Source organism: Salvia hispanica, chromosome 3, assembly GCF_023119035.1.
Source record: "Salvia hispanica cultivar TCC Black 2014 chromosome 3, UniMelb_Shisp_WGS_1.0, whole genome shotgun sequence".
NCBI classification, from domain to species: Eukaryota; Viridiplantae; Streptophyta; class Magnoliopsida; order Lamiales; family Lamiaceae; genus Salvia; species Salvia hispanica.
The window spans coordinates 47,570,555-47,641,734 of record NC_062967.1 but is presented as its reverse complement, the minus strand read 5'-3'; the positions used below and the strand labels follow the sequence as shown (position 1 = coordinate 47,641,734).

General features: G+C 34.9%; 8 protein-coding genes across 11 annotated transcripts; 3 read left to right on the top strand and 5 right to left on the bottom strand.

Moving 5' to 3' along the window:
• The first annotated feature begins 8,239 nt into the window (after positions 1-8,239).
• LOC125211513 (dof zinc finger protein 1-like) lies at positions 8,240-9,825 on the top strand. 2 transcript variants are annotated; one of them, XM_048111337.1, is made up of 2 exons: positions 8,240-8,376; positions 8,666-9,825. In XM_048111337.1, exons 1-2 carry the CDS (start codon positions 8,338-8,340, stop codon positions 9,371-9,373), a joined length of 747 nt encoding a protein of 248 aa, XP_047967294.1. In that variant the 5' UTR covers positions 8,240-8,337; the 3' UTR covers positions 9,374-9,825. The 2 variants fall into 2 exon arrangements, with proteins under 2 accessions (XP_047967294.1, XP_047967295.1); XM_048111338.1 differs by having other exon boundaries at positions 8,248-8,376; positions 8,658-9,825.
• Positions 9,826-11,557: 1,732 nt separating this feature from the next.
• Positions 11,558-16,123, bottom strand: LOC125210915 (ORM1-like protein 2). Of its 3 annotated transcripts, none has more exons than XR_007174427.1 (4): positions 15,773-16,123; positions 14,793-14,941; positions 12,228-12,500; positions 11,558-11,842 (listed from the first exon to the last, which is right to left on the bottom strand). XR_007174427.1 is itself a non-coding variant. In XM_048110549.1 (3 exons), exons 1-3 carry the CDS (start codon positions 15,956-15,958, stop codon positions 12,362-12,364), a joined length of 474 nt encoding a protein of 157 aa, XP_047966506.1. In that variant the 5' UTR covers positions 15,959-16,123; the 3' UTR covers positions 11,847-12,361. The 3 variants fall into 3 exon arrangements, 1 of the variants encoding a protein (XP_047966506.1); XR_007174428.1 differs by having other exon boundaries at positions 12,243-12,500; XM_048110549.1 differs by lacking the exon at positions 11,558-11,842 and having other exon boundaries at positions 11,847-12,500.
• A 6,283-nt stretch (positions 16,124-22,406) lies between these two features.
• LOC125210372 (protein ALP1-like) lies at positions 22,407-23,541 on the bottom strand. The gene is made up of 3 exons (XM_048109929.1): positions 23,254-23,541; positions 22,958-23,183; positions 22,407-22,870 (listed from the first exon to the last, which is right to left on the bottom strand). The coding sequence occupies exons 1-3, from the start codon at positions 23,539-23,541 to the stop codon at positions 22,407-22,409; spliced, it is 978 nt and encodes a 325-aa protein (XP_047965886.1).
• A 13,574-nt stretch (positions 23,542-37,115) lies between these two features.
• Positions 37,116-40,936, top strand: LOC125211907 (transcription factor bHLH157-like). The gene is made up of 10 exons (XM_048111869.1): positions 37,116-37,652; positions 38,073-38,162; positions 38,247-38,355; positions 38,438-38,479; positions 38,579-38,638; positions 38,733-39,746; positions 39,836-39,937; positions 40,050-40,187; positions 40,268-40,402; positions 40,496-40,936. Exons 1-10 carry the CDS (start codon positions 37,543-37,545, stop codon positions 40,673-40,675), a joined length of 1,980 nt encoding a protein of 659 aa, XP_047967826.1. The 5' UTR covers positions 37,116-37,542; the 3' UTR covers positions 40,676-40,936.
• Positions 40,937-41,698: 762 nt separating this feature from the next.
• Positions 41,699-47,147, top strand: LOC125215321 (oligopeptide transporter 7-like). Its single transcript, XM_048116709.1, has 6 exons — positions 41,699-41,859; positions 41,948-42,408; positions 42,488-42,585; positions 44,791-45,360; positions 45,776-46,031; positions 46,193-47,147. The coding sequence occupies exons 1-6, from the start codon at positions 41,817-41,819 to the stop codon at positions 46,982-46,984; spliced, it is 2,220 nt and encodes a 739-aa protein (XP_047972666.1). The 5' UTR covers positions 41,699-41,816; the 3' UTR covers positions 46,985-47,147.
• A 1,739-nt stretch (positions 47,148-48,886) lies between these two features.
• Positions 48,887-49,908, bottom strand: LOC125213379 (stellacyanin). Its single transcript, XM_048113894.1, has 2 exons — positions 49,563-49,908; positions 48,887-49,460 (listed from the first exon to the last, which is right to left on the bottom strand). The coding sequence occupies exons 1-2, from the start codon at positions 49,753-49,755 to the stop codon at positions 49,090-49,092; spliced, it is 564 nt and encodes a 187-aa protein (XP_047969851.1). The 5' UTR covers positions 49,756-49,908; the 3' UTR covers positions 48,887-49,089.
• A 722-nt stretch (positions 49,909-50,630) lies between these two features.
• LOC125213378 (serine/threonine-protein kinase BLUS1-like) lies at positions 50,631-61,056 on the bottom strand. The gene is made up of 23 exons (XM_048113893.1): positions 60,675-61,056; positions 58,218-58,472; positions 57,986-58,110; positions 57,726-57,770; positions 57,147-57,228; positions 57,003-57,071; positions 56,730-56,900; positions 56,582-56,647; positions 55,850-55,918; positions 55,684-55,755; positions 55,494-55,540; positions 55,031-55,309; positions 54,174-54,307; positions 53,992-54,086; positions 53,864-53,902; positions 53,719-53,778; positions 53,513-53,614; positions 53,352-53,403; positions 53,221-53,276; positions 51,547-51,611; positions 51,254-51,305; positions 51,016-51,138; positions 50,631-50,941 (listed from the first exon to the last, which is right to left on the bottom strand). Exons 1-22 carry the CDS (start codon positions 60,828-60,830, stop codon positions 51,070-51,072), a joined length of 2,160 nt encoding a protein of 719 aa, XP_047969850.1. The 5' UTR covers positions 60,831-61,056; the 3' UTR covers positions 50,631-50,941; positions 51,016-51,069.
• Positions 61,057-67,662: 6,606 nt separating this feature from the next.
• Positions 67,663-68,617, bottom strand: LOC125211924. The gene has a single exon (XM_048111887.1). It carries the CDS (start codon positions 68,502-68,504, stop codon positions 67,782-67,784), a length of 723 nt encoding a protein of 240 aa, XP_047967844.1. The 5' UTR covers positions 68,505-68,617; the 3' UTR covers positions 67,663-67,781.
• Positions 68,618-71,180: the final 2,563 nt, after the last annotated feature.

Below are 71,180 nucleotides of genomic sequence, written 5' to 3'. Positions count from 1 at the left end.
TAAAAATATTTTTCTTTTGTGTTCTAAATTGTTGTTATTTTTAAAATTTTCCAACGTAAGTAATTGTGTTTCGATTTTTGTGTCCATAAAATCTAGTAAATTTGGTGTAGTGTATATGAAGTATAAAAAAGAATGAGATTTTTTTTTCTAGAGTTTTTCTAAAAAAAATAAAAGGAAAGTGAAAAGGTGGAGTACTAGAAGAATAATGGTCCATAGTCGCAAACCAATAAAAGTACAACTAATGTAAAACCACGTAATTTGTGGTCCATTGAAGCAAACAATTAGTTACTCCAATTTGCGAGTGTTGGATGAAACATTACACATAGGTTAATGAAGCCGATGAAGTTAACTTATGGTATGTATTATTGTGTTTCAACTACTTCCCGAAATTTATGTATAAAATGCAACAACATTTTATTTTCTGCAACAAATTCATTTACCTTTATTTGTATCGCAATAAATATAAGTTCGGAGTGAACTATGAGGTACAGGTTGTATATGATGTGATATTTTTGTCAGCTGAATATTGAAAGATTTTTTTTTTCTTTCAATCATAAAATGTTGCTATTTTTGTAAAATATATGAAAAAATGAAAAAAAAAGAGAAAAAAGAAAAAGATAAAAAGGAGTATTCCCCATTCCCATATTGTCAAACTTGGACTAAGGATTTTGATTCTGGTAACGCGTTAAACTCCCGCAATTTCGCCTCACCATTATTTTACTTTTTAATTTCCCTTCTATTTTCTTTCCGAGATTTGGAAGTTGGAACCACTGGAATTTTATAATCTTAATTTATTTATTTTTTGTTTTGTATCATCTTAATTTCTCAAATGGTATTTCATGATGGATATTGAAGTAATTAAATTATCAAATTGACAACTAGCACACTTATTTCGTCACCGGAAATATCATATAGTTAATGGTTGGTGGCTAGCATGTAACTACTATTAAAATTTCAATATTGGTGCCCAACATTAAGGTTGGATTTTTGTATAAAGATCGAATCAGATTCTAAATCATCCATGAGAAATCTATACCTGGATTTGATATTTTGAATTTGGTGGGATTATCTGAGAGAGTCGCTCAAAATTAGTTTACGTTAGATTAGTCCAACACCATTTAAAAATTAGAAGCTTGACGATTTGATCAAGTACACTCCTTAATTAATTATGATAAAGTATACACATACAATAGTTAATAACATTTAAAGTAGGACATATGTAGTGTGTGAGGAGGATCCCACTAAGCTATTAATACATATATCTTGGGCAACATTATTAATTCGATTTTCTTTTTCATATATTCTTACAAAATATTACACTCCACTACTTGTTTGTCTTGTAACATGCCTAATTAATTGCGAAAATGATAATAATTATAATAAATAATATGCATAGGTACAAATATATATGCGTATTAATTTTACAAACACTTGTAATATATAGGGTGGCTAATTATCCATTTTCTGCTGTCATTATCGTGGTTTTAAATTTCTCATCGCTTGTGAAGTAGGAACGATTTTTTAGTAGATCCAATTTCTTTTGTCATTATTAAAAATAAAGTGTATATAATCAATTTTATTTTAAAGTAATGAAATTTTAAATTAGAAACCGCCCGGCAACGAACGATTGGCTGACCCTCGTACCGACAGAAATCAATAAATCCAACTGCCAACTTAATAATATAGTGAGTTATTTTGTGGGGTATGGATTATTATGTTTGGTTTGAAACTAATTTGAGGCATACTATTAACTAAATCACACTTGGACCAAAGAAAAATATAGCTAGAAAGTGATACCACTTAAATTTCATCTCCACCAAAGACTCATTTGAATAGGTGATCCACTTAGTTGTGGCATCAATTTATGCACTCACGTTGCTCAATTTTCATTTTTCCTTGTATGTATCTATGTATCAGCATCACTTCATTTTTTTTCCTTTATCTATTTTTATATATCATTTAATATTGCTTTTATTACCCATTATTGTGGTTGACAAATCTAACTTTTGAAGTTTATTTTTTTTAATAAATATTACGTACGTATGATTCGTTATATTAATTATATATTACTAGTACTACTCTATATAATAATAGAACATAAAATCTCGGGCATTTTGAGTGTTTTGAAAATTTCCATTTGTCGCATAATTAGAACCTTAGGACATGCATGTCATGTCATTGCAAGTCGGTAGCCTTTTGGTACTCATTATTCATTATCGGATACTTGCCAAACATCAATCACAGCACATCCAGTGGCGGAGCCAGGAAATAAAAGCCAACTGCACTACTTCATGATTTGTAATTTTGGCGTACATATTGCATATATAGGTATAACTGAAATGGCTGGGGGGCCCAAGGGCCCCCTTGGGCCCACCATGGCTCCGCCAGTGAGCACATCTTTCCTGATTCAGAAAAAAAGAGTCAACAAGATAGTGCTTCAGTGAATTTTCATTTTTTGTTTAAATATTTTAAAATATCCTGAAATTTGGTTCATTTTTGTGCTCCAGTTATATTAAAAAAAATAAATAGCTTAAACTGTGCGATCAAGTTTGTTTTAGAACTCCAACAATCGAAAATATTTTAAACAGCAAGCATGAATTTAAGTTTTTTAGTTCCATTTTGTGGATCGATATTATCTACTGGCATCAGATATAAGACAAGAACATACAATTAAGTGATGTTGATTTTTTTCTTAAATCACAACCAAAATGAATTTTTTTGCATATTGAGCCAAAAAATAAACTAAAACAAGTTGAGACTATTTAAAATATTTAAAAAAAAAAAAAACCTATAAATTGAACTTCACAACAAAGTTTAGACTATTAACATTTTATTGTTCAGCAACAAAATAACGTCACATACTACATGTGCATTGATAATAGTATTTATATACCTGTATATGTAAGAAAAATCGAAAATTATTATGACCAAAATTGAAATACTAGTAGATACCGTACGAGCGAAGAAACTATGATTAGGTGAATTGGCCCCTCAAAAGAAACAATTACTCTTCTTTTTCTACTCATGTGTCGACGAATACAAGCATCCCATTCTTCATAGGAGCATATAATAATTAATTAATTTTGAACTTTTATGGTGATGCATTATTGAGGCGTAATAATATATTATATACTAGCATATATAATTTGACACTATTTTGTGACTACCACGTTATTTTTTTCAAATCATCAACAAATTGAAGAGTGTGGAATATACTACAAATTGTCATTATTGAAAGGTTACAAAGGTCGGGCTAAAATCGTAAATTAGAATGTCGGAAAATCTCGAGCTATATCATAGAGGTGATTCATTTAAAAATGGTGCAATTGCAAATAAATTTAGACTTGTATTATTTTAAATAAAAAAAATAGAGTGGTCGGCTTAGGCGTGGTAAGTTGCGCAAATTTGACTTGAATTTTGTTGAGTGGAGGAGGTCAACAGCTGTATTATTCAACCTTGTTTAAGCATTGATACAATCAACATAGTAGTATACTCCATATTCTACCTAATTGAGCTGTAAACTTAATTAGTCAAATCTCACAGTCCTAATTACTGTAGCTCAATTAGGGAGCTAAGCAGGTATAGCCGTATAGGGGCATGCAAAAATTTTTCACATTATGATTTGATATTTTGCACTCACTATAATGGATAATACTTTTACTTTGTAGCTAGGTTTATTGCCATTCTAAACATGATAAGTAGTAGTATGATTCTACTTTTTTCCCCTCTAGAAAAGAATGCAATGTTCTTATACTTTGGCCACGTTTTTCCTGCTAGAAAAATTCTTCGTACAACACAATTAAATGTGAAATATAACGCAAAAATCTCGTTGTAAAGTAGTAATAGTAAGTACTACAATAATAGCCAATTCCCATATTCTACCACAACACAAGACATGTGAAAATTAATAGTAGTAATAATTATTACCAACGGAATGAATGATGCCATTGATGATAAGGCTGATAGGAGAATTAATAGACTTTCAATTTCTTAATAATAAGCAATATGTGTCATTAATTCAAAACAACATTGAAATTACACACGCATCAGCTAAAATTTATTTTCTCTCATAATGATTGTCTTTAGCTTGTTATGAGAATTTTAGCCCTGGTTTTTACTAAACTGGAGTAGTAACAAATAAACGGACGAGCTCTTTACAATTTCAAATAAAAAAAAATGAAAAATATAATCATAGGTAGAAAGATTGAATGGTGTTTGGCAGAATAGGACCTAATTCATTAAAGGGTTTAGGTATTGGATTTTTTTAAGTGGTCCAAGCACCTATCTTAGATATGGTTTGAAAATGATGTAACATTTGCTTTCTTTATTCTCTCATATCTATTTAGAGCACCGCATTGTACATGGGAAGATGATACCCACATGTACCTAAGTTAGGCTTCAATATAGGTCTGCTAATTTTTTTAAATAAGGTTTATAGAATACATTGAAAAAAATAGAATATTTCGGACATTTTCCCATCACCATTTACATTCTGACAATCTAATATACTCAAATGGGCCTGTTCTTTATTGGGTCTAGTCCAATATACCTAACTTGATTGAATAAGAGGATCCAATACAATTGAAGTCCATATAAGAAAGCTGTTCGAAAGTATGTATTGACGATTTATGTAGTTATATCTTAAGATATTGGGCTTTATGTACGATAAATATGGCATGTGCTTGGATTAATAATAGATATTGGGCTTTAGGAGTATAAAAATTGGTACTATCTGCTTGTATTAATATTAAATGGAGTATTAGACTGTAGAATGTGCACCACTCTATTTTATTGGGAAAATTATATGAGACATATAATACAAAAAATAGTGTAAAATTTAAGTTTGGTGTAAATAATTGAAATAAAGTTAGGGGTGTTCGGTTGACAAGACTAAATCTCATGATTAAATATGTATCATGTTTGGTTCATAAGATTGACCCTCACAACTTAATCCTAGATGTATAGTCTCATGATTATTAGTCATAGCCTCCCTTCTCCAACTAAAATAATTCCACAACTTAATCCTAGATGGATAGTCTTATGATAATTAGTCATGACAACCGAACGTCATCTTAATGAAATATATTTAAAAATGAGTTTGAGTTTTGTGTAAATGGATATATATTAAGATATTTATTAAGTTTTGGATAACTCTTTTCAGTTTCCACATTGAAGATCTTCTACACATAGTGTCGTGTGCCAAACTTATGATAATATCCAAACTATCATAAAATTGCGAAATTACAATGTCAATCATGAAAAGAATACGTGGTTAGTCCGAAATCATTATTATTTTCCACTTATGGAAAACGAAATTGTGTTGCTTTAATGCTAAATAATTTATCAATATATATGTGTTAAATATTTAGGTATTCGAAAATTGAAATTGATAGATATTTTTATTAATTTATGATAGTTTTGTATACTGTATGGTTCGAGACCGTTTTGTTCAATTATTGTTGTATATGGTTCAACATTGTTGTCAAAACGTCAATAAATTTGGTACTAGTATTTTGTAACTATATTATTTTAATTTTGTAAATTCAATGTCATAATTTAAGTTGAGAAGTTACCTTCATATTCAATATGCATGATATGAATTCATGGCCATGCATACTAAATTTTCCCGTGCAATACCAAAGTCGGGTATGCCTAGATTCAGTATGACATACCTCACACGACAAACATAACACTAATAAACATAAGTAATACAGTACAAATTAATTTCAAAATAAAAAATTTGATAATTACTCATTTTTTATAGGTACAATGGGAATATCTTAGAGAATTGATGATCGACAATGTCCATAAGGTACAAATAATGGGCAAAGAGGACAATGCTATTTCAACCATCTGGCGAGCATATTACTATGTAAAGCCAAATCTACACATTACGCTCAACAATGACAAATTGTTGAAAAAGAACTTCATCCAAGATTTATTAGTAAAAAATTTGATGTGGTTCAATGTAAACCCTCTTATTATAATCACAATCTGGTAACACAAAAAGAATCTCTTACTTTTGGGTGCAAGGAAGTTATCTTTATGTGTGATATAGAATCACTTTACTTTTAGTAGTAGTATTATTTTTGGAATGGACTCCACATTCCACTAACTCATTTCCCCCTACATAATGTACAAGTAATATCCACATACCATTAACTTTTTCAACTCACTTTCCTTTACATTTCTTAAAATTCGTGCTGAGTCAAAGTAAGACACGTATCGGGGGATGAGTGAGTAACATTTACTTGGTCATGGGTGCCGTGCATTGGTCGTGACCAAATATTCCTTTGCTTTCAGACGACCAATACCTATTTGCTTATTTGCTAATTGCTATCTACTTGTAATACTTGACTCCTACTTCCTGTGTAAGGGGAAAGATTGAAGGTGGGTGTAAAAAAATCGTCATAATGAAGAACAATGCTAAGGTTTGATTTTTCTGGATGTAAGCTTAGAGATGTAACTTGTGATGTTAAAGTGCTTGAGAGTTCGAAGGTTTCAAATATTCTTCTATTTATAGGCCTCGATCTTAAATTGTGTTGTTGAAGAGATACCAATTAACATGTGACATTGAAAATTTTTCGATCCGAACTTCATAGGTTTTTTTGTCTACATGTTGATTTCGTTGACTACAACCTAGTACGAAATCTCTACAACATCAAATATTTATAATAATGGTGTCAGAGTACGAAAGATCTCTTCTATAGCAGTTGAAGTGAACTAAGTTGGTTCTAGCTCTATTAATTTCTGGCATACACCACATCATTAAATTTTAGGAAATTGATTCGTTTGAAAAACTAGAAATTTTTTAAAATTATATCACTAAAATAATAGATTATTCATAATGCTTGCATATATTTTAAGAAAAAGTTAAAATAAACACGACTTCTCATTAATCAGAAATAAAAAATATGAATGATCTAAACAAATATGGAAACCAAGTATAATCGTCCATTAAAAAAGTTTTTATCTATTTAAGTAAGTTTCTTCCTGTAATAAAGTGGGTTTTAATTTTTTATTACTTCATCCACATTTCTTTTTATTTTATTTTTACTATAATCGTCCATTAAAAAAGTTTTTATCTATTTATGTAAGTTTCTTCCTCTAATAAAGTAGTAGTAGGTTTTATTTTTTATTACTTCAACCACATTTTTTTTACTTTATAAATTTTGTATGTATTAAAACATGTGTAATCAACTATAAAAATTTTTTTAGATAGAGTTAATGGTTTGTAAACTATCACTAAAAAGAATATAGGCTCTAGGGGTGTCGAAACGGGTAGTGGGTAACAGAAAATTCCCATCCCGACCCGCTAACCGCTGGGTATTAGGTACCCGCTACCTGGCGACAGCGGGAAACTTGGCGGGATCGGGTAGCATGTTTTAAAGTTTTGCGGGTATGGGTATATCCGATAAACCCGATAATACCCGATACTTTTAAGGTTAGAGTTTCCAAAGTTTAATTTTAGCTAATTAGTTTCAAAATATACTGCCCGATAAACTTTATTCCTTATTGTATCTCCTCTCTTGTCTTCTAATTAATTTCATCCCTTCTAAGTTCTACCTGACGCCACCCGGATACGCCGCCGCTTCTCCACTCGCAGTAGTTTAGGTGAGTATTTCTTTTGTTTTTCCCATTCTAATCATAGTATTAGGAAGTAAGAGATTAGAAATCGTGCATAGTTAATAGTTAGAAACTATACAAATATAACAAAGTAAAAAAACAAAAATATGAAATCATAGTGTAGCAACGTTCCCAAAATTCATTTTGGAATTACAAACATTTAAAATTACAGCCAACAGGTTTTGATATTCGTGGGTACCCGTTTCGAGACCCCTAATTGTTCAATTCAGAAAACATGCGAAATAAAGTTTAAATTGTGAATAGATTGCATTTAATGAAAAACAGAAGTGCTCGAAATTTTCTATCCTATTTGCAATATTTTTCATTTTGTTGAAGATTTGGTGTGCGCGAATTTACCTCGTTCTCACTCTGTGTAGTCTCACTATAAACCATTGACGTGAGAAATTTAGAGTGGATAAGAATTCCCTTGTTTCTGAAACCAAAAAAGAGAAATTAAAGCACATTACTAAGAAATAAACACAAATATTGAGAGATGAGAGAGTGAAAGAAAGAGCAGAATGCATACAGTATAGATACACACACAAGGAGCTGACACTTACACGCGTAAAGCACGTAGAACGTTCACAAACCATTTCAAACATTCGCTTTCCTGCTTTTTAAGCCACTTGCGTTTCAATAAAGCACACCTCCCTTTTTACTTCCTTCCCATTAATCTCTCTCTCTCTCTCTCATTCCCTTTCTCCACTTCCCATGGATACATCCGCTGCTCAATGGCCTCCTCACCCTCAGGTACATCCATCCATCCATCCATCACCTTTTCCCCCTCTCCATTCATGCTTTTTCTCAATCCAAAACAAATCAAACACATAGCATGTAGGAGTAGTAGTAGTATATATGGTCATCCATCCATACAAATTCTTCACCTTTATTTTATAAAATTATTTTCTCCTGCAAATTCATCTTCACTTTCCATCTTTTCCAAAAGATCATATTTGTTTTCAACTGCTTGTCATCCTTTGCAAAAGCAAAGGAATAGTAAAATCACGGGCTTAATTTAATTAAGAATTAAGAATTACAGGTGAGTAAGCAGATGGAGGAGAGCCCAAAGGAGAGGAAGATGAGGCCACAGAAAGAGGAAGCAGTGAAGTGCCCTCGCTGCAACTCCGCCAACACCAAATTCTGCTACTACAACAACTACAGCCTCTCTCAGCCCAGATACTTCTGCAAAACATGCCGTCGCTACTGGACCGAAGGCGGCTCCCTCCGCAACATCCCAGTCGGCGGCGGCTCCCGCAAGAACAAACGCTCCTCTCCCAGCTCTCTCCCCAAAAAACTCCCCGATCCCCCAAACCCTAATAACAAGATCCTCGATTCCCACGATCTCAACCTCGGATTCGCCCTCCACCACGATTTCAAATCCCTATCCGACATGATCCACCTCCCCTCATTCACCTCCTCCACCGCCGCCGCCTCTTCTCCGTCGCCGCCGTCGCTGGAGCTGCTGACGGCGGCGACGTCGGGTGGTCTGAGCTCGTTCATGACGGCGTCGGCGGATCCATACTCGTCGGGGTTTGCGATGCCGGAGTTCAAGCCGTCGCTCAACTTCTCGCTGGATGGGCTCGGGAGCGGCTACGGAAGCTTCCACGGGGTTCCGGAAGCGAATGGGAAGCTTCTCTTTCCGTTTGAGGATTTGAAGCAGGTTCCAAACAATGCTGATCAAACTCGAGATGATCATAATTCCAATGGATTTTGGAATGGGGTTATAGGCGGTGGTGGATCATGGTAAATTTTACTAATTTTTTACATTTTTTTTCTTTGTGGGGGGTGGTGGGTGACTTTGTTTGTATTGATTTGGAAAAAATGAAAAGTAAAAAACTGACTTATAAGTATAATATTACTAGTACTACTATATATGGATATTGTGTTCTTGGGTTAATTAATTATACTATGGTTGTTGTGTAGTTATTATAATTATTGTTATTAATTATCAAGGATATATATATGTGTTGGAGTTAGAAGCTTGTTTTTAGATATGGCTTCAGGTAAGGGAGATGGTGTATAGTGATAGAAGAAGAGATTGGCCTTGATTTTTGAAGGGTTTATTCTTCTATCAACACAAGGAGAGCCACCATGGAATTAAGCCACATTTTCTTTCTTTGCCTTTTCTAGTATTATGATTTTGTATAACTCATAACTCAAGTTTTTATTCAGCTTTTGTGATGGAAGATCTTGTCTTAATTACTCTCTCTCTCTCTCTTTTCACCTATCTTCAATTCTAAATACTAGTTTTTGTTATCATGCATGCTAGTGTGTGTAATTAAAAATTGTGGTGACATTTTCATGAAGAGAGTATGCTGAATTGTGATGATATGAAGGAATGGGTTTGGTCTAGCTAGTTAGAGGTGGGAGATTGTACACACCTGCTACTTGAACAGAAAAAAAGAGGAATGGAGATTTACCCACCAACTGTGAGAGTGAGATAGACTCATTCAATTGATTCACACATATAAATGGAAATGTATCTGTGTCATGAAATAGATGAATTTCCAAGTTGATTTTAAATGTGGTGATGATGAGTTCCCCATGCCATGTTTACCTTTTCTCTCAGTCGTTGAAAGATCTGTGAAACCCTACCCACTTTTGTCATTCAATGGGCCCCACAAACATTCCCCTAGACATGTGTGCTGCTGAGGAATAATCTCCTCTTCCTCTCCCACTTAGATCTACACTTCATTTCTTAGTTCTTACACACCAATATAATTAATTTATATACATACCACTGTCTGAACATATATATGGTATATTCATATCATGTAATTTGCTGTAATCCACTATCTGTGGTGTGGGGATAATCACCGCCCCAAAATGTGAAGCGCCACCACTCAAGGACGAGTTTATTTTGGCATCATTTCCATTTTTAATTTTTTTGTATACTAAACTCATGAGATGTGCTTACTTCATTTTCAACAATTTCTGCCTATGATTAGTGCATTCAACCAAAACTATGTGTTGGTATTTATTTCAGTCGCAAACATAAGCATATAATTATTTATAGCATTATTTTACCGTTTATTCTCCATAAATACTAGCCAATTAATAATGCTATCTCGTTGGTAGAATTTAGAAATCAAATTACATAACTAATAGTAATTGCTAGTTTAAAATGAGGAAAATCAGTTGTATGCCTCAATAAAAAAAAAAATTTGGTGCAAATGCCAAATATTGTTGATTAATTTAGACTCTTTAATTACAAGATGGTTTTAGCGTTGGAGTTTATTATTGAAGTCAGATATCATTTGTTCGAATCTACTATTGCATTCCCACGTTACAAGCTGATCAATATTCCATAATAAGTATTCAAGTAGGAATATGACTCACTTGTGCAATTTAGTAGTTGGACTATCTCCCTAGTCACAGCATTAAATGCAAGACTCACTCCTCACTCAGTTTAAATTTGGTCAGAACAACGTTGTAATGATTATGTAAAAGGATAAAAGTTCTGTGTAATTGTAGTTAGGCAGGCTTAATAATGAGAGATGAAGAGATATGTGTCCGTACTATTTTATCGTTTAGTGAATTGTAAGCACACGTTCCATTGTTTGTGCAATATAACGGCCACTGCTAAACATAACACGACAATGCAACTACCCTCCCATGTGCAGTGTGATCGCTACTGCTATTCTATTCTCTCTGCCACTAACAAAAACATGGCCGGTTCAATCAATTCCTCACACCTTATTTTCCTCCACAAACCATCATATACTCCTACATAGTAGATAGATACCGATACTATTTCGCAGATGAAACCAATTATCGAATCAAATTTCTTGTCTTCACTTTGAAGCTACTCCCAAGCCCCAACTACTTGTCCATCCAAACACCTCATCATTCCATTCAGCCCATTCCACGCCACCTATTTTGCTCCAATCACAATTGCCGACTATATATCACAATATTCTACTCAACAAGCACATCAAATCATATCGTATATTTGGAAAAGTTCAAACCCCCTTTTCAGTACAACATACTAGATACGGAATCACAAATTGGAAAACACCATCAAGTTTTTCTGTACTAGTAGAGAATAAAAAATTTCAGTCATAACACCCACCACTATGGCAGGACAAGCATCAGAATAAAACCATTTGTATGATGAAGGAAAACGCCATTTGTACAATGGAGGAAAAACACAGAGATGCTACCGGCTGGCCACGTACCTACACGTCCTCGATCAACCAGTACATTCCACAAAATCCTGATTCACCAAAACAAGCACATAATTATGTGCAATGTATTGCCTTTCCCTACTCAATAATATATGTATTACAGAGCCCAATTCAAAACTACCATTGTTGTATGAAACAAGTAGGACCCCAGAAAACTTAAGTGGAAACCAAAGTCTCCACAAACACAATTGCTAAACAATTTATGTCCCCTAAGACTAAATACCAACCAAAAAATTAATGGAAACATCAATCAACTGAACAACGCACTAGTGATCCTTTTGTCTCCACAAAACATGGTACTCAAGCATCTGCCTCTATGATATAAATGTGAATAAAAATGTAAGGCAAAATGCAAACTTCAGTACTTAATAAAAGAGTTCCATATAGAGAATATCCAGCTTCTGAAGGGTTTACCAATAGCTACTCAACTGAAATCCTTCTCAGTTCCCACTTCCCAATCTGCACAACTTCAGCAATCTCTAATCCCGAATCAAAAAGGTGTAGGTGTGTAAGCTGAACCTTAACACAAATCCTTAATGGACACCAGTTCATTGATCTGCATTTATTCCAAAGATGCGGACTTTATGCATATGTGGGAACTTGGCAACAACCAGAACAAAAACAGCTAGAGTGTTGAAGAAGAGCATCGGGTGTTGATAGTCAGTAGTATGGGAGGCTATCAAGTACCTGACCAAAGAAAGAGTGCGTCAAAAACACGAATAAATTTCCATATTTAGATATATGTTTGGACTTCAAGTCAGTCCCAAAATACACCAAAAATATACTAGTGGATGGAGCTTTGTCTAGCTAAAAAAGGGATTTTCATGTATAAAGTTTTCCTCTTTTTACATGTCAACAGCATCGGCTCAAACCTTAAGAGTAGAAGCCCCCTGAAGAAAGTTAAAATAAAGAAAGAATGCAGTCTTATGGACAAAGATAAAGTAAAGACACAATAACACAAAAAGAAAATGCACTCTTCAAAAGTCTAACAACTCCCTAAATACAAAGTGCCTCCTTAAAGATGAGAAGAAAATGTCATGCAAAGTAGTAGTTGGATCCAATGTAATGCAGGAGATAAAAGGCCTAACACTAGACGCCAAAAAGAAAACAAAAGAAAATGAAAATCATCTACATTACAGACGTAAGAATGTTTGTAATATCTCATGACTTCAGCAGATATTCAAAGCATAGAATGCTTCCCATATTCCCAATTAGGAAATGGAAATGTACCAGGTCTGCCCAGTTATATCAATGTGATACTTTTTCAACAATCACAAGCCAAACTTCCAACAGATAAAATTGTTTTTTTACAGTATCATGGGAAATTTGAAGAAAAAAATCTTATTCAATGGGACGGTTTACACTAAGACCTTCACCTTTTAATAAGTTTGTAGCAACATACAAATCATTTATAACTCATTTTACAGCTTAAGATAAACTTCAGAAACCTTCCAGATATTGGAGGCTGTGTGGATGGCCACTATCAAAATGTTTATTGATTTGAAAGAAACTAAAAAGATGATAGGCTAAAATTGCTGTGTTAAAAGTTCATCGTTGTGATTTGTTAGGACTTTTATCACTAGACCATATTTTAAATAACACAAAGAAAACGAATAACAAGGTGAGATAGTCATATTACTGTTCCATGTTAATAGTAGCAAAAAAGTGGTGTTGGCGTGTTGCACACTTTTGGGGATTTATAATAGATTTAGACTAAGAGTCTATTCTTAATGATGAAAACATAGATCGTTACTCCTTATACACTCTTTTCACATGTTCTATAGGGTGGACAATCTTCCGAGGATGAAAAAAAATCCAGGCAGCCTCTTTTCCCTCCTTTTCACTCCAATTCATGATAATTTTATTTGGGGGTATCATTTCGATGTGATAATATCCCCCTCCAAATTCCCATGTTATCCATCTTAAAGACATGGAATGAAAAAGGTGGGAACTAATAAAATGCAATAAGATTTTCCCATCTTTTCTTATCTATCCTTTTAGGATAAATTTGCAAGCAAAGAGAACACACCCCCCAGGTTAAAGAAGCATGATTCAAACTTAAAAATGGTTCTAGAATAACAGAGACAGGTTGTTGCAGTTCACAGACCGTACAAGTATTTGACTTCTCAGCAGGTCATCCATGAAAGATAGAAGCCACAAAACAACTAATAAAGTTTATCAACAACAACAGAACTTATAGGGGGACAAAAAAGAACACTAAAACAGGCATAAAATTTCTCCAAAATCTACTAAATTATGTAATTAGCAAATTGTATGACACGGATGACAAAAGTTATCAGAAGCACGTAAGGCTTGTTGTCTACCACCACATTCATGCAACAGTTCTCATAAACAACCATCTAATAATGTTTCGTTAATTCTTAGTGACTCAACCAAGTCATGGCATTAAAAGCCACTGCAAAAAAATCTTAAGACAGGAGGAAGGAGTTAAGCTTAACCAAGGGAGACAGGAAACTGAACATCTCTATCATGGCTAATGTAGAGAAGGAGAATCAAACAAACCTTACGTATTATGAACTATAAAAATGTTTTTTGACTTATAAAAAGGAAAACATAGTAATAGTATCCTCAAAATATGTTATCAAGGTTAATTACTCTTATCTAGTTATACGCCATGCTTTAGTAGGTTACTACAGTTCCAGATCACCTTCCAATTTAAAACCTTCTCGTACTCACAAACTTCATTCCTATCCTTCTGGTAACAGAAAGGGTTTAGCTTAACAGACGTAAACATACTGAATACATAACGATCAGGGTTGTTGCTTAATGAGAGAAGGTGTGCACACGAGATTCACATATTCATATTGATATTATTATAAGGGACTCGAGATGATCCATATACAGAAAAGAGTTACAACAAAGCACTCTATAAGAAACATGTGGCAATGGCATGAACAATTAACAAGTACCAACAGACAAATTGTAAGGGGGGGAATGGGAAATCAAAAGAAGGCTTACAAAACTATAGGAACAACTGTCAAGAACTTCCTATTACGAGTAAGTTGTTTGCCACTGTCTATTTGCTCCCACCAAGTCAACCTATTGTAGATACCCTGATCTTCGGCAAATGGAGTCCCCTTCTTCCAGTGAAAAAATTGATATGTTACCTGAACAAGACCTCAAATATAAGCATATGAAAATTGTTTGACATCAAATACATAATATTGTATAAACTAACAAACAACACCAGCACGGTTCAACTGTGAGAAGATGGAAGACCATCCTACAAGTTCAACCGATTAATGGAACATTTTCCATCACGAACTCATAAATAAGCCCCCCAGATAAACTTCATGCGTAGAAGATGCACATATGCCTTTAACATAAAATGGACGCCACTACAATGCTTTTAAAAGTCGGAAATGAAACTAGATTGCATACACTTTTTTATGTGCTAAGCCGCCAAAGATTAAATTTCCAGTTTTAGCCAACAAACAATGAGAATAATTGCTGGAAGTTATAACACTACCAATTAAAGACACACTACGAAAGTGCCTGGCAGAATTAGAACCTTTAAAGCGCCATGTGATTATAAATAGATAAGTATATTAACTATCAGAATATCAACTCCCTCATACTCAAGTTCTAAAGAACCCCTCAGAATGTACTCCTCCAATGGCTTACCAAAGAATATCAAAACCCTCATCCTAGTCAATCAAAAACTGAAATCGCGTAATCTTCTGTGAGGATAAATATGGGATCGATGGCTAAAATCAAATCAATGCAAGGGAGAAATTGTAATTGCTCAGCTTAATCCGTGTAATGAATCAAAATTCGAAACCAGTAACAAACAATAATAAACCTAATAAAGCAAAACTACCAATTAAACAGAAATTAAAAACCGATCAGACTCTCGATAATCAGAAAACCCTAGCAAATAGCAATAAATCTAGCTAAAAACGGAATCAGCAGACATGCATGAAGAGAAGGAGGCGTACGAAGAAATGAGAGAGATGAACGACGGTCCACGCCATGCCGGGAGAACAGGCGAAGACGGAGAGGACAATGAGCCAAGAGAAGAATAGTATAAGGATGTAGGTGCTCCAGACGCCGGGGTAGGTAAACCATTCGGTGTTCCGGTTTAGATCCGTCGTCGGCGCCGCCCGAACGTACAAATTCGCCATATCCCCCTCCCAATTCCTCTCGAATCAACTCCACTCCACTCCACTCAAATTAACACTTTTGTTTATCTCTTCCTAATAATTGATGATTGGATTTACAAATTACGCGTTCAACGCAATTGATATTCCCCTCTTTTTTCTTTTCTTCTTCTTTTTTCTTTGGGGAATGTTTAGGCAAATTTGATTATAAATTTAAAGAAGCGGGCGGTATATTTGACAGATTTTTTTTAAAAATAAATATTGTATTTCAACAGATATAAATAAATATTGTATTTCAACAGATATTATAAATGTTCCATAACTATATGGATCATGAATAAATTGTAAATTAATATAGCGAAGGAAATGTATATGGAATAACCAACCAGTGATATAAAGATGGACAGTGATATAGGTATAAAAAGTGGAATAAGCAATAACTTTTCTGTATCAACTTTTTTCATATTCAGTTTTAATTTGATCCGAACTAAAATTTGTGGAAACAATTGAAATCTTTTAATAGTTTATATATTAAGATAATCAAATTTATACTCTCTCCTATCCTTAGGGTGTGTTTGATTGGTCTGAGAGTATTGTGTATGATAGGGTAGTTTTATATGGTTTTATATGATAGTGGTGATAGTACTATATCTCAATCCAATGTTTGTTTGGTCTGATAGTGCAATTCAGATAACTTAGTTGGTCTTTGTTTGGTCTTACACAAATCCTAGATAGCACCCATGAGTTACCAATATGCCCTCACAATTTTTTTATATTGACGAAATTGTCCTCGTCAGTCAAACCCTTTTCATCGTCAAAATGCGAATTGGCGCTCAAACACCAAATAACTCGCGCCTCTCTCATTTCGCAACTGTGTGAGAATTGTTTAGGCGATTCATCACTCTCAAATCCCACACATATCTTCGGCGGTCCGACACGAAGATTCACCTACGTAAGTTTGCTCTTATTCATCTTCGTCAGTTTGCTATTATTGACAAGTTATGCAGTGTGGTTTGACAATGTGGGTCGTAGTTATTTGAATTGGTTGGTGCTTTTTATATGTGTTGATCTAGTAGAAATTACATAAGACAATGTGTACCCACTTTATTCATCCCCCATTTAGGAGTATTAGCACTAGTGGTTGCGGATGTGTGAGAGTCGGTTGATTGAAATTTTTTTGGCTGAAGGGTTTGTTCGCAAATCCTGAATGTCCAGGTCGCGAATGGCTTCTCAGCAGCTAGGGATGAGCGACGACGATGGTAGCCCACCACCAGAGGGTAAATCGGTTTTAATATAAGTTTGTGATGCAATATATTTGAAGGTTTATTCTCTCAATTGGTGCTTTGACTGTCGTTCATTTAAATTTGTAGGTAGCAACGATTTGGGTATGAACAAGCACGGGAAAGCAGACAGGTCGAGGCGCGTTTGGAATGTTCGCGAGGAAGAGATTCTAATGGCAACAATGAAGGACCTGGCAGCCAATGGCTGGAGGGGAGATAATGGATTCCGATCAGGATATCTTGTGCGTGCTAAGGAGGCAATCAAGCGTGAATTCCCGAATACGGATATCTTGCCTCATCCTCACATCTATTCGAAGATTACAACGTGGAAGAGGAATTACGGTTCTCTAAAGATGATGCTTAACTTCAGAGGCATTGGGTTCAATGCCGACGGCAACTACCGAATAGACGCTGATGATGAGTCATGGGCACAATTCGTTAAGGTTTGTCATAATGTTGATAAGTTTAATGAGTCGGCTATATGGATTTCACTACTATTTTTTCATCTATGTATCAGCCCAAACAAACTGAACTATTCTTACATCTTGCATCATGGTTATCCTGTATTTAGATGCATATTTTAATGCTTTTCTATCATCAATTATTAATGTTTTGGATATTAATATTTGACTAATGGTGAACATTCGGAGAGTTAAATGGCTACACATTGATGTCTGCTTCCCTCCGTGATCAGCGTTGCATCAACCATTCTGCTACTTGTTATACATATCTTGCTTTGCCTACGTTGTTGCTCCTAATTTCACCTTAGTACTCCCTTTTGACAACTTGCAGAAAGACAACAATGCACGGTACATGAGGAACAAGTCTTGGCCACAATATGAGGACTGGAAGGAGGTATTCGGAGTGGATCGTGCAGATGGTGAACGCGGTGTAGACGTTGCGGCGTCAGCTGATAAGCTCTATGGTCACAAGGAGGTTTCTCCTGATGATGCTGGTCCATCCAACACAATGACTCTTGATGAGCTATTCCCGGATGAAGTGTACCCCGATGGTGTTCTCCCCGAGATGGTGGATGAGAGCCAATCGTTTACTGAGTATGTTGCGCTTGTTACTGGTGCAAGGGCTGAAACAAGGACGGGAGCATCACTTGCGGCTGAAAAACGTTCGGTTGCCGGTCGAGAATCCGGCTCTAGATCTGGATCAGGGAAGATGGGGAATAGGGTACTAAAGAAACAGAAAATAGAGGAAAAGATGGATGGCGTCCTTACTCTCATGGGCCAGATACACAATGACACCAATGAGCTGCTTAAAGAGATTTCCGCTAGGATTGGATATGAGTTCGACCTCAGTACCAAAAGGGCCGAAGTGTTTGATCAAATGAAAGGTATTCCGGGTCTAACTATGAAACAATAGTTCTACATTTCAAAGAAGCTTGTGAAGGAACTTGGACTACTTGACCTCTTTCGGGGATTGAACGAGACTTCTCGTGCGGCCTTTGTCTTTGATCTTTTGGAGATCGATGGAATGCTAGGCTGAACAATGTTGGCGCGTAATTGGCAACTGTTTCTTTTGTCGAACTCGATGGAGTTATTTTCTTTTGTATGTTTAACCTCAAACTTTAATCAGGGAGGGTCGCTTTATTATCGCTTAGTAGGCGTTGATGAGTTGTGGATGCATTTGCATCATGTGAACGTATATGCATAACCAGAACTCTAGTATTTTGTAGTAATTACCGTATTGAACCTTATGAACCGTATGACATTCTGGATTGTTGTTATCTATTATGATTATACATGAATGAACTATGTTACGATTGATAAACTATAGCATATTGCACTTATACTTCAAGGTTGAATACTTGCATTTAAAACAACCTATTACCAACTATAGTCATTGCAACCACATGCTCGAATCTGAATAATTAGGCAGTACACCATACGTAGACATAAATAAAAACTTCGTCTTATTCGACGATTAGGTTCATGTATCAACACCCAAGAAAACGAGACACTCTTTGAATACCTTGATCCACACCTGTTGACGGACCAGTTATGGGCCTGTGTTACGTGCACTAGGGCAGGGACTCCACGATGCACAAGATGAGGCCTTCGGAGAAGATAAATTTGCTTTCTTGACTTGCTGAAATCGAGTGGGAGACTTAGTACGAGACGTTTCACCGCCGCATGTTACGCCTGTATCGAATAGCTTGCGGGGAATGCGACTAGTTGGACCCGGCAGCAGTGAAGTCACTTCGTCCGAGTCGGCAGGTGAATCATATGGAACGGGCTTCGTGGGCGCGTCTGGTACAACTGATTTGGAGAGCACGATGATCTCGGTAGTGTCAAACAAAGTAATCACCTCACGAGCGAACTCCTCCTTCACGTCATTTAAGCCAAACACACTTGCAAGAAGTGTGGACTCCGGCTCGTCGCGGTAGTAATACGCAGCTGCCAATGCATCCCTCTGCCAATGCAAAGTGAGCAAACATAGAAACGATGATATATAATACTTATTTGTGGAGTTACATTTTTACATTTTAATATGATTTCCACGAACCTCTATAATAAGCTTCCACGTCTGGTCTTCGACTGTCACAACCCTCGCATCCTGGTTCCATTGGACTTCATGTGTAGCGACCACCTTCTTAAATAGTCGATATCGAGCCTTCAAATGTTTGCAACGCTCGGAAACATCTTCAGTTGATAGGGCTGCTCCAAATGGATGGTTTAGCACGGCACGGATGTTGTTGATGACTTCATCGGGCAAATTAACAGCATCCCAGTCACGGCCCCTCCTCAAACTGATCAACGTAGAAAGAAGTAAGGTATCCATCTCTCGGGACCATTTCCCTCTGTAGAAGAATGTTGCTTGCTGCGGAACACGGAAGTTCATTGTTGAGAGAATACTAACAATATCTTTGGTAATGGTTGAAGCAACTAATATAGAAATCGAAACCTAAACTAGTACCGCCTTCTTCATTAATGTTTATGGTTGAGCACTTTCTACCCTTTGGTTGATGTATGTGTAGTCTACCTCAAGGACGAGGTTCACGTTATTCTCGTACCAAATAGATGCCATAAAAAGGAGAAGTAAATTAATTTCCTGCAAGTATATTACTCCCTCCGTCCCAGAAAGATTGTCCCATTTCCTTTTTCACACTCGTTTTGCAAAAATAATAATAAATAGTTAAAGTAGAGAGTGAGTAAAGTAAAAGAAAGAATAATGTAGAGAATAGTCTTACCTACGTTATTCTTTCTCTTATTTTACTCTTTTTCAACTTTATCTATTTATTATTATTTTTGCAAAACGAGTGCAAAAAAATGAACTGGGACAATCTTTCTGGGACGGAGGGAGTATTTTTTATTATCGTGACTTTACTTATTCAGATAAGGAAATAATAATACACCCATATTGCTTTGCCAAATATTAGAAATAATCTACACAACATAATAGGCCACGATAAACGCGTTATTAAGGTCTAATATTTCCAATATATTATCTTTTTTTTGTTTGGGAATCTCCGCATGAACTTAGCAATCATATGGCATCAAGTGTTGATCATATGCCAATGTTGCATTTTTAATTGCATTTAAATAATTAATGATATGCACTCACTTCAAATGACTATATAAATATAGATATGATTGTGGAAATTAGTTTCCATCAGAAACACGAATATTTGGTAGACATTATTAATGCCGAAAATCATGCAAAAAATGTCGAAAATGATGAATATGAATGGGCAAAAATATAATTAATATTATGATGAGGCATAAACATGTAATACATATGTCCATTTTCTCCTATATGAACGGCAAAATATGGGTTATGTTTGACCAAATAAATGCACAAATATCTTCCCATCTCCCCCTGTACATAGCTTTGGATTAAAAGCTTTTATTGCAGATCTGCTCTATCAACTTTGCAGCAGTCGGTGGCGTATGTAATGCCAAGAAGAAGAGTCCATTTATTTGGCCCAACCACCCACCTTCTCGATGCAGTGTTAGGCCTAATCAAATTCAGTCATAGCACCTATTCATGGTCGTCATTTTTCTTGTTAAATACCCCATTTCCTATCGCTGCATTCCATAGACAAAGCCACATCTCAGAACACTGTGTTAGTAATACAATGGCCGGTATCAATAGTGTTAATGCGTACCACATGCTCCCTTCGTTCATCAAGAAGTTCTCTGAGGACGTTAACATGAACGAGATGGTAAGGCTGCGTCTTATTTCAATACTTTCTTCATATATTCTAAGTATGTTGTGCTTTTAACTCTGTTTTCACTCTGTTTCGATTGATAAAGCGTCTGCCACCAGAATTTGTGGCAAACCACTACGATGATCTCCCTTTTGACTGCCGACTTGTGATACCGAGAGGGGGGAAGTGGCCCGTTCGCCTCCTCAAGATCGCCAGTGGGTGCCACTTCCACGTTGGGTGGCCCGAGTTCTGTTTACTCAACCGCATTGTCCACGATGACACTCTTGTGTTCACTATGGTCGAACCCGGGATTTTCCATGTCAAGAGGTTTAAGACGAGAACCGGTTGCCCCCCCTTGAGTGATTTGACACGTGAGTAGACGAACATACGACCTTATCTCAATTAGAATAATTCGCATGTAATTTTTGTTCATTGTCTAAACTATTATTTTGCATTTGAATTGATAAGCGGTCATGGACGAGTACTCCGACCAGAGATGCTGCGGATGTCGACAGTGAGGATGATTATCAGCCCTCTGAAACGGAGATCCAATCCTCCGATGATGATGATGAGTCATATGCTCCCGATGCGGGGGTGATCGACATTGATGGATGCCCGACATTTGTCGTCACCCTGGTCCAATCCAACTTCAGACGAACTTTGGAGATACCTTATGCGTTTTGGCGCCGTCACATTCGAATGAACGCCCTGAACGACCCAGTCTACTTCAACGTTAACGGAGATAATTGGCACATGAATTTTGGTCACAGCCAGACCAAAATTTGGGTCAGCAAAGGGTGCGGCGTTTCAAGAATGGCAACAACTTGGTCGCGGGTGTTCGTTGTCACTTCAAGCTCATCGATGTGAATGAGGTCCATATCTACGTGTGGTTTGATCGTCCATAGGCTATCTTGTGGCCGCCTAAGCGTTCTGTAACCTATCTACTTTATCCCTAGTTTATGTTACATATGTTTAACCACGATTATTCGACTAAGTAGCAACAAGAACTCAATTCAAATGGTACATCAGCCTAAACATTTTGTCTCTCTGCCCACATATCTCTAGGAAGATCATCTCGTTTCTTGTTCCAAGAGGCGGATGGTTCGACGGAGCTGATGTGATCAGCTCCGTCATGTTCGGCGGCACTTTCATCCTCATTCTTTGCCTCATATGCCAATTCTGCCTCAACCGGATCTACCGCCATTTGAGCTCGGATGAAATTATGTAGAAGGAAACATGCGATAATCAGCCTGGTTTGTATATCTATCGGATAGAAGCTGGCAGATCGGAGGATACCCCAGCGCATCTTCAACACGGCAAAAGAGCGTTCGATGAAATTCCTTGCCTTACTGTGCCTCAAATTGAATAATTCTTCCGGGGTTTGAGGTGCCTGCCTTCCGGGTCCCCATTCTTTCAAATGATATCCGACCCCTTTATATGGCGTGACAAAACCTTCTGCATTTGCGTAGGCATTGTCGCAGAGATAGTAGCAACCTGAATGTAACACCAACAGAATTTTGTATGATAACTATAACAAAGTCAAACGAAGAGCTTGTGTACAACTAACTTAAAATATATCACCTTTTGGTACTTTGAGCCCTAACGGTCTACTAACTGCATCTCTCAAGATACGTGAATCGCCTGCCGATCCTTCCCATCCGGGGAGTAAGTAAATGAATCGAAGTTGTGGATCACATGCGGCAAGGGTGTTGGTTGTGATGTGTCCTTTCCTGTTCCTACATCGAGGGGCATCAGCAACAGGTACTCTTACGTTGATATATGTTTCATCTAAGGCTCCAATACACCCCTGCGTGTAAAAGTCATAAGAATCATATATAAAACTAAAATGTTTTAACAAGATTAGAGAATGTGTGAACCTTAAACCACTTCCAGCGCCGGTCAGTGCAACCGTCTTCTATCGGGTGGGGCTTTACCAAAAATAGACTGTGAAGCTTGAGAATACCACGAAGCACAGTATGGATGTACTTCGAAACGGTCTGAGAGGACCGCATAAAATTGTAACCAACAATCCGAGATTTCTTGTGGTGTGATAGCACACATAAGAACATCGCAACCTGTTCTTCAACAGTCACGAATTTATGATCAATTAATCCTACCCGATCACAGAGAATACGACATAGACGCCCAAATGTGTTTCTATCCATCCTTAAATTATCTATGCACAACCGGTCTGTCAAACGAACAAGCCTATCTAACTGCTTAACATGGTTTGGTATAGAATTAACCATTTGTGATTGATTAATTCTATCCAAGCGCTTGCGCTTGCATGTTTCCGGGACAATTAGTGTGAGCATGAATGATATGAGAAACATATTAATTTGATGATTCCGTATTATCTCCTCTAACAAAATCAACAAGGCTGTCATTTCATTTCTCCTATCCTCACCCTGATCAAGCAATACAAATACATATTGTCGGTGAAAAAACAGAGCATCAATTACAGCTACAACAGCAAACAAAATAACACTACAAACATTTTCCAGATGCAGATCTACACAAAAAACATTATCAAAATTAACAGCATCCCAATCACAAATGACTACCCGAATGTAAACTGCATTAGATTCAACAACTCATGTTAATTCTAACTAAATCAGATATTAAAACTTTCAGGTGTCGGGGAAAATTCCAGAATTGAATACCCATGGAAATCTAAAGGAATTTGAAGTGAATTTGTCTTTGAATTAAATTTTGTTGTACCTTACCATCGTCTTCTTCATTAGCCATGGAAATCGGGTTCCCAAAAAATGTCGACCTTGCGAGATGGTGTAACGGAATGCTGTGTCGATTTGAAAGTGGAAATAAATTAGATTTGAATTTTTGAATGAATGAATAGTGTCAATTGTTGGGAAGTAAATTTTACCAACAATATTCCGACTCCAATTTGTCTGCTGTGCCGGTAAATCTGTCGCCGGCGCCAAACCTTTCGACCCAAGCGGTTATGAAATTGGAAAGGGGAGAGGATGAAGGGGAGGGGTGTTTTGGAGAGTCAGACGTTCACAAGGCTATCGGAGTCGTGACATAGAAGGCTATCCCACCCTTCCGCCTGGTTAGCCATATCGGAGATTCACTGCTAGCTATCTTAAATGAAACCGGGTCGGCGTTGTTATCACCGGTCATCATGGAGTGCTATCGTACCAAACAAAAACTACATACAACCTAGATAGCAGCTCTTATATATGGCTATCAGCCCAAACAAACGCTCCCTTATTAAATATTTTATATTTGACCTTTGCAAATTTTAAGAAGTGAGTAGAAAAAAATTAGTGAATTGAGGATCCAAATTTTATATACTTTCATAGTAATGAATAGAATAAGCTAATGGGATGTGAATTTGCTTACAAAACAATTTTAATAATAAAATAAGATATATATTAATTTATCTAAATAAAGAAATAAAAATATTTAATAGAGACCACAGATAGTATGTTATTCAAATAAGATTCACTAATCATTGGGGGAATAACATTACAATCAAAGTGATTCACAAATTGAGTTGCAACTGAATCATTCATATACCACTCACCCCCAATTTATAACCACGGACTTATCTTTGGAGAAATTATTTTAATTTGTAAATGTATTATCGTGTGGTAGATTGTGTGGAGAATTTCGAGTTCTGGAAAATGATATGCAGGTTGGGAATACAGCAAAAAGGAACTGCAAATAAAATTCCTAAAACAAAATGGTCAGGTTAAGCTATGATATTGGGCCACTGCATGTGTTGATGTAAAACAATAGTGTTGTGGCCATATTTGGGCCCTATATTTTATGGCTCTATATTGACTAAGATTAATATTTTAAAATCTCGATCTCACATTCAAACCGCTGATCTTCAGTATTTACCGGAAACTAACAACATGAATTAAACATGCGCATGGTCCTAAAAACAAATATTTCGTGCTTAATTGCACATTAAATTACATCATTAATTCCACAAATATTATACTCCCTCTGTCCCCACCTCTCTTTTGCACACTAGATTTTAAGAACTACTTTAATAATAAAGTAAAAGAGATAAAAAAAAATATTAATTTTTACCTAAAAAGTACATCACTTTAGTTGGACAATTTCAAAAATGAATACTATGAATCAATTGAGGTGAGATGTGGAGAGTATTTAGTTAACGGTTGTATCCATTTAATAAAATAAATAGGAGTGTGGATAAAAGAGTCAAATTATATAGTGAATGCATCTTATTAATTTTGTAAATTATAAAAGTGGGACGGTGAAAAATGACTCTTCAATTTTTTTTAACTCACAAAAAGTTAAGTTACTCGTTTGGATGTCCAAAAGATAGAGATTTTTTTCATTTTAGTCTTTTTGTTTCCCTTGTATCGATCGAGAGTGTCCATTATTCGCAATTCCTCCATCGTTAGTAGCTCTTAATTGTCGGGTGTTGAAAGCTTATAATAATGCTGTTAAATAGGTTGTAATTTCATTTTGTCTTTACTTTCCTAGATATCAATATTTTGTTAATTAATGTGTGCGCTTTTGTGCAAACAACTTGATTATGCTTATCATATGTAATATAATTTGTCAGTTGCAGTAATGACCAAGTGCGTCACTATATCTTCTTTTTTCATTTTAACTTTTTACAGAACTTTTTTCCATACATTTATTTATTATAATTAAAATTAATATTGGCTAACTTATTAGTATTACAAAAAAAAGTGCACCAAATGGTATTCGAACTATTTTAATTTTTACCCTACTATTTTGTCTAGAAACACGAAATCAAGTTGCAAAGTTCAAATAATATTAATAATGTTAATTATCCAGAATAATTTATGTAATTAAAGTGAATTAGTGAGCAAAGAATGGTAAATTTATTGTTGAGGTTAATTTGTTTGGATACAGCAATAGCATTGATAGGAGCAGAGCTCACGCGCATACAAGAATAAATCATTCAGCCCACTTGCCGAAAGCGGATGACGTGGCGGAACAAAGCTTCTTGAGGGGGGACCGCATCATCAATTTGCCGCCCTAGTTTCCGACACGATGTTCCCTTCCCTTGTAATCAACACCGTCAGATTCAACACCATCGCACGGCTCGCTCTTCTAGGATCCTGTCACTCCAATAACAATTTAGAGTGGCAAATTATTGGGATGAGAAAAACTCGAGCATATAACCTACTCCTCCCGTCTCATCAAATATACAACATTTGTTTTTCAACACAAAATTTTAGATAACACTGTTTTATGAATTAATGAAGAAAGAATAAAATAAAAAAATAAAAAAATAAAGATAGTATCATTTTTATAATTAAAAATATTTCATTTTTAATAAAACAAAATAAAAAGGAAAACGTTTCATTTGCACATAGAGTACGTAATAGTCTAACTACTTGAATACAATTTGAAGGAGTATAAATTAAAATAAATTGGTTAGATTGGGCTGAATTTTCTGCAAGGCTAATATTTAATGTACTATAATACATGGTCGAAGTGTTTATTTTTTTCTCTTTTTTAAGTGCGCTAAGTTTATCTTTTTATTTTACTTATTCGACTTCTTCTTTTCCCATTTTGCTACCTCAGTTCATTTTACAAATTTCAAGATTAAAAAGCTGAAAAAATTATATCCATACTTTCGAAGTTTAAAGAACCCAAAAAGTTAATTGATTAAAGCTTCAAAAAAGATGACGACTACAATGCAGAGATGTACGTGTAAAGGTGTATAAAATTGATTTGGGTAAAATTTACTTTCCCAAATTATTTAATTTACTCCTACGAAATAATTTCAACGTGCAACAGTCTTTTTTAATAGCCAAACTTAATGGATACAAAGGAAAAACAACATTTTTTCTTTGTCATATACGTTCTTTTATAGTATAATTATATTCAATCATTTATTAAAGTGCACCTAGAAGGAAGATCAACCATATTATAGTGAGATTATATTTTCAAATTAGTTGAGGATGAGAAAAATGATTAACTATGTATTTTTAGTGTGAGGTATTACGCGGATTTATGTGTTAGTAATATCTAAACAGGATCACATAGGTTCTATTACCTTCGATATTGTGCCTTCGGCTAAAGTATGAAATCTGCTCTATTACGATGCTAATTTTTATACAATTGAGTATGGTCTTATTCATTGAAGCGTATCTAATACGTGAACTACTGATCAATCAAATCATAATGACTTACGTCTTACTAGATATCAAGTTTATTCTTTTTACTTTGTATTTTAGAGGTAAGACAAACTATATAACTATATCATCAATATAATTTATAAATTTGAATGGGTTCAATAAGAAGTTTCAATCAACGAATGTTACTATATTGTTAATTTGAGACATATTTGTAAATGGGTTTGGACAAATATAAATATAAAATTTGAAATATGATCGAATTTGAGAAAATGCTTATAGTTAAATTAATTCAGCCAACCTAATGTCATCCCTATAAATTTGGGACAACTCTAGGGTTATCAGTTCACATTCCATCAGTAATTTTATTGAATTTCTGTTACAATTTGAACATAACTGGCTGCTAATTATTATACAGACAATAGTCCCTTAGTAAGTTATGTATAGATTAATTACTCTTGCAACTAGCTTGCTATCTAAGAATGAAAAGTGTAGGGTGGTGGCAGACTATTCATCTTGGAGTTTTTTTTCTTTCTAAAAACAATAAAACAAAAAAAAAGAGATAAAGAGGAACCTAAAATACAAGAAGAAAATGTTAAAAGAAAAAAAGACAAAAGAAAAAGGGAAAGCCTAAATGATGTAGACATATTCTCTTTGTGCAAATTTCCAGACTGGAAACCGAAGCTTCTCAACTATAGAATTTTTGTTCTCTTTTGTCTTTCAATCGTATAATTTTTTGGATTGATGCATAATATCCATTCAACACTATACCCTTAAAATGGGGGAACAATATCGGTGAAAAAAATTCCAACAATATTCATAAATAAAATAGTCCAATGTGGAAATTTAATTTCATGGATACGTCATTGTAGGCTAGTAACTATAAGGTTTGAAAGTTTCATTATGTTGAAATAACATACATATAGATTTTTTAAATGATTAACCAAAATGGATCTATGAGTTTACAGAAAATTAAATTAATGATATGATAATCTCGATAGAATTAAACACTTTCAACCTAAATTAGATATTTTTCCTGTGGTACTTCTTAATTTTACTTTGGAAAGGTGCAAAACACCAAATTTTACCCAAGGAGCGAATATACTCTTACTCAAAATCAAGTGGGATACTAGATTTATAAGTTAGTACTACTATGAACATATGAATTTTAGCAATTATCTATGAAAAATAACGGCAACGAATTCCCTTAGAAAGAGAAATAGTACTTAATTATCACGATATGTAGCATCTAGAATAACGTTGAGATTGATGCTGAGGTCCTAATTTATTGTAGGAGTAGGATTAGGGTGGGGTGATGATGGTATAATAGGGCAGGCAATTGGATGTGGAGATTTTGAGGTTGACGGCCTTGAAGCTTGCAATTCTCTTCATTCAATGATTAAGTGATTCAAACAAGCTTTGTTTTAACCTCCTTTTGCTAATAAATGCCACTATACTCTCTACCTACGGCTTGTCTTACTCGATGTCTCTTTTCCCTTTTTCTCCCAATATTTCAGGGCACTGCACTATAATTTTCTCCCAATATTTAAGGGTGCTATATGTATAGGACCTGTTTAATTGCTCGGATAGGATATAACAAGATATATAACACCGTGATACGAAGTTAAAAGGCGAACAAGATAAATATTCTATATTATTGTTTGGAAGATGAAATAATACTAAAATTTGTCATTAGTGTATTTCTCTACGTACCTTTAGGGTTGTAAAAGAGAGTAGTTAGTGGATGCTAACTGATTGGCAGAAGATGATCGATCAAATTAAACTATGGATAAAAATCACAGCGAGTTTCCTTTTTTTGATTGAATTTGACAAGAGAAAAGCTGAGAATCCTAAAAAAAGATCGTCTTTAGTAGTAGAATGCGGTTGACTTAATACTCAACAGTTATGATGAAGCGTGGGGTATACTTAAATTAAAGGCCGCAGAATTATCAACTATGTTATGTAATGGTGTGGCCATACCACCTCAAGCTCTATGTGTGGATGTCTAACTAACTTTGCGTCTCATACTGTAGTTTCACATCTACAAAAGAATCATTATTTTTAAACAACACAAAGCATCCTAAGAAATTAAACAAACCCTAAAAAAGTTTCGAGATGGGATTATTTCAATTTACAAATGTATATTCTATTAGTATTAATTAATGTATTAGCCTTTTAAATAAAAAAGCATGCATTAGAGATATCCCTATTCTTAATTAATTATTAAATCAAAGAATTGGACATTTAATGAGATGCCACAATTTGGTTTTTGTAATCTTGAATTTCAGTACTTATCACATCAGCTCTTATACAAAATCAAAATGATTAAGCTACCATTTAAATTGTTACACCGAATAATGTTAAGTGGGCCTTTCTTGATTAGGGATTCCTTGGAAAAGCAGGCATCATTTGATAAAAGGGATATGCAGATTGATTAGGATATATACAAGACGAGATAAAGGGGAAAAGAAGGAAAGAAACAAAAGTCAATCAATGGTGTTACGTTTTTATACTGTTGAGTTGGAAAGGGGGAAAACCATATTAGTGTTATAAACTATTTAAATTAATTAATGTGGTAAATCAAATTATTATATGTTGAGGAGGCCTTATTAGAGTGGGCAAGTCAAAATTTCCATGCTAGATTGAGGTGCATCCCATCTCCTATATATATAGTCCCATATACATATGTATATCTCATGACAAATAATTGATGTTCCTCACCAATTTAGACAATGGACCTCGGATACCCTACACCATCAAACTTGCATAAAATTGGCAGCTTTTATATTTCACTTTTAGTACTCCATATATGTTTGTTGGTGACTTTGTTTTTAATTTAGTCCATTATAAATCCCAATGTAAAAAATATTGTTCGTGATTAGTTAATAAACTCTAAATTTTGAATGCTTTGGTAATTAACTTGCCGTAGTATGGATCCATTATTGTCTCCTTTTTCTTAAAATTAAAGTTTATGTAGATTTTAACTCTAACTTTACTAATTGGAACAAAAATTCTGCTGTAGGGTTCGGCCATAAACTAGCGCAGAGTTGCTTCCGTTTCTTGGTGCTTTGGTGTGAATATTTTTTCTAATGGAGTTAGATATATACAATGAAATTGGTAGATACTTCATAATCCCAAGTTTACTAACTTCTTATTGAAATTTAATGTACTGTAAAATTAAATACAATAATAAATCAAACATTCCCCTTGATTACATTTTGTCGTTGTCTACTGTGTGAGTTTCTTCTAATGAAAAGCTGATAACTCTCGCTACATCCCATACATTAGAGTCGTTGCATGAGGAGTAGTAGTGTACTATTTTAAAGGTGAATTTCCTTGTAAATTTCTGGACTTTTTTCAAATTCTGATTTTGTATTCTAGGTTTGAAATTTGTATGAGATTATCAAACTATTGAGTTGTCCTAATTTTGCATCCAATTAAGATTTTTGTGTTGCTTAATATAAATAATTAAACAAATGAAATTATTTAATTTAGTATAATGTGATATTGGTGGGGTAATTACATGTTTCATACAAAATGTTTGACCTTTGTTTCAATTTAGTATACAAAAAGTATTAAGTTTACATATTTCATACAAAAAGTTACATTAGTGTTTTAAATTAATACATTCCATTAAATATTTTAAACACCGTTAGTTAGTTTATAATTTGTCCAACTTATCATCATAACAAAAGAATAATTAGAGATTTAATACAATTACTCACTCTAAAAAAAATAACATTCAATATTAATTCTTCCAGTAATTGATCGTGGTTTAAAAAAAATTTGTCTCTATATATACTCTATTTTCTTATTGTATTCTTTATAGAGCACAGTATAATATAATTTCATATTTCATATTTATAAAATGGTTAATTTGAGCTCCAAACAGTCAATAAGTCAATATTTAATTTTTACAAAAAAAATTCAATATCTTTTTAGTTGTATTCTTCATTGCTTCGACAATAAAATGCAATTCGCTAACTTGATGGTGAAGAGTGGTGATTTTTTTTTCTATGTGTTTTTCATTTTTGTGAGTAATAAAAACAACTGTGTTTGAAATAATTAATGGAAAGTTTTAATTTAAACTTTTTGTACAAATTTGAAATATTGATGAAATTTTTTGTGCGTATGATGTAGTTGGAAGTAACATTATTAGTATGGACTTAACGGAATGTATTATTTTGAAACACTAAGTTAACTTTTTGTATGAAATATGTAAACTTAATACTTTTTGTACGAAATTGAAATAAAAATAAAATATTTTATATGAAACATGTAATTATCATATTGTTCGATGCCTAATAAAATGTTAGTAGTACGTCATTTTGGTTGATATAGTCCAATAAGTAATCAAACTACGTCAGTCGGTCAGTGTCAAAAGCTTGATTGTTTGTAAAATAAGAATAAATCAATAATTTGTTAATTTACAAATGATTATTGAAGTTGATAGTATATAAATTTAGAATTGACGAAAATTTAGGAATGTAGAGTTAAATTAACCTCTTTTAAAAAGTGACATTGTACCATGTTTCATTTATGCACCTAATTTAAATTTTCACACATCAAATCATGAACGAAGAATGCTTCATTTATGCGCCGAATTTAAATTTTCATACATCAAATCATTGGTCATACAAGTGTTCCATTGACAAGAAAACATACCCTGATTTGAGGTAACAACTTTCAGATCGAATAAAGGTTGCAAGAAAATCTATTGAATAGTGAAGCTTAATTATCTCCGTCGAAAAATGGGCCAAGAAAATTGCCACATGATTTCAAATATGCTGAAATTTTGAAGATATAATTAGGTGCTCTGGATGAAATGAGATAAAACTGAGATTATAAACTGCCAATTACCCTTAATTAGCATGCAATTTGCGTTTTTAGGTTGGGGCAAGGATAGCAGTGTAGATTAAATCCATTACATTATTTAATTATTGCAGTTGAAAATCGCATATTAAGAAAGCCCATGGGTGATTCATTAATTCTAGAATTGGCTATTATTGCATAAGAGATTAAATAAGTATATAAAATATCTGTATTGAAGATGATTCAAATTTTTCAAAACCCATATCGTTTCTTTTCGTTACATTCAAATTCAAATATACGAATTGTATACGCAATTTATAGAAAAAAAAACAATTTTATTAGATAGTCGAATGCACTTACTAATGAAGATAATATAAATTGGGAATATGATATTATTAAAAAGAAGAGAGAGAGAGAGAAGAATGATGAGGAATGGAGGAGGGGGGCTATGGCTAGTCATAGTATAGAGGGGGGCAGAAAATGATCCCATAAAACCCCACCAAAGTCAGAGACGACAGTAATAACAATTGCTGTCAAAAAGCATTCTCACTTCCCAAGGTGACGGGGCGGCCTCGTGCTCCACCGCCCGCCGGAATATTCCCTATTTCTATTTCTCACTATTTATTCTCTTTCCACTCAAGTTTTTCTCATATCTTCATTTCAAGATTATGCTTCTCACTTCATGGTGCATATATACGGGTTTCAAATCAAATGCATATATATAAAGAGGATGGATTATGTGGAACCATTATCCTTTGATGAAAAATACTCTCTCAGTCTTATAAAATTTAGACTCATTATTATTAGTGTTTAATTTGTTCTAACAGTGAGTTATAGTGAATATAAGTTATAAATAAATTTATATATATGGGTTATGAGTTGGGTCATGGAGCGAACGAAAATAGAAAGTGCATATATTTTTATAGGTGTAAAGGAGTAACAAAAATTATTACTCCCCCTATCCCGCAATAAGAGTTCTATTTTGTTACGATACGTGTTTTAAGAAATGTAAATAAAAGTGAGTTGAATAAGTAAGTGGAATATGAATCTCATTTATATATATTAGTTTTATAATAAAATGTGAATGAAATAAGTTGATGGATTATGAGACCTACTTACCATTTATAGTAAAAATAAAATAGAACTCTTATCGTGGGGCGAACTAAAGTAACAATATAGAATTCTTATTGTGGAAAAAAAAATACTACTACTATCTAATAGTACAAAATTTTATTAGATAAAATTTTAGAATATAAAGCTTCTATTGTAATAATCTTCAATATCCACCCTGTAAGTTTGAACTGTATAATAATTTCCTATATCAATTTTGAATTCTAGTAACGTGAGTGAACTGCAAATTTGTTCAATAGTTTCAAAAATCAAATCAAACTCTTTGGATTATTTAGATAGTAGTAAACTAGCCCCGTACATTTGCAGGTATTTATCGTATTAAAATAAATCGAGTCTAGTAATTGTACTTTTCAAATTCAATTACTTAACTGCCATTTTGGTTTGTTGATATAGTTTTGTGTAATAGAGAGATACTCTCTCCGTTCCATAATAGTAGAGTAATTTTATTATTTTGGTACGTTCCATAGTAGTGGAGTCATATTCTCTCTACTTTTTCATTTCTTATTCTTTATTATATATCTTTTTATTTAATACTCCACATTACACATTTTTTTCTTAATTTCCGTGCAAAAAAGAAATGTCTCCACTACTATAGAACGGAGGGAGTACCTAATTAGGAGTGATTAAAGACTGAACAACACCTAGACAATTTGCATTCAAGTAAAGGAATTATTGAGAGTGGGCTTAGCCCAGACTAGCGGCTTTTCTAATAATCCTAGAGACTTCAATTGGATAATCAAAATTATTGTGTTGTTTGCACTATGTTAGTTATAGTTGGATCCACAGCTCTACTTTATTCTCTTATTTAAAAGTTACTCCATCACTCCCATAATAGATGTCACACTTTCCTTTTTAGTTTATCTTATAAAAAATATCACATTTCCTTTTTTAGGAAAAAGTTCTCTCTCACATTAATATAAATATAGTACTATTTTTTCTCTTCACCTAATACACAACACAACATTACCTAAACTTTCGTGTTAATTTTAAGTGTGCCATCTATTATAAGACGGAGGGAGTATATTTTATTTCTTGCTTCTATGTGTACGGTTGGTAAAATCTCGTCATCAAACACAATTGTCGTAACATTACGTAGACATACTCGAAGTGGGTCCCACCGAGGTGATATTTTTGGTAAGTTTGGTGAAAATGTTTTTACACTAGTGAAGATGAGGAAATATTATTTCCATGATTTCATCCAAAATGAAATAGTAGTAGTAACTATTTTTATTAGTTTTCCATTATGATTAATTTATACTAATTGATATATAAGCATTTTCCTATATTAATCATGCTATCTTATGTATTAGATTCATAATATGGTAAATTAGATTAATAGATGCTGCTAGAACCCAACATTAAGGGAATCATAAAAGAGTAAAGAAATGAGTTGAAGCTTGTTTCTTTCTTTTATGGAGTAGTAAACTATTACAGAAAAGAGAAATAAATGAGATTGAAGCTTGTTTCTTTATTTTGGTTAGTAAACTACTCCTATTACTTTATCGAGAAACTTGACATTCACTTTTAAGTTTTAAGTAAGGAAGAAACATTGGGGAAAAAAATAAAGTTAATTTTGGCTGATCACCATTGCCTATAATAAAGCCTTAAATAAACTTTAATCATGGATATTCGCCGTATTAAATTCCTGAAGAGAAAGACGATATCCTTTTTAATGATAGTTACTCAAGAGAATAATTTTTTAATAATTCCAAAGAATCGTAAGATTACACTCATTTGCTTAGTAATTTAAATTTATTTAATTATAAATAAATATGATTGTCATAATTATCTGGTCTGCGCTCTCTATGTTTTTCAACTTGTTAGTAAATTTCCTTTCTAAATGTAATAATTGATGAAATGGACATTTGCCATTATATTCTGGCCACTACTAAAATTTGAAGGATCCTTTGTTGAGAACTTTTGAAAGGGACATAATAGCATTGGTGCTGAGATGTTGGGGATTTGCTTTAAATATTACTACCATAATATTGATAAATTTCATCATTCATGCTTTTCCTAGCCCTTCGAATTCTTCAAAAGTCAACCTTAAATTTACAAGTATGATTATAATTCATAAGAAATAGTACATAATAATCTCTTGCTTCTAATTTTTTTTTTTTGGGGGGGGGGGGGGGGGGGGGGGGGGGGGGTTGGCCTTGATATTTTTAATAAATAGGTCAATTAGATTAAATAATAGATAGATCAATAAAGATAAAATGCAGGTCATTTTTTTTATCATAATATAAAAAAAACCCAAATATATTTTATTTTATAAAAAAATATATTTATCTATAGTATAATATTAAATCACAATTATTCTTTAAAGTTTTAAGCATACTATAGGTATAGTAAGCGTTTGTATGAATTATACCCAGTTTTTTTTATAGTACCATAGTATTACATACGCTTTTAGCTCTAAATCAGATACACCATATAATAAGGAGAGTGTAAACAAGCAAATTAATTTTTGTAACCAAAACTCCTTTTTGGTGGGTATAGTTTTAGCAACTTAATTAGTTTTTCTTTGTTTTCATGTATCCTTTTTTGACATGTTTTTAATTTTATTCCTATATCCTTTGTATGCTGAATATATTTTATTTTCATTATAATTCATTGAGTACAAACTAAAATAATCACCATAACTAAAAATAAAACTAAACTAACGACATCTACTATTGTGGAAACACAACGATACATTGAATGAGATCTGGTATACTAATGTTTTGTACTTCTCCTAAATTATTTAATAGTGTGAAAATAAAACTTATTAAATCTATCATAACTAAAAGACATATTTGAAGAAAAAATATAATTTTAAAATTATGTATCCTAAATTTACCAACTAAAATAATAAATTTTTATTTAATAAAAATGACAATAGAATATAAAAAATATTATAAGCCCTAATTTGGTACAAAAAATTCTTGATAATAAGTACAAAATTAAAATAAATTAAACAAATTGAAATTAATAATAATAATAATAATAATAATAATAATAATAATAATAATAATAATAATAATAATAATAATAATAATAATAATAAAAGTTACGTGAAAATGTAAGTAGCACAAGAAACGGGATATGATAAAGTATAGACCATTGGATCTCATTCTACATACAATATAGAATATACTGTATAGTTCTGAAAGTAACTATATAGTCAAACTAACTAAGATCTATATTTAATTTGGGTCATTTTCTTGTAATTGCATTTTCCATTATGAATATATTGCGAGTTTTTATCTAATTAATGGTATTTCACCTACCTCAAGTACTACGACATCACTCATCATTATTTCTTATCTCAAATCCCCAACCAAATAATAAAATAAGAATTCATATGGAACCGTAAATAGTATGGCATACGTCACACAAAGAATTTGCAAAATGAGATCAATTCCCATCTGAGTATCTTTCACAAACATATTCCACCCGGCATTAAAGACAGATATAAAGATTCCATAAATGCATTTACATAAATGAGGAAATCTTTGCTCCCTTGGAAATTAAAGTTTTATCTGATTTTGGTTTTTTTCTTGATTTCTTTCTCCCCCTCTCTCACACACACACATATATATCTATAGGTCTTTGTATTAAATCCACTTTTAGCTACACAGTTTTTACAAAATCTGCATTTGCTGTTTTTGTGTTTTTTTTTTCTCTCATTATGATGGCTTCTTTTTAAGCTTTTGGACATTTGGTTCTGAGCTTGAGAGACAGACATCCAACCTTCATCTTCCTACTACTATTACACTTGCTGTTTCTCTACTCTTCAAAAACCACCATTCTCACTCACAACCATTCATTCTTTCCTCTAAAATCTCTGTGATTGCTTTTTCTACCCTAATCTGAACCCCCTTCCAAAACCACTTTCACTTCCACCAGAGATTGCTTTTTCATTTTCACCTGTGTTTTTAATCAATCACCCCTCCAAAAAGGCTGCATTTGTTTGTGTTTCTTGATTTTTCTGTGCTCTCAGCTTATTTTCCCACACCAATAAAGAAATCAAAGGAGATATATTTAAAAAAAGGAGAATTTTTTGGAGGTTTGCAGTTGATTGATAGAGATTTATTTACTTGGCGTTCTTGCATTTTCATTCTTCGACACATGCCTGCGGAAATGTTTGATTCAATGATGAAGAAAACCCTCAAAAATCTTTGCTCTAGTTATGGATGGTGTTATGGAGTTTTCTGGGGTTTTGATCAGACAAATTCATTGTAATCCTCTCTCTCTCTCTCTCTCCCCTCTCCCTTTGCATGTGTTTTCAAATGTGTAAAATTGTTTCATTGCTTCTGTTTAGAACTTTTATTGTACCACAAAAATTTTTAATGAAGCAAGTTTTTCCCTTTTTCTGTTTGTTTGTCTAAAAAAGTAAACACCTTTACTAATTACTTACCTTTCTTCGCAAACAAATTTTTTGTCGAAAAGGATACTGTTACTAGATTGATGATTAGCTGTGTTCCACTAATTTTTTTGGTTATAATTTCTAATGCTACTATATAACTCAGGTTGCAATCTTGCTAAAGACAAACTAATTCTTCTATCTAGATTTCAAGTTTTGAACTTTTTTCTTTTCTTATCTTGTTTTAACCTTGACTAACTTAGCAATTATTGGAACTTTTTTGTGCATGATTTAGACTATTGACATTGAAAGATTGCTACTATGAAGAACAAATTGGAGCGCTGATTGAATCTATGCTTATGCAAGCACATGTGGTTGGAGGAGGGTAAGCTATTTATGGTTCTTTAATTTTTTGTATCACCCCACATTTGTTTCTTGAATAGGAAATATAATGCAAATTACTCTGCAGGGTAATTGGCCAAACTGCATTTGCCAAAAACCATCTATGGTTGGATTTAGATGCTTTTTATGAAGGGAGAAATTGTGCAGTATCATTTGATAGTCTTAACAATTTCCAGGTATCTATTGGTCATTAAAGTTTTTTTTTTTCCCCTTAATGTGATCTTTCTTCTAACTTGAAAAATGAATTTGTTGGCACAGGATGATTCTGAGTTCTTTTGCCAATTCTCTATGGGGATAAAGGTGTGTGCTTTCAAGAAATGAATGATGTTTGTTTACTTTTTTGAAATATTAGATATCATCATCTTCTCCAAATAGGAATTGATCCAATTTGTGTTGCAGACTATTGCTGTAATCTCAGTGGAAACGTGGGGAGTTGTGGAGCTTGGATCAACTCACAAGGTTACTAGTGTTTTTGTATCAACTCTATCTATGAAACAAAGTCGATTTCTGGAGACTCTTTTTAACAAATCTGCAATTTTTTGGTGGTTAGCAGAATCCTGAGATTAAAGAGTTTGTGGATCAAGTGCAGCAAGTTTTCAGAGAAATGGATGGGATTGAAGCTTTAAGAAATGAGACTCATTCAGATAGCCATTTCTTTGATTCTTGTTCTTTGCATCCTGATTCATCGTTTTCGAGTGGCATTTTCCATTCTGAGAATTTGATGGGAGCAGATCTGCTATTCGATTCTACCAATTTCCTTGATTGTGCTGCTTATGATGATTGTTCAATGCTGACCTCTTCTTGGCCTCATCCATCGCCCTTGTCCGAGCCAAGAGACGAACAATCTTGCAAAGATTCAAGCTCGAACGCGCCTCTTATCCTTCCAAAAGACATTTCCAACGCTCAAGATCTTAGTTCGTCTATCATAACTCCCACCGAGAAACTCTCTGGCTTACTAACTGTGGAGGAGTATTATGGCTTCTCACAGTCTGGTGGACTAATGAAGGGGTCAAGTTCGAGTGGAACAACTACAACTTCTCTACCAGCCAATTCATTACAAAGTTCAGTGACTTATGCCTTGAGATCAAATGATGATGCTAAGTGTTCAATGAGGGTCGAACCTGTTGAGAAAAACCCGGTGGCGTGGACTGGATCTGAATGTATCTCACAGAATAATGTTGGGAGCAAGTCCAACAGTTTGTTCTCCCAGTTAGGCCTTGACCATCTTTTGGATACTAGCAGCCCTTGTTCGTTTGAGGATCAGCCATTGTCAGCTGCTAAGAGAAGAAGAACCGGCAACTTCTCATGGAGCCAAAGCCAAGTGAAACTTGATGGGATACTGAAGCCATATGACCCCGAGGCAAAGAATAGTCAAGTTAGTAAGGAGCCGCGTTCATGTGTTGATGATAGTTGTTCACTGGATGCTAGTACTTCAAGGAGGCATGAGGAACAGGTGAAAACCAAGAAGAAGAAGGCTAAACCGGGGAGCAAACCAAGGCCAAAAGATCGACAGATGATCCAAGACCGGCTTGGAGAGTTGAGGGAGCTCATTCCCAATGGAGAGAAGGTTAGAAAGAACATAAATTTACCATATCTATCTATCCACATATAATTATAGAATTACCTTCTTGACATAGTTTGTTGCTTATACAACAGATGAGCATTGATCGTTTGTTGGAACGAACCATCCGACACTTGAACTTCATGCAGAGTCTCAGCAAGCATGCTGAAAGTCTTAAAGAGATTGCTAAGCCAAAGGTAAAACATAGACTATTTAGTTATATGTGACACTGAACCTTCCATCTTTGCCTTTTTACAAGCCCTTAGCATATGCATAAGTACTAATTCCAATTGTTTTATATCATTACAGTCCATGGAGGCCTGTCAAAATCAGTCCAACAATGGTGGTGATGGTGGAGTTACGTGGGCGTATGAAGTTGGCAATGATGCTATGGTTTGTCCACTGATAATCGAGGACCTTAGCAAATCCGGTCAGATGCTTATAGAGGTAATCAGTTGATTTCAAGATTTCAATTAGAAGCTTAACCATCAACAAGAAAACTAAGCAAATTTAGACATTGTTTGCAGATCCTCTGTGAAGAACAGGGCTTCTTCTTGGAGATCGTACAGATCATTCGAGGTTTTGGGTTGACCATCTTGAAGGGGGAGATGGAAGCTCGTGAGACGAAGAAGATATGGGCTCATTTCATGGTGGAGGCTGAGGTAAAAACCTAAACAAGCAGTATTGGAAAAGACTTGGCTTTGCCATTTTTTTATCAAATCTTCGTTGTTGCTTACGTAAGTTGTTGTTTGCAGGGGACGCGTTCTGTTACACGTCATGAGATGTTCTCGTCTCTCATTCATCTCTTGCAGATGACGGGGCAGGGTGCAGCCAACGGGGGCGAGGGTTATGGCAATGTCGGTTTCAACAGCTTTCAACCTTCTACTTCATTTCCTCTCAACTTTGGTGATGCCCTTCAATGTGCAAACTTGTGACAATGTCTCATTGAGTTTGATGACTAAACTGATACAAAGGCTCATAGTCTTAGTCTCTTAGATGATGTGAGAAATTGAGTGTTGGAGTATATATTTATATATTGATATATAATAATTTTGTTTTCTTTCTGTGTATGAAGGGGAATTTGTTAAGAGGAGAAGAATGCTTGTATTCTCCAACTAAGGGTTCCCTTTTAGATGTTTCTTGTGGGTAGTCTCATTTATTGAAGCTAACAAATTTAGTGGTTGTTTATAGCTTAATTTCTGAATTGTGATGTTGCATTTCTGTTTTTTTTTATATAAATAAATCATTTAATTGTGTGGCTCCATGTCACTCTTTTTTGGTAATTAAGATTTCAAATCTTTCGAAATTGGGCTTCAGTTAGTTGCCAGAGTGACCCATAAAGCCCGTAGGCCCAAATTACATCTCTTGTGACCCATCTAGCAATGTTTTTAGTACTCCCACGCGTCAATCAAGTAAAAGTTACTATTATGCATTTGTCAACTTTAGTTTTGTTATGTTATAAGCTTATAACTAAAGATTTCATACAGCAACTAACTTTTATCATATAGTATTGGACAAAATTATAGGATGCCTAAGAAAATATAACATTTGTTAGTAAATTCAGGCCAAACTGAAATTGATAAATGTGTGATTATTGTTGGCCTTGATTAATAAACATCAATCGCTAGTTATTTACATCGCTAGTTATGATAAATATTTGTGATCTTATTTGTCTAAAATATGAAATTGAAAGCTATTATCAATCAAAAGCCATAGTATAAAAAAGAGAATAAGTGTTAAAGATATTATGATTTAAATATAGCAATTGGCTTGGATATAATATAATATACCAAAAAATTGACAAGTCAACATCATACATTTAACTACATGCGGACCATGATGTAGCATTATAATTAAGTTAAATAATGCAGTAGTAATGATTAAGCCATTTAGCACATGCAGATTGCTATTAGTCAATATACAAATTAACAATATTAATATCTACACCCACACCAAACTAAACCTTCAACATCATCTCCAATCAATTCAATTATGGAGTAAGTAAAATACTAGAACAGCTGATTCCTTCCATATTCTCCCAAGATTCAACTTCTTGATCCCTTTAGGTAACAAAACATGGAAGCAGATTCATCCGATGATCAAATCACATCCCCTCTATGTAAGTTGATGGTATTCATTAATTAAACTGAGTCCGAATCCGAATCTGAATCTGAATCTGAAACTGAATCTTGTGTTTATATTATTAGTATCAGTGACGCAGAGTGATGAAGTGGAGGCGGAGAACTCACCGATCAAGCAGGTGGCCCTGACGGTGTCGACCTCAGACGACCCGAGTCTGCCCGTGCTGACCTTCAGAATGTGGTTTCTGGGGACGCTGTCGTGTGTGCTCCTCTCCTTCCTCAACCAGTTCTTCTGGTACCGGACGGAGCCCCTCTCGATCACCGCCATCTCCGCGCAGATCGCGGTGGTGCCGCTGGGGCAGCTGATGGCCGCCAAGATCACGGACCGCGTCTTCTTTAAGGGGAGGCGGTGGGAGTTCACGCTCAACCCGGGGGCCTTCAATGTGAAGGAGCATGTGCTCATCACCATCTTCGCCAACTCCGGGGCTGGAACGGTCTACGCCATCCATATCGTCACCGCAGTGAAGGTGTTCTATCAGAAGCACATCAGTTTCTCCATTTCGCTCATCGTTGTCATCACCACCCAGGTACTTAATTACACTAAACTAATCAAATACAAATACATGAAAGACAAAACATAGTTATTGAATTAGGTTTGAATGGTAGGTGTTGGGGTTTGGATGGGCTGGCATATACAGAAGATATCTGGTGGAACCAGCGGCTATGTGGTGGCCGGCTAACTTGGTCCAAGTCTCTCTCTTCAGGCAAGTTCTTTTTTTAATAATATCGATCCATATAGACCTAGCAAATCCATTTCTATAATGGAGAATGTGGACACATAAATTTAATTTTGATTATGCCAAATTTTGAATTTGATAATTTTGAAAAATAATTTATACTATAAATATACTTTGTGTGATGTGCATAATCATTAATCCACACTATAAAATATGAGAAAACAGTTATCCTCAATGTGTGCCCGCCAATATGTATAATTGTTTTCGCTCCTTGACACATCGTCTTGTTTTGATATTATTGTTTTTTTGGTATTATATGCTGCTGTCATGTGACGAAACTAATAGATAGAAAGACGCAAGTTGCGTTCCACAAATTTGAATGCTTTTTTTTTTATACACCATATGAATATATATACGTTAAGATAGTTGGGAGATATTCTTCTCTATTACTATGGCTGAGGCTTTTGCGCGCACCATACTCTTATATATAAGGAAATATCCCCAAAATTAACTTTTATTTTTTGCCAATCTTGTGAACATTTTATTTATGTTGCGTAATTTTTTTACTACTATAACTATAAAAAGAATAATTAGATCAATATTTATTCGTTAGGTATTTAAAATATGTTATTTATTACTGTATTACTACTAATTTGTTAAAAAGATTGATAGATATAATTAAAGATAATAAAGTGATGATTTCACAAGCGATATGACCAAGCACGATTCCATCCCGTTTTCAAAACATTCATTTCGAGTGATATTTTTACATGAACGATCCCAAATGTCAGAAAAGTTATAAAATAAGTAAAACATGAATATTTGGGACTTTTTACCTTAGTGTAATGACTTCTAGTATTCAACCCCCAAAATGATGGAGGAATTGTTTTCTTCCAGGATCATAGTTAGCTAGCTAGTAGACAAGATCTTTTTAGCCATCTTATTTTAAATTACTCCCTCCGTCCCATCACCGAAGATGACCCACTTTCTTTTTTCGTCCGTCCCAACTAAGATGACCCCTTTCTTATTTAGAAAATATTTAAAATACTCAATAATCATTTCCCTCTCTTACTTTATTCATCTCTCCTACTTTTAAACACCCAACAACTTTTTCTTTCACTTACTCTCTCCGTCCACGAAAATTTGTCCCAGTTTTTCATTTCCGTCCGTCCCCCAAAATTTGTCCCATTTCACTTTTACCATTTTTGGTAGTGGACCCCATATTCCACTAACTCATTCATACTCACATTTTATTATAATACTAATACTTTAAAAGTAGGACCCACAATCCACTAACTTTTTCAACTCACTTTCCATTATATTTCTTAAAACCCGTGCCTGGTCAAACTGGGACGAATTTTTGTGGACGGAGGGAGTACTTTTTTGCATCTCTCCTACTTTTAAACATCAACAACCTTTTATCTCTCTTACTTTATTCATCTCTCATACTTTTAAACACCCAACAACTTTCTCTCTCCCTTTTTAAACACTTTAAAATTAATATGCATAAAATCTCGTGCCGTCCCAAGAAGGGGTCTTCTTCCTTGGGACGGATGGAGTATTAACTTTTATATATGCCAAAAATAACAACAAACTTGTAATTTTAGTGACACTGAGAAATGTGCCACCAAATTTAGTTACACCTCAGATTCCCACATATAGAAGTACTTTTATTGCATATAAAGAATAAGTAAATGTTGGATAAGTTTCTGTTTTTATGATATGAATAATAATTACCCATCACAAAATGTCACAAATCTTTTTTAGTGATATTGGGGAGACATTTTTCATGCCACCGTTTGGATGCGTGTTATAGTGTAGTAGTAATCTTTATATATGGTCAATCATGTGAATATTCTCATTGGAAAATTATATATGCAGGATATGGAAGATCTAAAATACACATGATTGACAATATTTAGCTATTCAAACGATGTCATTTAATACACATAGTAAATCAGATTTTGAATTTTTACATATATAAGTGACAAGACTTACTACATCAATAAACTTAAATTAAACATGTAGGATGCTAGAATTTTTCGGGATTGAATAATAGAAAAAAATGTCAAAGTTATAATATAATCCGACAATTTTTTATTATTGATAAAATCGACCAAACTTTGTAGTTTTTGGAGTATAATTTAAAGAAATGTGTCTTTGCAGTTGGGAAAGATATTAATGTGTAGAATTTAAAAGAAACGTAGTGATGCAAGTATATATGTAGAACAGGGCACTGCACGAGAAAGACGAGCGTGAGAAAGGCGGAGTGAGCCGCACTCAGTTCTTCGTGATCGCCTTCATCTGCAGCTTCGCCTACTACATTTTCCCCGGCTATCTCTTCCAAATGCTCACCTCCATCTCCTGGATCTGTTGGATCTTCCCCCAATCCGTCCTTGTTCAGCAGCTGGGCTCCGGCCTCCACGGCCTCGGCATCGCCGCCGTGGGCCTCGACTGGTCCAGCATCTCCTCCTACCTCGGCAGCCCCCTCGCCAGCCCCTGGTTCGCCACCGCCAACGTCGCTGCTGGCTTCTTCATCATCATGTATGTGGTGACACCGATCAGCTATTGGTGCAACATCTACGACGCCAAGGTCTTCCCCATCTTCTCCAATGATCTCTTCACCGACTCCGGCCAGATCTACAACATCTCCTCCATCATCGACTCCAACTTCCACTTCGACAACGACGCCTACCAGCGCCAGGGCCACCTCCACCTCAGCACTTTCTTCGTCATGACTTACGGCGTTGGCTTCGCCGCTCTCAGCGCCACCATCGTCCACGTCATTCTCTTCCATGGAAGGTACGTTTAGATAGTCAAATTCTGGTCCGTCTCATACTTTTCAAAATCTTAAATTGAAATTACGGAAGATAAATATTTTGCAATTATCCCTTCCACCTCATTTTTGGCAAAATATGCGATAATATGGCAACCGGTTTTAAGCACCTGGAAGTGTTATGAGTATGTTAACTCTCTTATTTAGAGTGATACTACATGTTTATGTGATGAGTGGCGTGTTTAAAATCGACTGACATATTATCGCATATTTCACTAGAAATCAGACAAATGATATAATTGTGATATTTTCTTCTTTCATGATTCAATTTTCGAAGTCTAGAACTGACCAAAATTAGTAGTATAATTTTTTCTTTTACCTATTTCGACTAACAGTAAGCACCTATTTAGACCATCTCAAGATTGATTTCGGATGGTGCAGGGAAATATGGGAGCAGAGCAAATCGAGTTTCAGTGAGAAGGAAAAGGACATACACACGAAGCTGATGAGCAAATACAGACAAGTACCAGAGTGGTGGTTTTGGTGCATTCTCGTCGGAAACGTAACACTTACTATCTTCGCTTGTGAGTACTACAACGAGCAGCTTCAGCTTCCATGGTGGGGCGTCATCCTTGCCTGCGTTATCGCCATCTTCTTCACTCTCCCCATCGGCATCATCACCGCCATTACAAACCAGGTCATCCCCTAATTGTACCATACACTAACTATTAGTCTCCTACAAATAGTAGTCGTCTAGGGGCAGTTTGGTAAGATAGATAACTAATGTATCGTAAAGTTATATGACTAAAAATGATCTAAAATGTGTGTTCTTATCATGTTTTCTGCATATAATTACAGACGCCAGGATTGAACATAATCACGGAGTACATAATCGGATACATCTACCCGGGATATCCGGTGGCCAACATGTGCTTCAAGGTATACGGCTACATCAGCATGACGCAGGCCATCACCTTCCTCCAAGACTTCAAGCTGGGGCACTACATGAAGATCCCTCCCAGAACAATGTTCATGGCGCAGGTGGTGGGGACGCTCATCGCCGCCGTCGTCTACCTAACCACGGCGTGGTGGCTAATGGAGTCCATCCCTGGGATCTGCGACCAATCCGCGGACAGCGTGTGGACGTGCCCGGGTGACCACGTCTTCTACGACGCCTCCGTGGTGTGGGGCCTGATCGGGCCGAGGAAGATGTTCGGCGACCAAGGCCTGTACGGGGCGGTCAACTGGTTCTTCCTCGGGGGAGCAGTGGCGCCGGTGATGGTGTGGGCGGCGAGCAAGGCGTTCCCGGGGCAGGAGTGGATCAGGCTGGTGAACATGCCTATATTGATCGGGGCGTGCGGGCAGATGCCGCCGGCGACGGCCGTGAACTACACGTCGTGGATCATACTGGGGTTTCTGTCCGGGTTTGTGGTGTTCCGGTACAGGCCGGTGATGTGGCAGCGGTACAATTATGTGCTGTCGGGGGCGCTGGACGCGGGGCTGGCGTTCATGGGGGTGCTGTTGTATCTGTGTTTGGGGCTGGAGGATGTTGGGATAGAGTGGTGGGGGAATAACCTCGACGGCTGCCCCTACGCCTCCTGCCCAACGGCTCCCGGGGTTATGGTACAAGGTTGCCCTGTTGTGTCCTAGCTATGCTTGGATTACAATTCATCAGTTATTTTGAACAACCAATTATGAACTGCATGTGGCTGTTCTTGTTCATATTGCTTCATTCGTTGAATTGGTTGAATTAGGGGGATGTCACATGATGCTATTTGAATGAAAACAATCTAGTACTGTTTCATTTTCTTCACCTAAAAATCTCATTATGGGAAGCTAAATCTTAGTATAATATTCTCCTAAAAGGAAAAATAATCAATAGAAGTTAAGGAGTTTTGTTTTAGCTGTATTTCCACAAGCACAGTTGGATATGGATATGTATAATGACAATAACATATGTAAAGTAACTAAACCAATAATCGCATCATTAACGCGCGCCAACACACGTTATTCAAGTTATGCCAGCTATTTAAAGTATTTAATTCGAGTTCAAGGTATTATTGTGGTCTGGACTGATACACATGATAATGTTATGTTAACTTCCTATTTTGTCTTTTTGGGGGTTAATTACATGTAAAAGTAAATCACAAATCTCAGTGATGCTCTGTTATATTCATTGAAATAACGAAAGGTAAACGTTTTAAATTGAAAATCTTACTCTGTTTAAATTCTTTTGCGGAGCCATAATTTGATTAGTTCGATTTTATATTTGCATTTCCTTCAAAATCTATTGCTGTCGGTGCTGCATATATAAATGATTAACGTAATTAAAGCATCCCTAACGACACGTGCATAATTTTATGGTAAAAGATTTAACGAAGAGAGTTAAAATTATTGAGTGATGGAATTTAGTGGGACTCACGTTGTCAATAGTTCAATAATATTATCAAATTTATATCACCAATTAAGTTGCGGAGTTAAAATACGGAATATTATCAAATTTATATCACCAATTAAGTTGCGGGGATAAAATACGGAGCACTCCCTTTGTCCCAACTAAGTATAGTCATTTTTTTTTTTTTTTTTGAAAAAATCATAATAAATACCTAAAGTGAATATATAGTAAAATAAAAGTAAGAATCATGTTGATAAGAGTCAACCTTAACTATTTATTAGTATGATTTTTTCAAAAAGAGTGCAAAAAGAAGTGACTCAACTTAGTTGGGACAAAGGTAGTACTTCCTCCGTTTCTTCATGGTTGAGGCGGAATTTTTCGACACGGAGTTTTAGAAATGAATGTTAGATGTGTTAAATAAATACGTAGATAAAAAAGTAAGAGAGAGGAAAAGGTAGAGAGAATAAAGTATAAAGTGAATAAAGTAAGAGAGAGTAAAGTAAGATAGAAGAAAAAGTTACCATATAAGGAAACGACTCAACTATGAAGAAATTTTCCGAAATGGTAAAATGACTCAACTATGAAGAAACGGAGGGAGTATTATTCTATACACCGGTGTTTAATTATTTTATAAGTGTTACTTAAAAGACTTAAATAAGAAAAAATGTAGATTAATATACTCTTTTACAGCAAAAATGCAAATTAATATATGCGTTTTTGTCATTGTTGTTGAAAATTCCATTTTGTAAGTAAAAGAAAAAAAATGTGTTTCCTTTGTCAATAGTTTTTGGTGTCCCATCATTAATTTAGAACTTTACAAAATTTATTTAGTAAGTACTCTCTCCGTGATGACCCACTTTCCTTTTTAGTTTGTCCCAATCAAGATGACTCATTGCTTAAAATGGAAATCCATTTATCTCTACTTTATTCCCTCTCTTTTACTTTACTCTCTCCACTTAACACACAAAATAAAGTTGCATAAAATCTTGTGCCGTCCAAGAAATGGGTCATCTTTCTTGGGACGGAGGGAGTATAAAATAGCAAACTTTAAAAAACTTATGAGAAGTCCTACTCCAACAGTAAAATTGTCTCCAAAAGAAACGAAAAAAAAAAAGAAATATTACACGCTATTTTCGATAAGGATTTAACACATAAAATAATAAAAATTTATCCTTTTCATTTATCCAATAAAGTTTAAAATATACACACAAAACAAAGTCGTGCCGACAAGTCTCTCAAGCTCAACCCTTTTGAAAGAATGGATCCGTTTCATACAGAGTAAAAACAGAATCAAATTACATCACCAAAAATTGAATTATAAACAAAATAAACAGATAAATAAACTAAAATTATATCCTCTCTACATAACAAGCGCAATCGCAGCAGCCATCATCAAAGCCGGAATCTGAAGCAACGGCGCGGCGGCCGAAGAGCCCTGGACCGGAATGGCGCCGAAAACCGTTGGATAGGTTGGCGCCGAAGCGGCCGGACCGGAAGCCGGCTCATCGTCCTCAACAAAGGATCCATTTCCAGACACAAAAATGTGAAGCTTCTGTGATTTAGCACAGTGCCCATCGGCGCCGCTTGTGAAGTAGAAATTTCCGGCTCTGGTAATATTGAAAAGGGAATTGCCATTGTTCATGAACAAGATCGGATCTTTGAGGTTGCAGCTATCGTATGATGCCTTTGTCACTTGGATCACCGAATCTTGGCTTGGTGGGTACAAGAAAACTGCACAATAATTATTAAACACATCACATTTAATCAGCATTGGGAATTTGAGAGAGAGAGTTATATATGTATGAATATGAATTATGATGTATGCGTGCTTACATATGGAGTCTCCAATCTTGAGTCCATGGTACTTGGTGGCCCAGTTGATGTAGACTTTGGGATTGGAGGAAGAGGGAATGCCCCAAGCAGCTAAGCCTCCAACTTGGTAAATGCTGCACAATACTACTTTGGATTGGATTGAGAGGAAGAGAACAATGAGGGTGCAAAAAAGATTTAATTTTGGAGAGGCCATGCTTTTTCCTCTCTCAAATCTTGAATTTGAGACAAATCTAAGAGGGTTATATATAAATGTAGGCTGCCAGATGGAATTTGGATTCAAATGGAAGAAAGTGAGCTGAAATAGGCAAAAGGGGTAGAGGTGAATTGACTCTAATAACCCTCATAATATAGACGATTAGAAATAAAATTTTACCCAAGTGAGTTACACTTACAGAGGTAAGGATAAAACACAAGTGGTTTTACATTCGTTTTAATTATATTTTGGAGGAGAATCTTAATTTTTCAAGTGGTGGAGGAGAAATAATTCAATTATTTGAATAAGAGATGGCACGTGGTATAGTTGGATGTTGGAGAAACTGGATGCATCTTAACATGCTGAGCACATATTCATATTGTAGACAGAATTGGTCATTATATTCTGTCACTTATTCACTCTGCATATGAAATATAATATGATTTCATAAATATATGTGACAACCGACAAGCTTATCCATGATGCAAGATTTAACTAGGAGGAAACCAAAAGGTGTAACCTTTAATTTCGATGGTCTTCAATTTAATTCACTGGATAATTTTGGATTAACTAGATGTGATTTTATATCATTAACACAACAGAGTACCCTTTCCTAATTTCCAACATTTCCAACCACTATTATTCTGTACCGACCTTGACTCTCCTTCCGAAAAAAAGAACTAGTTCCGACCATCATACTTCACAATATAACCTGTATGTATCCGATGTACTAACATTTAGCTAGTACCAAAAACTAAAAAGAAATAACTTGTACCATAAGATAGAATATTAGTAGTAGTAATTATTTAGATTCATTATGGCAAGACAAGCACGTATATGGGGTGTATAGGATGAAAATCAAGAGAGAAGAAATGGGGGTGCAAATTGCTCTCTCTATATATACCAGCATATATAATGTTACAAATTATATATTCACAGAATTACAGTAAATGCGCCTCTGGTTTTTCTTCTAATCTCAAATAATACACATTGGCTTCAACACAACACCACCTACTTTCCATTCCCACCAACCAAATAAATCAACTCAACTCATTCTTCTAATCTCATTATTCTCTTTTAATTTCTCAAACAAGGTGCTGGAATCTTTTTTAACTCTCTTATTCAACACAACCCATCATTCCAGATACACCCAACAACATCTTGCGTTTGCTTCTACATTTTCACCCTGAAATTAAGCCAATGCTTACATTACAGAAGCACTTACGTGACCCCGTAAATCATTATCATATCGAGTTTTACCTGAATTCTCAAGGTGCGATGAATGAACAAAAACATTAATATACATTCCCAAAATCAAGAATCTCCTCCTCTTCTATCTTCATCATCTTCGTGTGTTGGCACTGCATTTAGTCTTTGTTGTAACTGCAAGCAGTGAAAAAGCACAGCCATCAATTTAAATGTCGTGGTGAGAACTCTGAAGCCTAATACTCTAAAGCTGCAAGACATAGCACTATCTCTGCATGCGAGAAGAACTCACTTGCATGTATTTAAGCCTTTCCGAAGTTAATTCATCCGTCAAGCTATTCATCCTGCAGGCGAAACAGAAAGAGTGTTTTGAGTGTCTTGAAATGTAAGAGGTGATTGGTTAGAAAATTTGCTTGGTAGGCGGAATGATTCCTTCGACTGTTTTCAAGTGTGAGGATGATTCCCCCACTGCCATCACTCTCATGAGTCACTCACATTCACAAGCCAAGTAACCACCCCCACCCAAAAGATGAACGTTGTAGCTCTTTTAAAGAGTTTGTCTATACGAGTTAAGTTACAACACACCTAGCTTGAAGTTCAGATATCTTCATCAGCAGCATTTTTTCCCTTTCAGAAACTATAGATTCAGCCTGTAAAAATTGCAACAAGTATCAGGAGTACGCACCAAAGCAAACGTAGACATTTATCTATATAAGAATTTCGTGCGAAAATAAGCAAGGATGCTCCACCATGGAACTTCTTAAACTGGATACTGGTCAATGGTTTTACAGTTCATAAAGGCCACGATAATAGTTCCCAGTCCCAGATGATAGAGAATTAATATAAGAATGATAAAGCCAGGTTGGAGTCTCAGATGAATAACTGAAAACTAGAAGAATGGTGCTTCTTCAAAGTTAAAAAAGGAATGGTATTTAACATGATGCCCTAGAAGGAAAAAAAACAAGCTTAACTAATCCACTCTCCAAATTCTCCCTCATACCATATAGATGGACAAAAATTAAGAACATTGACTCCAACTATACCATATTTATTCTGTATACAGGATATGTATCCTCATGTGTGGTGGACATGATAATATTGGTGGCATGTATAATGATTTTCACATTGTCAGGGGAACTAATTGCTAAGTTCAGACACAACTTTTCAGTTAAGCCAATTATTATAGAACCAAGTTTCCATCACACAGCATAAGCATTCCCCAATCTAAGTACTCCCTCCGTCCACAAAAAATAGACAAGTTTTACCATTTTGGGCCATCCACCAAATTAGACTAATTCTAAAAATGGAAAGTTATAAACCAATACTAACCCTACACATCATTGTAAATGTGGACCCCATAATCCACTAACACTACTTCCACCACATTTTCCCTCCCTCTCTCTTACTTTACCAATTATGCATCAAAACCCGTGCCGTTTAGGATATACTATTTTTTTCTCCTTTCCCCATAACCCATTTTCTAACAATGATACTCGTTGCTTAAGCAGTACAATGTAGATTAGGATATACAGTACATTCCCCAACATGACAATTATATTTCAGGACACATACATGATACATGAAAGGAATGCTGGTTTCGTTCTGGTGGAAGCCAAATGATTAAAAATTATTAAATCAATTCCTTTTGTGTGTTTTCAGTTAAATCTAATATGTTTAATTCTTATGTCAAATACAATATTCCATCCACAAAAAATGTTGATTAACATCATATTGGGTTTTGTAATATATTAAAAAAAACAAAGCAAGAAAGTCTTCTAGGTCAAACTTGTTATGAATATTAGCGTCCCACATCGGTGGTGTGACATAGTCTAGCTTAGTCTCTTATAGTACTATATATATATGTGGCCTATGTTGAATAACGAAATACACCTACACCTACTACTCTTCTCTACTATGTCTATATACTTCTCCGCATATATCTATATTTTACTGTTCTAGAAAACTAATGAATAGATTAGAGATTTTTTTTACAGTGCAATATATTGGCATATAGTTATATGCTGCAGATATAGGTAGGTCCCTGGACAATGATTTCACAAACACATTTTCATTCTATTATTCTAGAAGGAAATCAACATATCCTGAAAAACAAACACAAATATTGCCTACAGTTCTTCTTGCACACGTGCACAATCTTAACCAATTTAATACTTTAAATAAGAGCAGGAAAACTTTACAACTTCACGATAAGATGAAACGTTCAGCCAAATAATAAAAATTATCAGCAAGTGTACTTACACTGCCATTAGTATCTGAACCACGAGGTAAAGGAGGCAGTTTCCCATTTTGAGGAGCTGGAAAAGATGAAAAGTTCAACCAAATAAATACATGACCATTTAGCCATACGCTAAAATATAGAAACAACGCACCATTTTCAACATCCACTGTTTGCAAGCTACTTAACAAATTCACGATAAGATCCTGGAATTGAGAAGGAGAAATGAGATCCAAGTTTAAAAAATAAAAAACAAAGGAGGTTGTCATTTTGCTGAAGTAATCAATGATGGATGAATTTTGAAAACTATCATACCTGCTGAACTGATGTTTGTTGGAAGAGATTTTGAAGGTGAGGTATTAGAACTGAGGCAAGTCCATTACTGTTACTGATTTCTTTGGGTGGCTGGCTTTGGGGCTGAATGGCAAGACCATTAGAAGGACCATTAGTTTGGAACCAAATATTCAGTTAGCTGTTAGCTGCAGTATTTATATATCAATATATACAAGAAGCATACAAACCATTTGTTTGGAATCAAATATCCAGTTCCCTACGCTAGCAGACTTCCTTAGTGGTGACCCCTGAGAACCACATGAACAGCAGGTTATATGATGAAAAACCATCACCATCTTTTAAAAGAACCAAGGTTGCTCTGTTCTTTCTCACCTGAGAATTTCGTCGAGAGACTGTGGATAACGGAATATCCTAGTAATTGTGTTAGGTTAGACAAACAATCATGAGAAACAATTTAGCAAGAGTCATGAAAAAGAATCTACTACTTATATGAGCTATACCTTCACAAGATCTACATTTTCGGAGGTTACGGAGAACCGCCCTTTTATTTGTACCAAGTTCGTTTTTGATTTGTCCTCCAACGTGTCTTTGAACCCTGGAAACAAAGAAGACGATGTAATGTCCTTCCAAGAAATCTATCCAAGCATAGCTATATGCAATTATGAATGCTACTTAAATGTACCTCCTGAAGATTTGATTGGAGCTGATAAACTGTTTGCTGAAGCTCGGTTAGGAAGGTTTAGTGGACCACTAAAACTGGGTGCTCTTCGCACTTGCTGAGACTTCTCAGCCACTAGGTAGCCATCATTCTCATACCTAATGAACACATTTTGCATTTACCAATAAAATTAAGGTAGGGGAATTCTCGAGCTGAATTGCAGGCGTTAGGAAATAACTATACAGATACAACACAGCTTTCATAATTTGCACAGGGAAAATATATAAGTTAAATTTGCTCAGTGGATAAATATCATGAGTAAATTAATCCACGTGCTACATGCTCTTCACTGCATGATTTATCTCAACATCAGGAAGTAAGAAGTCTTCAAGTTAAAGTAGTTGAAACTATATCTCATCAGATAAGAAATTCAAACAGAAACTGATCCAATAAAGTTTATCCAGAGACAGCACACAGTCAAGTTTACTCAGAGAGCATTTCCCAATTTTATTAGTACAATTAGTATGAAAGGAGATCATGCGGATGAAGACAAATGTAATGTTCATTTTACTGTCAATGTGTCATAGGAAAACCGAAGGAAGAACCATCAAGGACAACAGACTCCAGGTGCATAGAGTTCAAACTATCAACTTCACAGCTACAACTAGAATGGCCAGCCACAATAAAGAATGAGAATAGATATCAAATTTATGTTAAGAGCAGTTAAGTAGTTCCACTGTCAAGCTAGCCATGATTTTCTAACTGGACTAGAAAGAATTAAGCTGATAATCACTCCTCAATATCTCGTCAAGTTTAGATAACACACTATTTGCTGCACAAGCATAGCAAAAGTAAGATGAGGCAGAAAATAAATTATAAACCTTTCAAAGTTGCGAGCTCTTTCTGATAGTGAATTACTTAGCACCATACCAGGCACAAGTGGTCCACTTTGAGTTTGACGGGCTCTACCGGTCTGATTTCTAGTCTTAGCTTGAACTCCTTCTTTCTCTACCAATGATGCTGCCAGCTCAGATTTTGATTCACTCTTCATTGTATCAGTTTTTGCATTAGCGTCATACTCTCTCATGTCACTTTCAGATGTCTGTCCCTTATTTGTCTGGCTCTCAACTACAAGCACCTCATCACCATTTATCCTCTCACTGGAGATGAAAGGAGACACGGTAGAAAAATTATTTAGACTAATATGGACATAAGTTCATGATATAGTCAAAGCATTTCTTCATACGCATCAAAACAGAAACAAAAAATTGCAGACAAATAACCTTTACAAGGCAACAACTATAATATGTAGCATAAAGATGGAACAAATATTTTCTAAGTTACCTGTCAATATTGTGGACTACTGGTTTTGGTACAGAATCAGATGCACTCTACAAACAAGCAATAAGAATTTTGTTACATGCTTTCTTCACTTTGTAGCCAAAGAATTAAGTATAGCTAGATGTATACAACAGAAAAGAAATATTGAAAACAATGACATGTCTCCATAAAAAGTAAATCATTATTTAAACACCTTTTGGTTCATATTAAATCTTATAATGTCTTCTTCTTCTTGGATTTCTTTTATTTCATCCTCGTCTTGCAACTGCCAAGAATAAAACAGCCCATAGGATCACTTCCACTGTTCACAATTATTCCATACTGATGATTGAGCATAAATAAAACGTCTCTCAACTAACCAAAGATGCTTGAAACTTCAAATCTTCAACATCAAAGTTCCAAGCACTTACTCCTCGCTGGTACTCACTCTGAAAGAGAATCAAATCTATTCAACCAAAGGGAAAGAAAAACTACAACAAGAACAAATGCACACATCACAAAACACAGGGAATGTGGTATATATTTTTATAATCCTGAGCAATGTGTTTAAATAGAAGATTCTGCATTTCCACTAATCATTACTTTGTGACCTACAGACCTAGCAATAAAATAAATAAACAAATAAAGATGGGACCCCATAATTAGCAAATTGTTAATGCGACAAGAAAATTCCAGCTGATGTTTGCTCACACACCAACATTTTTAGCTCAATTGGCCAAAAATGGAAAACAGGCTGTAGGTAGCGGTTGGCTAATGAATAAGAAAGGAATAAGGAGAAAACGAGGGTCTTCATCTTCATTCGTTCCAACTTCCCATTAAAGATGAAAATACTCATGAAAGAAAAAATGCAGCAGCTGGCATTTAGGTATACTTCTAAGTAGACCATATAATGGACCCTAACTTCTTTTTTATTTTAATTTTTTATGAGTATTGAGTAATGGGGTATAGAAGTTCTCTATAATCTTTCACAAATAGCATTAGAAGCATTAGATCAACAGGAGAAAAGAGAAGTGTCGCATAGCAGTAAATCTTTGGCTAGCATAAAACAGGAAATGAAATAGAAGAACTATAGGATCTGATGCATTTCAAACCTGAGATATAGCTTCCTGTTCAGCTGAAGGCATTTTTTTCAGAGCAAGTTGTGCAGCATCTTTGATCTACGAGCATTCACAACAATATCAGCATAAATTCTAAAAAACGTTACTTCTGAACCCTGCTGGTTCCACGAACAGGATATACCTGGATATCTTTCACGCGCTTCCATAGTGGTGGCAGGTCAACAAACAACTTTTTAACAATGAGTTCAGGAGGCTTTGCACTCTTGAAAAAGGAGTGTTTTAACAACTTTTCTGCAGTTGGTCTCTTTGTTTGATCTTTTACCAAGCACATAGCAACCATTTCTTTGAAGGACTATCAAAAACCAAATGAAACTAAAAATGAGCATTGGTAATAATAATTTAGAGGCCAGACAGTGTTCAGTGAACATGGTGCACCTGGAAATATCATGAATACCTTAGAGAACCTCTTATCACGATCGTAATCAAGTCCAGGTGGTGCATTTTGTATGGTCATCAACAAAACCTATTGGAGAGTGGAGGCAAATATCATGAAGTGTTTAGAACATCCATAAAAAAGTGCTTTTATGTAGACATGTACCTTCATTGGGGGATATTTGGAAAATGGTGCATGTCCATGGGCCAATTCCAGTGCAGTTATTCCAAATGACCAAATGTCAGCCCTGTGCATTTAATAAGAACACTATGAATCATGCACAAAAAGAATCAGCATCTACAACTGCTAGCAACTATGATGGGAAACTGAAAAATGTGAATACTCTAAAGTGAGTAATGGACACAAAATGATAAAATTACTAGGAGTTTGAGTGATACTCTAAAGTGAGTAATGTTCTTAGAGGAATAGACTAACTAGAGTTTCCATTCAACTTTAGTCTTACGAATAGAGATTTTCAGACTTCAGATGCCATATCGAAGTCATGCAGTGAGGATCACACCAGCGTAGCTCACCTATACCTCAGATTAGAAAATTAATTTCCCAGTATAGCGTCTAGAAGATATCAATAATAAATATCCAAATCCCAATCTACGAGACTATAATAATGTTTTATGATGCATTCACAAACACCCTTTGTATGCCTGTGCCACCAAATTGTATGCATGCACAAAACACTTCTTATTATAGAACCACAAGACAGTACAAGAATATGAAGTAACCCACTTGAAATCATATCCAGTTCCAGGCTGCAACACTTCCGGGGCCATCCTGTATAATGAATTAGAAGTGACAGATTAAATCAGTTGGTATCAAAAGAGAGTGTGGGTGAGAAGTGAAAGATATGTATAGTTAAATGTAAATGGATATTGGATACTGATGGTGATAGTGTGGTATTTGTTCTTCAGTGCGTGTGTGTGTGTGTGTGTGAGAGAGAGAGAGAGAGAGAGAGGAAGAGAGAGAGAGAGAGAGAGAGAGAGACGCACCAGCATGGAGTGCCTACAAAGGTATTCCTTGATCGTTGTCTATCACCTCTGTCAAACATGCAGGCTGAAACACCAAAATCAGCAAGCTTCACCTCACCATCAGTATCCATCAATATATTTCCAGCCTGTATAGAGACGTTAAACAGAATAAAGTAATTTACTTAATGCATACTATCCGAGAACAAGTCCAGTGTCTGATCTGTCTAGATTTAAACATGCAACATCAAGTAACCTTAACGTCACGGTGAATATGGCCATGATGATGAAGGTACTCCAAAGCCTTCAAAGTTTCTTTCAGGATAGATCCAATGGCAGATTCTTCAAATCCTTCTTGATATGCTATCTTCATGAGATGCAGGCAAGAACCCTCAGCCATAAAAGGCATTACCACCCAAAGGTTGCGGTCAACAACAAATGAACAAAAAGCTTTTATGACATTAGGATGATCGATTAAACTCATTGTTTGAGCTTCCCTGCGAATATCATCCTGCAGATAAGATAACACTATTTAACTGAATGTCCAGCCCAACCACATCCACTAATCATAATAGAACAAATAAGCTACATTATTTGGTTAAAATATTCTTATGCTTTGAAACCAGTATCCATTATCCAAGGAAAGAACTTTCTACTAAAGAAATCTACACTTCACAGGAATACCACAAGTTCAATAACACTATAAATTCTGATGTCGAAAAAAACAAAAAAAATAAATATAAATAAAACTAGTTAACAACTACTTCCCCATAACATGTGTCATAAAGCCAAACATGGTAACTAGAAAGAAATAACTAATGATTACCAAGGAGTTCAGAAGGTATCGCACTGAAACCATTGCAATCTTCTTGGCTAATAATATAAAAGAGCTTACAGGTAAGGTATCGAGAGTAGCCATATAAAATCTGAGTCAACCAAGCTAGTTAGATTAAATTTCTCTGCATGCAATTCATCACTGGTAGTAAACTCCCACAAGGCAACAAATCTCTTAAGCGTCAAGTCAACGAAAAAAAGATAATTATACAGATTCCTTTCATACAGTTTGAGAAAGGGGCATTAATAATTCTTGCTTGTGCCATAAGGTATTCGATGCCTAACTACATTATAAACAGGTAGCAGATAACCAACAATAGATCCAGATAATTAATCTTTTTCTGATATATTCTTGAGCTTTCATCACATTGTAGGGGTTAAGATATCTTAAATGGCGCAAAAAAAAGTCAGGATTAATTTGATACTGCACAGTGAAAGTCATATTTTGATTATATGAACCCCAAAAAGTTTTGTAGAAATGAATAATCAAGAAATAAAGTTCCTTACAACAGAGAGATAATACACACACTTATATACATCTCAAAGTCAGAGCTACAGACTTCAAACCTAATGATCACACCTGTAAAATTCATAACATGCAATAAATTGCTTTTGGCATCTTAGAAGTGTTAAAATACATGGCCACGTGTATATCGTAATTTCTGAGATAACATGTTTAACAAAACTGACTATCGCTGACATATTTGACTTTTTACAACTTCATTATTCCATTCTGCCTCTAACTTAATCTGGACTGACTCTGGTTCAAATTTTCATTGACCTTCATTTAGATTCTAGTTAGCACAAACTTCTAGTTCTAGTAACTATTAAATGTTACATACAAAATACATTTTGGACCAAAAAAGAGAGTAATAAGTTAAATAACGATTGACACTTATGTATAACCTAGGAAGTATGCTATATATAACAGGGACGCAATCTGAAGCTGTAGCATTTATGTCAACCTAATATCACAATGAAATGAGAAAAATGAGGCTTAATTTTGAACAAAGAAGGTTTAGCAGAAAAGGCAACAGATTTGCATAGATGCTACTAAACCAACATATTTGTATTGATACTAAGAAAACAACACCAAACAGTAGCTTTATGATCATATATTTATCAATTAAGTTCTAGAGTAAATAGGGAAATTGATTAGTCATTGACTCATTCAACCGGTCGTACGTAAACATTCCCATTAACAAATAGCTGATTTTCATTAAGGATTCTCCCTGCTGGTTTAGATAAAATCTTTCTCAATCAGCCATTCCTCAAAATTCTCGATATCTGAATATTCATTTCATTTATTCATTCTTATAAGTTAAGTAGTTAACTCAGCAACAGTTTCTCAAATCAAAGAACGGTCTTATTTGGTGCTGCTCAAACTCAACCTAGCTGATATAGCTACTCTTCCTTGCACTGTATTTCCCTAAGAATTCAATGCAATTTGCATCATGATAACAGTTAATCCCAAAGCAATACACAACAAAACCTGATCGTGTTCTCTAGGAATTAATAAATGTGCTTAAAATCACATATTTGATGATAAGCCGCTAACTCACTCAACCTATAATCATAAAGAGACCAAATTGCACAACAAAATTCAAATTCGAACCATTTCAAAGCTTCAAATTTCAAAGATTCGCCCTCTAAACTCTATCTAGCTCCATTTAAACAATTTCACACCATCACTCAATGCACCGAGATCTCAAACTGCAGACGCATTAAAATTTTCCAAGCAACATCGAAAATGCACTCCAACTAGATCAAAAGTCACCTCACACAAAGCCAAATGAAGTTAAATCCCCAAGTCACGCGGAATCAAAGCAAATGAACAGAAGCGCATTACAAATAAATGAAAAGAATATATTGAACAAACCAGATTGCTATGGCATCGATCGAGATCCAAGCACTTAACCGCCACCACTTCATTGTAAGGCAAATAGATCGCTCTGAAAACAGTAGCGCTGGCGCCGTATCCAACCTCTTCTAGAAGCTTGTAATCATTCGAATTCGCCGAGTAAGACTTCCCCATTTCTCTCACGCTGCCGCTGACGAAACCATCAATCAATTGAAATCTTCCAGCTTCGGTTCTACTAAAATTAGAACATAAGTTAGGTTTTAATCATGATTTTTGTTGTTGTTTTCGATTCTTTGATACTGAATTATGAGAGAATCCAGAGATGAACAGTGAAAGTCTATAGATATGGACTGGGTTGAAGTCTGCAGAAATTTTCTTACTTTTCTGCCTCTCTCCTCTTTCTAGTCCACTGTGTTAAAATGTTGTTATTTATTGCTGCTTAATTTTACCTATCGATATATAGCAAAGTTACTAAATAAGTTATGGTGTATTTAATTTGATTCTTTTGTAATCATATGGTAGTTTTAATAATTATTCGTATAAGCTGATTATGCACCCGTTGACTGCAGCGCAGAGGGCAGAATCGTCTGAAACGATGTGCACTGTGTGTTCTGTGGCCAATGCATCGCCAGGTTGTACCTTCAACTAAGCATTGCCAATGCCAGCTTTGTACACTTTTACAATGTACTCTCTTCTCTTCGTTATAGCATGACTAATTAATTTGAAACAAGAAATTTCCAAATTGCCAAATTGGTGAAGTTGTAGTACAATGTTATTCATAAAGTTTGGTATGGAGATTTGGATGTCACTATTCCGTTATACTTGTATATTTGAGAATATCCATGATAAGGAATTAAGAAGATAATCTTTAGATTTTGAAAAAATAAAACTTTTCCTGGCATTTTTGGCTTGTAGACTCAGAATTGGTGTCATAATTTTCCGTTCTCTCCAAAAATTAAATGATTTAAGGAGAAAGTCCAAAAAAAGACATGACTCATAGCTCGATGTTTGTCGTGACATATTAAAGGTGTATCGGTTATTTCGGATGAACTAGGGAATGATTTTCAGGTTTGGTGGCCTTATTTATGAGTGAGCTATTTTTTTTAGTCGGTATTGCCTTGATGGTTCTTTTGGTAGGTTTTGTCGAGGCTCTTTTCTTGGATTGCATTGTTTTGTTTTTTAGTTAGGTTGTGTCTTTCCTCTTTAGCTGATAGTTCGTTCGGGTTTGTTTTACAGTTTTCTCTATATCAGATTCTGACTCTATTCGTCCGAAGCTAGTTGGGCGCTTCTATTAAAACACAAAAGTTAATGAAATTAATGTTTAATAATTAAAATAAAGAGAAATAAAGTAGATAAAATATAGAACAGAAAGACATTCTAAAGCAAGAAACATAACAAAGATAATTGAGACATTTCTTTTAGACACAAAAATAAGAAATAGATATTTAAAAGTTAAAATGAGAGAGATTTAAATAGGAGAGAATAAAATATGAAAGTAAAAGATATAATAAAGTAGGAAAGAGGGCAAACAAATTGGTTCAGTTACCTTGAGATATACAAAAAAGAATACGACTCAGCTAACTTGGAAGATTATATTATTCATTATGTACAATTTATTATAAAATGTTTTAAGTTTACATAAATCATACAAAATGCTTCATTGATGTTTTAAGTTAGTACAATTTACTTAAATATTTTGAACACCGTTAGTTTTATTAACTATCCAACTTTTTTTTGCAAAATCATAAAAAAGAATTAGGAATTTATGCAATTTATCACTATGAAGAAGATGAACAGTCACCATCGATTCTTTTCCGCCGTTAATTATAAAATTATATTTTCTCTTAACACTTAACACACTTTTCCTTTTAGTTTGTCCCACAAAAGATGTTACATTTCTTTTTTTTTGGAAAAAGTTCTCCCTCACATCAATTATAAAATTATATTTTCTCTTAACACTTAACATACAAAATAATACTCCCTCCGTCCCAGTTTAAGAGTAAGATTTAGTTATTGCACGAGTTTTAAGAAATTGGTGGAATGTGTAATAAATGAAGTGAGGTAATGGTTGTTGGAGTGTGTAATAATTGAAGTGAGGTAGTGTAAAGTGAGACCATTTTGAATTTTTGTATGTTTAAGATTTTGTTTTGTTTTATTTTTATGAAAGTAATGACATTTGAGTGTAAATTTCATCAATAATGAGGTTAAATTTTATGTCCAAATATGACAAAATTCTGACTCTTAAACTGAGACGGACGGAAATGACAAAATAAATCTCTTAAACTGAGACGGAAGGAGTATCTCCTAAAATTCTGTACCATCTCCCAAGTGTGACATCTACCTTGGGATGAAGGGAGTAGTAGAGTAACCTATTATTCCATCATACGCTCAACCAATCCCATATTTCCAAATTATCCTATGTTTTTATGCTTATTTCCATAAATTAGGGGACAATAAAGTCCTTTCATGTCTTCTGACCAACATTATAGCATCAGCAACACGTCTCGTTGTCATCCCTATCTCGTTCCGCAGAGATGAGACGGCAACGAGATGGCGTTGCAACCTCTATCTCGTACCGACGGAACGAGCCAACCCGTCTCGTGTCGCGCGCGGAAGGGCATCGCGACGAGACAGCTCACCATGCGCCAGCGCCACGTGGCGCGCACTGGCACTAGGCGTGACACCCACTCGCCGGCCCGCGAGTGGGCGTCGTAATTATGACGTCATAATTTGTTTTTTTTTAATTTGAATTTTCAAAAAAAAAATTTAAAAACGGTAATATGACCGTTCAACGGTCGAATTTTTTAATTTTATTTTATTTTTATACTATAAATACTCTTCATTCTCCATTTTACACACAAGCATTATATGATCGTCACTAGAGAACTCCTTCTGCTTCTTTGCTTCCATTTTTTTGTGATTTGAATTTAAGTGTGCAATTTATAATTTCTAGTTTTTCAAATTATGTCTTTTTAACTTTTTTAGGTTTTTAAATTGTAATTTTATTTTATTTAATGAAATGTGTTTTTATTAATTGAATTTCTTGGAAATAAAAATAAAAAATGAAATTGAATGAATAGTTAAGGGATGAGATGGTTAAGAGATGGAGGGTGTTAGGTATGGTATACTGAAAAGCGTGTTTCGAGCAAGTTTCGCTCGAATAGAATCTTGCTTGTATACGTAAAACTCTATAATCCACTTTTAACCCGATTCAGTATTATTCGAGCAGTTTCGCACGAATAGAATCAATATATTATTACATTGTGTTTGCTTGTGCATTTATAAGATGTTTTATAAACATTTAAATGTATAAGAAGCAAACAAAGTCTAAGTCTTTTGCTTAGTAGACCGGTTGTGGGCGTCGTCCACTTTAAGGTAACACGGTCAGATCTATGCAATGCTTTGCAAAAGAAAAAAAAGAATTTCACAACCTAGATAGGCTTTGGCTACCTATCGTGAAATGTTGCAATGTCAGTCCGCATATTTCTAAGCCTTACTGAAATAAGATGACATTGGTGTGGTATAGCACTGAACGGATCTAACAGCAAGACGTGTCTTTATGCTATCTACTGAAAGGCTAGGTCTTGATAAAATACTATTTCTTAATCTACATATGTTAGCATTGAGCATACGGTATTGATTATGCACTACTTTGACTTATCAAATGGTGCGGGTTTTTCGCAACCCAATAATCCCGATATATTGGGTAGTGGTGATTAATATCTAGCGGTGCTAGGATTGCTATTATGTTGAATCGTGCGCGAGGTGAGTCTCGTGTGATAATGTCCTCAAGAGGAGCTTGAACAAAGTTTTATTATTTGGAAAACTGGCCAGTTGGAGTTTTATTACTCTATGCATAATAAATAAATGTTTCTTGCTAAGTCCACTCTTGGAATTAATAAGATATTAATTAATTAAGTCCATAGTAGACATTAATTAATTAATGGACATTTATATCTTAAGCGCGAGAAATAAATAATAAACAACGGAAACCCGGATTACTTGTAATTTCGGACTTGGATGGGGAGAGTTCAATATTACTTCTGTAGTGGCTGCTCGTAATATTCCAATATAAGCTTGTATTAAATTGTGGGTTCAATTTAATTAGTAAAAAGCTAATTGGGGGAGCCCATATCCAAAACCTTCCATAAATCCCTGTATGGGCCCAAAAGGAACTTAATATAAATAGGAGAATAAAGGAGACGGAAATCATTATTATATTACTCATATTTTTCGTCTCCCTCTACCTAGAGGAGTTCGAATTTCTTTCCTAATTGGAGAAGGATTTCTTCTGTCTTCTTTATTCGAGTCCTAGTATTTTGATAAGATCAGCCCACCCTGATATCGAGATACAGTTCGGGAACCAGAGAGAAGATCCGTGGTCTAGTATTGAAGATCTTCACGTGGAGAAGGCGCGAGCAATCGACGATTCTTTGGAGAATCAAATCGGTAACTCTAAACCGTAGTATTCATGTTTAGGATTTATATTCTTTGAGCATGAATTATTTGCGTTCTAGCATGCAATTATCTGTTTAACATGTAAATTGATTAATCACATAATCGGTCAAATAGATCTCGTATCGATTTATTTGTTTTGTACAAGTCTTCCGCTGTGCAAGAGGCACCTAACCCCATCAGAGGGATGCAGGTACTGTCTCTTAGTTAAGAGATGGGTTGAAAAGTATAGTGGGGCCCATGAATAATTAAGGGATGAATAAGAGATAGTATTGTGGATGGTCTGAAAGGTATATGTTCATTTTTCACTGATTAGAAAACATGCTCTAACAGCCTTCTTTCAACGGGCCATGGCCCAATACTCGGGCCACCCAGAAACACTAAGAAAAAAATCAAACATTAGAAACGCACATATAGAAGTCACGGGGAGTGATCAATTGCTAACTAATCGTTTAATTGCTAACTACAACTAATTTAAGGCCATAGGATTTTAGAAAACGTGTGGTCTACAATTTGCCACGTGTAATTTTCGTTTTTATTAATAAAATAAAAAAAGATAAAAAAAAAATTCCAAATTAGGATTTTGGATGAAAATGTCAATATAGTTTTTCGAAAATATCAACACAATGCTTTGAGAATGTCAACACAATGCTTTAAGAATGTTAACCCATTGCTTATATTGATATTCTTATATCGTATGTTGACATTTCTGTTGTACGAAAAAATTAAAAAATTTTGAAATATTTTTCAAATTTTGACGTCGGAACATATGCATGTAGGATATCGTTGGAATCCTTATGAAATTATCTTTAATTTGATATATGTTATATGAATTTAAAGTTTTGGGATTTCTTTTAAAAATTAGTTATAACTAAACATATAGTTAATTGACATTAATATCCCTTATTATATTTTATGGAATTAATCATATGGCCTTATTCACGTTTTTCGTATTGACATTTAGAGATTAATGATTTAAGCATTTAATTTAAATATCTAATTGCTATTATTTAATTGTAGTTAGTAATTAAGTTATGAGTTAGCAATATAACACTCCCTTAAAAGTCACTAAAGAGTCTTATTATACAATTCAAACACGTCCAAAAATAGAGTAATCTTTCCCCAAGAAGTCGAGAAAATATTCAATGGTCCTTCCACACCAAAGTGTCATGATGATGTGGTGTACTCAATCATTTAATTCTTGACAAATGTCAAAATAAATGACTAGACATGCCAACTAATAGAGTTATTTATGGAAAATATTCATTAAATCACTTTTATAAAAGATATGCATTAAATCACTTTTATAGAATAATGCATAATTATTAATATTGAAATTATCAATATTTTTTTACCCTCTATGTATACACTACATACTTATATATATAATAATCATATTTTATATGTATACATTATCTTTTGGCAAAAAAAAAGTAGTATAATCACGGAGTGCAACACTTTGTTAGTATTATTTAAATTTTATGATTATAATTTTTTTTATCTTATATGTTTATACATAAAAATATATATGTAAGTGAAAATGCACACAAAACAAAAAGTATGATCATAATTTAATTTTTTTATTTTTTTATTGCATTTAAAGAGTTATATGTACTTAGTAACTTGATATGAATTTAAAAACTAACTTATAACTATTTAAGTATGTAATTATATTTATTCATAGGAGGAAAAAATATTACTAGCAATTTTTAGATTTTAAAATTATACAGTACTGCGTAAAAGTGGTTTAATAAATTTTGTAAGATTTTAATGCATTAAATAGGTTATATATTTACTCAGTAACTTAATATAAAAATGAAAATTAAATTATAACTATATAAGTGTGTCATTATATTTATATATACTATAAGAAGAAGAAATATTGACAATTTTCATATTTTAAGAATTAAGAATTTAAGATTATGCAATATTTTATAAAAGTGATTGAATAAATATCTTCTAAAAATAATTCTATTAGTTGGCATGTCTAGTCATTTACTTTTCAATTTATTAAAAATTAAATGGTTGAGTACACCTCATCATGACACTTTGGTGTGGAAGGACCACTGAATATTTTCTCCCAGAAGTCACTAACTGGTCTTATTATACAATTCAAACACGTCCAAAAATAGAGTAATCTTGTTTGTCGTTCGTCTAAAAATAGAAATTTTCTTTTTAAAATTCTCTCTTTTAAATAAGAAGAACAGAAGATGGGATCCATTTTTCATTATAACACATTTGTGTCTATTATTTTGCCAATTTTATAGTAAAACGCGTCCCCGTTTCAAATGTTACTTTACCACATCTCCATCGTTTGAATTTAGTTAGTTATAAGAAAGAATTCGTCATATGAAGTGAACCATCTTCTTGTAACAGTCCAAAAAATCCGTACACAAGACAAAATTTAGCCATTTAGCCATTTGATAAGTGAGATTACCCAAATTCTTACCAAAAAACAAAACAACAATTTAGAAACCCGCCCATCATCAGTAACTACAGTTTCTCATTACACATCCTAATCTTAAGAAAGTTAAAACTTGTTTAAGCCCAATTATGAAAATGATACTATACTTCATATATATATATTCTCTTAGTGAACGATATAAGAAAAGTTCACAGCATTACAAAACTGATCCGAAAAACAGAGTACTAATATACAAAGGAAGGAAACTAATGGAATAATCTGTTTCTTGTAAGTTTCTTGAGCGAGGAAGCTGAAACCATGTAACCAACCCCCAAACAAACCACCCAAATCCCCACATCCAACGCCCAATTGACCGCCTCCACATCCATCTCCATCTCCATCTCCCCATCTCCGCCGCTCTCCTCTTCCTCTCCGCCGCATTCGCTGCAGCAGCAGGCACCCGATCCCGCCTCCTCCTCCCTCACCTCCGGAATCTCCTCCAGCTCGCAACACCTCCTCCTCCGCCTGACCTCCGCCACCATCTCCAGCTTCTGCCTCATGACCTTCCCCAGCCCCTCCGCCTCCACAGCCACCTCAGCGCCGCCGACCCCACTCACGGCGGCCGACAGCACGCATTTGCACTCCATATTCCAGTCATCGCCGTCGTCGAATTTCCTGAAAACGCCCTTGAGCACCCTGACATCCCCCACGTAGATCTCGAACCTCGCGCCCTCGCACACCGTGACCCGCTCCCTGCTCCCGTAGTTGAACCCGCCCTCGGAGACGGCCCGGTGGAGCGTGAGGAAGGCGGGCGAGTCGGGTCGGATGCTGGACCCGTTGATCTCGAGGCGGCCGCCGCTGATGCGGGGGAGGAAATGCAGGGTTAGGAAATCCGGCGGGAGAAGGGAGGCGCGGGAGACTGATAGCTGAGTGTAGAAAGCTTTGATCTTCAGATTCTCTCTCTCGTTCTCTACAAACCCTCGACACATTTTGATTTTTGTTGAAGATTGAAATTGGATGCTAGTATAAGTATAAAGAAAGGTGAGAGGAAATGGTTTGGAAAGGAAATCAAGGGGTGGTGGAGTGGAGTTTGATAGAAAGGTAGCACACGGTTTTAAGCAAGTGAAGGTTTATTGTCGTTAGTGGAATATGCATGGCGACTGGCAGGGCCAATAAAGGTGGGCGGACACGTAGCCGCCACACGGCAAGGCACACCCACCTCATACAAATTTAACGGACGCCCTTACTCTACTTTTATATTCTCAATAATTCACATTTTTCGACGACTGAGCTGATAATTGGCTAGGCTGTATCCTCTCTGTCACTGAATCATATTTTCTCCATTTCACTTCTTTATTTGTACTAACTATTTTGTGTGTAATTTTTAGTACTCCACTTTTTAGTATCCGTTATCGTACGTATTAACGTATGCTTGCGTGCCAATACAAAAGATGTAGAGCCATTAGTTATGAGATGATTTTTTATAGCCAATGGTTTTGGTTGCTTTGAAATGAGACTGCGCCGCAGATTCGAGATTTTTTATGATCACTTCACTGATCCCTTATCATTTCAGTATTTTTATAAAGAGTATTAACAAGGATTATCTATTTATCCTATAATAACTCTAAATTTTGACCTATTAATTTCATTTTTGATTATTTGAATGACCCATTGATTGGACAAAACTTCTTATTAATTGAGATGCACTTTCTTATTCTTATTGGGTCTCAATGTGTTCTTAAAAGATATTACAAGTTTTTTTAAGTGTTGGTGCGAGGCCCATTTACTTTGCTTTGATCCACATTCTCAGCCTCTTTACACTAGTAGGAAGATTTAATGAGAGAGCGGTTAAGAAAGAATCCGAAAGACAAATATTACCAGGGTTGATAGTGTTAGAGCATCCGCAATCGTAATAGGTCAGCCACAGGCTAGCCACTTTCTCTCCCTACTACGTCATCAGCACTAAAAATCCACATGTCACATCATCATTTTACTCAAATAGGCTAGCCGCAATAAAAATAAGGATTTTTAGCTTTTTAAACCAAAAACTTTTCTCGAATTCCGGTTTTTCCCATGAACTCTGAGATTTGTTTTTAAAACCACGAACTTTCATTTCGTTAGGATTTTTCCAACCCGACCCGAATAGCACATTTTCGACCCGAATAGCATAATTCAATATGTTAAAGTTGTGTTTTGTTTATTCAAAACTTGTCCTTTGTTATTTAATAATTGTGACTGTATGTATTATTGTGCCAAATAGGATCCAAGTAATCAATTTAGTGACAAATAGGATTAAAATTGACATGTAGACAACCCGGGTTTCGTCGTTGACCCGCCGGGGGAAAATTCTAACGAAATGAAAGTTCGTGGTTTTAAAAACAAATCTCATAGTTCATGGGAAAAACCGAAATTCGGGAAAAGGTTTTGGTTTAAAAAGCCAAAAACCCTAAAAATAATTCAAAAACAACTACATTTTACGCAATTAAATTCAAAAACAGCCACTGGACTTGTTGTTGTTGTCCATCGCTCGATGTTGCTCTTATACAGAAATTTAGAGAGAGAAAACTCGTTAAAACAAGTGGTGCAAATGAAAATGAAACTAAAATCGCGTATATATAGTTTTTTAAAAAATTTCAAAGAAATAAAAATAAAAAATACCGCTGGCCGATCGCTCGCGGATCGGCACGCCACAATGGCGACCAGCGCCCACAAATTGGCGTGCGCTCGCCTATTCTCTCGCCGAAAGCGCGCTGGCCGATTCCAATGGTTCAGCTAGCCGACCGGATAGCGACGCGAATCGACTAGCCGCTATTGGAGATGCTCTTATACCTCCTTTATGCCGTCACACAGTTTTGACTATCTAAAATTTCTAAATTCTCACATAACTTCCATCCACATCATGACTTTTGACTTTCCACCTGTTTGTGTCATTTTCCACGCTTCACAATTCGAATGTTAACTTGATTAGTTAAAATATTGGTATATGCTTTTGACTTTCCACCTTTTAGTTAATAAGCTATGAGAATGGGTTAGCATTGTTTGAACCAAAAACTAACCGCTGAAACGATACAGTGAACTGAAATTATTGAATAATGGCTCTACAAAACCAAAGTTCCCAAGCTCTTTCCAGCCTAGAGGGCTCTCCACAACAACCGTATTGCTTGGTCTTGGAGTTTGAACTTTGAATATATTGCACAATTATGAAAGAAATTGTTTATCAGAGGGAAAAATATGGAGTATACTACAAATTCTACCAGAAATTTCCAATTGATTCTCTCTTTCAACTATTAAAACTTAGTCAAGTAAGATGCGGTTGGTTGTAAAGTTAATTCAATTTATCAAGTCTAACCAAACACCACCTTGTAAGCAATGCTTTTCTTTCTTTAGTAAAAAAGTGAACTACAAAACTATACTAAGGGTTTGAACCTTTTAGTACCCAATATTTAAAAAATCACATGTTCAATATAAAAAATTACACAAAATTCCAAAATCAGTCTCTCTTTTTTTACAATTCTACCCTTCAAGGCCTGATGTATTTGTCCATTTACACTCTCAAAATCACATTCATTCTGCATATTCCTTTACTACACTAAATAACGCAACTGTTACAGACTAGAGTTTAATTAATTTCATATAAACACTCCAATTTCAGTATTTCATCACCA

Bases quoted from the DNA above. Each gene is read 5' to 3' on its own strand.
- LOC125211513 (XM_048111337.1), top strand. From the start codon at position 8,338: ATGGATACATCCGCTGCTCAATGGCCTCCTCACCCTCAG. The intron at 8,377-8,665 runs GTACATCCATCC...TAAGAATTACAG, and splicing joins AATGGCCTCCTCACCCTCAG to GTGAGTAAGCAGATGGAGGA.
- LOC125210915 (XM_048110549.1), bottom strand. From the start codon at position 15,958: ATGGCGAATTTGTACGTTCGGGCGGCGCCGACGACGGATCTAAACCGG. The intron at 14,942-15,772 runs GTACGCCTCCTT...GGTCTTGTTCAG, and splicing joins TTCATCTCTCTCATTTCTTC to GTAACATATCAATTTTTTCA. The intron at 12,501-14,792 runs GTAAGCCTTCTT...TTCTTTGGTCAG, and splicing joins ACAGTTGTTCCTATAGTTTT to GTACTTGATAGCCTCCCATA.
- LOC125210372 (XM_048109929.1), bottom strand. From the start codon at position 23,541: ATGGATAGAAACACATTTGGGCGTCTATGTCGTATTCTCTGTGATCGG. The intron at 23,184-23,253 runs GTTCACACATTC...TTTTACACGCAG, and splicing joins GGCGCTGGAAGTGGTTTAAG to GGGTGTATTGGAGCCTTAGA. The intron at 22,871-22,957 runs GTGATATATTTT...TGTTACATTCAG, and splicing joins AGGGCTCAAAGTACCAAAAG to GTTGCTACTATCTCTGCGAC.
- LOC125211907 (XM_048111869.1), top strand. From the start codon at position 37,543: ATGCCTGCGGAAATGTTTGATTCAATGATGAAGAAAACCCTCAAAAAT. The intron at 38,356-38,437 runs GTATCTATTGGT...TTGTTGGCACAG, and splicing joins ATAGTCTTAACAATTTCCAG to GATGATTCTGAGTTCTTTTG. The intron at 39,747-39,835 runs GTTAGAAAGAAC...CTTATACAACAG, and splicing joins TCATTCCCAATGGAGAGAAG to ATGAGCATTGATCGTTTGTT.
- LOC125215321 (XM_048116709.1), top strand. From the start codon at position 41,817: ATGGAAGCAGATTCATCCGATGATCAAATCACATCCCCTCTAT. The intron at 41,860-41,947 runs GTAAGTTGATGG...TTATATTATTAG, and splicing joins TCAAATCACATCCCCTCTAT to TATCAGTGACGCAGAGTGAT. The intron at 46,032-46,192 runs GTCATCCCCTAA...ATATAATTACAG, and splicing joins TCACCGCCATTACAAACCAG to ACGCCAGGATTGAACATAAT.
- LOC125213379 (XM_048113894.1), bottom strand. From the start codon at position 49,755: ATGGCCTCTCCAAAATTAAATCTTTTTTGCACCCTCATTGTTCTCTTC. The intron at 49,461-49,562 runs GTAAGCACGCAT...ATTATTGTGCAG, and splicing joins CAAGATTGGAGACTCCATAT to TTTTCTTGTACCCACCAAGC.
- LOC125213378 (XM_048113893.1), bottom strand. From the start codon at position 60,830: ATGGGGAAGTCTTACTCGGCGAATTCGAATGATTACAAGCTTCTAGAA. The intron at 57,072-57,146 runs GTACATGTCTAC...ACTCTCCAATAG, and splicing joins CCAAATATCCCCCAATGAAG to GTTTTGTTGATGACCATACA. The intron at 53,779-53,863 runs GTGAGAAAGAAC...TGTGGTTCTCAG, and splicing joins TCTCTCGACGAAATTCTCAG to GGGTCACCACTAAGGAAGTC.
- LOC125211924 (XM_048111887.1), bottom strand. From the start codon at position 68,504: ATGTGTCGAGGGTTTGTAGAGAACGAGAGAGAGAATCTGAAGATCAAA.